This window comes from Dasypus novemcinctus, chromosome 11 (genome assembly GCF_030445035.2).
Source record: "Dasypus novemcinctus isolate mDasNov1 chromosome 11, mDasNov1.1.hap2, whole genome shotgun sequence".
Taxonomy (NCBI): domain Eukaryota; kingdom Metazoa; phylum Chordata; class Mammalia; order Cingulata; family Dasypodidae; genus Dasypus; species Dasypus novemcinctus.
The window spans coordinates 13,646,177-13,717,822 of record NC_080683.1 but is presented as its reverse complement, the minus strand read 5'-3'; the positions used below and the strand labels follow the sequence as shown (position 1 = coordinate 13,717,822).

The window sequence follows — 71,646 nt, the reverse complement described above, 5'->3', positions numbered from 1 at the left end:
AGTTTAACCCTCCTGTCAAAAAGATCAACTTGAGGCAAAAGTGGAGTGCAGGACCCTCTCTTGCATCTTGCCCTGAGGTTGTGCTCACTCATGGACTTAGGAATTTCTCCTTTTACAGGAATCCAAACTTCCCCTCAACTTCCATATGAAATTGTCTTACTCTCTTTAGGCTGTTCTATTGTATGTTTTTTGGTTTTTGTTTTGTCTTTATTTACTTTTTTTAATGTTACTTTAAAAAACATAAGGTCCCCATATACTCCCCAACCCCCCACCCCACTCCTCCCATAACAACAACCTCCTCCATCATCATGGGACATTCATTGCACTTGGTGAATATATCTCTGAGCACTGCTGCACCACATGGTCAATGGTCCACATTATAGTTTACACTCTATTGTATGTTTTAAAGCTGGTAATCCTTTGTCCCAGGCTGCTTTGTTTTGTTTCTTACATTGCTTTAACTGTCAGCAAGCTGCTTCTGTTTGCAGGGCAAGTTCTGGAAAGGTGAGCTAGAAGCCAATTACCTAGTAGTCTTTCAGGTTGCCACACAACAGATTGGCAACAACATACAGGCAGGGGCAGGGACTCACAATGGGAGCACAAGCTGGCTCTACACTTTGTTGGGGAAGGGACAAGAGAGGGGCAACCAAGGGTGCCACACATTTTCCTACAATTTTTTAAGCTGTGTTTTCTTGATTCAGCACTTGCCCTGTTATTGCAACCCTTTTCCTGTTTTCTCGAGTTTGAGGAAGATGGTTCTACTAGCTTTTGCTAGTTGTCAAAAGATTCTGGGGCAGAATGGCACCCTGGAGCATCTTATGCTACTGTCTTGGTCAATCAGAACTCTTGCATAGTTTCTGAAGAGAAGTCTGATGTAATTTATACCCTTGTTCCTCAGTGGATAAGGTATTTTTTCCCCTCTGGCTTCTTTCAAGATTTTCTATTTGTCTTTGATTTTCTGCAATTTGAATATGATATCCCTGGCTGTGATTTTTAAAATGCTTATCCTTGGTGTTCTCTGAATCTTCTGGATCTGTAGTTTGGTGTCTGTCATTAATTTTGGAAAATCCTCAGCCATTATTACTTCAAAGATTTCTTTTGTTCCCTTCTCTCCTTCTCCTTCTCCTTCTGATATTCTCATTACATGGATGTTATATCTTTTGTGATCATCTCACAGTTCTTGGATAATTTATTCTATCTTTTTCATTCCTTTTTTCTCTTTGTATTTCTGTTTTAGAAATTTCTATTGACACATCTTTAAGCTCACTGATTCTTTCTTCAAGCTGTGCCAATGTAAAACATTCTTCATTTCTGTGTTTTTGATTTCTAGTATATCCTTTTAACTCTTTCCTAGAGTTTCCATCTCTCTGCATACTTTAACTCTTTGTTTTTGTATGCTTCCTGCTTTTTACATTAGAGCTCTTACCATATAATCATATATATTTAAAATTCCAAGTCTGACAATTGCACCATCCCTGCCATATTTGAGTTGGTTCAGATGCTTGTCCTGAAACTTCAGAATGTGTTTTGTGGTGTTTTGTCTTTTTTTTTTTTTTGCCTTTAGCATGTCTTGCCATTTTTTGTTGAAAACAGAACCTTATGAACTGGGTAAAAAGAGTTGAGGTAAATAGACCTTTAGTATGAAGTTTTATGTTTATCTGACTAGGTGTTAAACTGTGTTTACTATTTGCTGTAGGTGGAGGGGTTAAAATTTCTTCTGGTGCCTTTTTTTTTTTTTGTCTTCTGTATTGTCTTGAGTTTTCCTAGAGACTTTATTTATTTATTTAGTTTTTAGAAGGTACCAAAGAATGAACCCAGGATCTTTTACATGAGAAGCAGGTGCTCAACCACTGAGCTACATCTGCTCCCCAGTGAGAGTTAGCTTTTTCATTTGTTTGTTTGCTTGTTTTGTTTTTAGGAAGTGCTCAGTTTTGAACCTGGGACCCTGTACATGGGAAGCAGGTACTCAACCACTTGATCTACAGCTGCTTCCCAAGACTTTCTTTCTTTCTTTATTTTCTTTCTTTCTTTCTTTCCCTCTCTCTCTCACTTTTTTATTGAATTTTTTTGAAGATACATAGATCACAAAAAATGTTACTTTAAAAAATATAAGAGGTTCCCACATACTCCACCCCTTACCCTCCCGCTCCTCCCACATCAGCAACCTCTTTCATCATTGTGGCACTTTCATTGCATTTGGTGAATACTTTGGAGCACTGCTGCACTGCATGGCTTATAGTTTACATTGTAGTTTACACTCTTCCCCAGTATATTCAGTGGTTATGGCAGGATATATACTGTCCAGCATCTGTCCCTGCAATATAATTTAGGGCAACTCCAAGTACTTAAAATGCCCCCACATCACATCTCTTCTTCCCTCTCACTACCCTCAGCAACTATCATGGCCACTTTCTCCACATCAGTGCTATAGTTTCTTCCATTACTAGTCACAATAGTTCTATAGTAGAATACCCATAAGTTCACTCTAATCCATATTTTATTCCTCCATCCTGTGGACCCTGGGATGGTGGTGTCCACTCCACCTATATATTGTGAGGGGGCTTAGATTCCCTGGTGTGGTGGTTGACCATCTTCACCTCCCTACTAGCTGACCTGGGTAAGACCAACAAACCAGAGAGCAGGTGTTGCAACTCTGCTGAGGCTCAGAGCCCAGCTGGCACATGGGCAGTCCAGAGATTCAAGTGTCCTGGGTATACATTAACCCCATTGCCAACCACAGGTGCAGTAAAAGTGACAGAAGAGGCATGCGTAGAAAGGTCACATCTGGGTCCAACTCCAATCAACTCAGGAGCTCAAATTCCGAAGTAGAGCCCACTAACAAGGCACTGAACTCCAAAGCCAACTGCCATGACTGTAGAACCTGTGTGTCTCCACAGCCCTCAGGAGCGCCGGGACCTGGGGCTGTATCTACTTTGGCTGCCAGAGACTTTATTTTAAATAAGGTTTGAGCCTTGCATTTTTTTCTATTGTAGTCACCTGTTCTTTTTTTTTAATTAAAAAAATATTTTAAGTACAATTATACATACAATGTGTATGATTTACATGTAAAATTTTGAGTTTTAGAAGTAAAGTATAAAAAAATCACACGAATCATATGTGCTAGTGCAGGCATTACAGGTGTGGTCTTGGGCATAGCTTACTGCTGATGGAAGTGATAAGCCACAAAAACGTAGTGTTTCTGATGGTGTAACCACTTGTTCTTGTACAAGTGCTCTGTTGATGTTGTGGTACGGGGTGGGGGGAGGAAAACAGTCTATACTCCTGTAATTTGGTCTTAGTTTTTTAGCGTACCTGCGCCCTGGCATGTGACCTTCACGAGCACGTCTCTGCTTCCCGACCCACCGCTCTCTCTCCTGCTCCATTTTAGGTGAGAGAGCTGAAGCTGGAGGCTAGCGGGCGCGAGAGCTCAGCGTTCCATTCTCCCACATTGCTTTGGCTCTGGCAAAATAGTTTCCCTTGAGGACAGGCCTTGGCTAGGGAGAAAATACCCCTCTGGATGTACTTCAAAACGGGCTGGAAGCGGGAGGGGAGTTCCTCCAGCCTTCACAGTGAGAACCCGGCAGGGCTCTTGGCAGTGAAACACTGAACGCACTGGCCTCCGAGCCTTTAAGTCTCAGGCTAGTCCACACCGAGCCCCCAGCAATTGTCAGGCACGGTTCAAGTGTTCCTACCTGGATTGGCGCCAGCAGAGTTTTTGTTGGTGGATTTCTTCTGGAAAGCTATGGCTTTATCCACCTCTCTTCTGTTTTCAGGCCAGTGGTTTGCCTTGCAACCCCAGTTATTTGATAGATCTAAGAAAAGAACTGTTGTTTTCAGTTTGTTTGACTTTTTTCTTGTTGTGAGGACAGGAGAGACAGCGTCCAAGCACCTCTGGTGCCAGACCAGAAATCAGAAGTCTTGTATATTACTTCTCCACTAATGTTTCTTTGAATTGTGGTTTCTATGTTTCTGTTTCTTCTGTTGAATTGCTGCCTTTAAAAAAATTGATTTACAAGTTCTTTAAACATTCTGGATATTAATCTTTTGTGCAATATGTATATATTATTATTTTTCTATCCTGTCCCTTTAAAATTTTTTTTTTATTTTCTAAAAGATACTTAGATTACACAAATGGCACATAAAAAATATAGGGGATTCACATAGGCCCCACTCCCCAAACCTCCCATATTTTCCCACATTAACAATGTCCTTCATAAGTATGGTACATTCATTGAAATTGATGAGCACATTTTGGAGGATTGCCACTGTTGGAGAAAATACGGTGTTTACTGGGACAGAGAGTGATGTGACTACAGATAAAGAAAGAATTTATTGAGAAGCTTTTCCAACAGAGGGGGTCTGAAGAACAGACTTCAACCCCCCCCACCAGCATGGTGAGAGTCTGAAGAGAGACTTCAGCCCTTTCCTGAAAGGGGGGTATTTGAATTTATACAGCACTTTCCTAGGCAGGAAAATGATAGTAGGTGGGAGGGGGCTGAGGGGCTGAGTGAAGTGCAGGGGCCAGTAGGAAGCCCTAGAGATTAAAACTTTCCCTGACAGGGAAGCGGACTTGGCCCAGTGGTTAGGGCATCTGCCTACCACATGGGAGGTCCGCAGTTCAAACCCTGGACCTCCTTGACCTGTGTGGAGCTGGTCCATGCGCAGTGCTGATGCGTGCAAGGAGTGCCTGCCATGCAGGGGTGTCCGCCCCTAGGGGTGTCCCCCACGTAGGGAGGCCCCACGTGCAAGGAGTGCACCCCGTGGGGAGAGCCACCCAGCACGAAAGAAAGTGCAGCCTGCCCAGGAATGGTGCCGCACACACAGAGAGCTGACACAACAAGATGACACAACAAAGAGAAACACAGATTCCCGTGCCGCTGACAACAACAGAAGCGGAAAAGAAGAACTTGCAGTGAATAGACACAGAGAACAGACAATGGGGGTGGGGGGTGGGAAGGAGAGAGAAATAAATAAATAAATAAATAAATAAATCTTTAAATTAAAAAAAACTTTCCTTGACAGTGACTGGAAGATAGTGGGTTAGGGAGTTATGGTTTCTTAGAATGCTGCAGGAGCAGATGTTTCTTTGCTCTGTAGGGATTTTATCTCCCTCTGATATGCAGGTAGGGAAGGTTTCCATTTCCCTTTACTCCCGTCTCTATGTGGTTTCTTTGTTTAGCCTGTGGGGAAGTGCCATGCCCTTGGACACGTAGGCTCATGGGGGGTGGGGTTAGCCTTTCCCCAGTGCATATCACGGGAAACTGAGCTACAGCTTGTTAACTACTGCAAACCTCTAACATTCCTAACTCTTTATATATATATATATATATATATATATAGGGGGCCCTGGGTATTGGAGTATAAGGTACTAGGCAGGATGTGAGGATGAGGGGATTTGGGGTGTCAGTTCCGCCTGGCTACTTCCTGCTGTCAAAGGGCGGAGAAAACAAGTTCCCTTCCATCCTGTACAGTGGGCTGTGGTTTCAGGTCCCGCAGGGGTTGATCTTGTTGTTCACGCAGCAGAGAGATGCTGTTTGCATATTCCTGGGTTATTTACTGTACGATTCGGTGTACGAATTGGACAAGAAGCTGTAAGAGACAAGGACCAAAATGAAGCAGCAGCAATACTATTAATAATGGTGTTATAATGGGTAAAAGGATTCATTTTAAGGGTGAAGAAAGATAAGAAAGGAATGAGGATAGCCGTGACTGATTTCCATAGTTATTATCTTGGGCTTTCTGAATGATTTTTATGTTTTCTTTCAGGACTTTAAGATTTTTTTTTTCACCTGACCAGTTCTGTTAATGTAAAAACAACAAGTTTCGTTTATGATTGCACAGGTGCCTCCCATGGCTGCTGTGAGAACATCCAGTGCTCTTCTATTTCACATGACAACTGAAGCTAGACTGTTTCTAACTGCTGACTGTCTATGGCCTGCATGGTTGCATTCCAGGATAGTTGTAGTTGGAGAGAAATGTTTAAAATTGATCGCTTGCAAAAGAGGATAGCTTCCATTGTTTTTTTTTTTTTTTACTGTTAGAATTGGAGTATTGACGGCTGAGTTAGTTGGACGTAGAAGGCCAGCATTACAGAGTTTGCCAATGGTAGGTTTTAAGCTTTGTCGGACAGAGATGGATTGGGGATGCTGAGGAATATTTGTGAAAGACAAGGGTTTTTTAAAGACTATTTGACAGGGGGATGGTGTGATGCAACTGAAGGGGAGCTGGTATCCCAGACCTGGGATGAACTTCTGTTTGCAGTACAGGGGGAAGTCAGCAGGGGCCTGGGAGGGGCAGGGTGTGGTAGACAGGAGGGGAAGGAAGTTGGTTTGGGAGGATGGGAGCATAAAGGACATGGAGGAGTGGAGTTTAGACAGTATATCGAGACCTAGAAGTGGGGAGGGGCAGGTGTGGATTATGAGGAATTGGTGGGGAAATGTATGAATTTTATTGAGCATATGAGTGGTTTGGTAATTAAAGGAGAAGAAGGGATGCCATCAACTCCCACAGTAGAGATAGAGGAAGTAGATGAAGGTCCTGAATGTTCTAGAAGGACTGAATATGTGGCCCCCATGTCAATTAAAAAGGAGATTGGCGTACCTCCAACCTTGGTGATAACCCTTGGTTTGGACTTACTGATGGAGATGTGGGGCTGTTCCAAACCCGGGGCCCGTCAATCGTCTTTTGTCAGTCCAAGAAGGTCTGGAAAGGAAGATCTTGGCTCTGGATCTGTAGGGTGCGCTGGAGGAACTTTCCTGGAAACAGGGTTTTCAGGACAGTCCGACTTCCAATGACCCTTGTGCTAACACACCAGGCAAGGCGTAGATGGGGCCTTGGAGTAGGGCAGGACGTGCCCAGTGCCTGTTGTTTCCACATTTGACACAGGGTCCAGGTGGTGGCCGAGGGGACAAAGGGGAGGGGGTTGAGAGCTGATCCTGAGGGCAGCAGCAAGGAGGGAGACTTTAGCCTGATCTCGCTTATGCTTTTCCAATTTGGCTTCCTCCTCTCTGTTGTTACAGACCTTGAAGGCGGATTTCATTAGGTCTTTCTGAGGGGCTTGAGGGCCATCTTCTAAATTTTGTAGTTTTTTCCTTTTTTTTTTAAGATTTTTTTTTTCTTTTAAGATTTATTTATTTCTCTCCCTTTCCCCCTGCCCCCACCCCAGCTGTCTGCTCTCTGTGTCTGCTTGCTGTGCGTTCTTTGTCCGCTTCTGTTGTTGTCAGCAGCACGGCAATCTGTGTCTCCCTTTGCTGCTCCATCCTGCTGTGCCAGCTCTCCGTGTGGGCGGCGCCATTCCTTTGCGCTGGGCGGCTCTCCTTACGGGGTGCACTCCCTGCGCCTGGGGCTCCCCTGCGCGGGGGACACCCCCGCATGGCAGGGCACTCCCTGTGCGCATCAGCACCACGCGTGGGCCCGCTCCACACGGGTCAAGGAGGCCCGGGGCCTGAACCACGGACCTCCCATGTGGTAGACGGACGCCCCAACCAGCGGGCCAAGTCCACTTCCCTGTAGTTTTTTTCCTAATATCGGGATAAGATTGGGTAATGAAGTGGGTGTGTAAATATAGTTGACCAGAGACTGAGTCAGGACTTAAATTAGCGTATTTAAGGAGAGTCTTGGTTAATCTGTTCATGAGGGCAGCTGGATTTTCATCAGGTTTCTGTGAGATTTCTTTAATTTTATCATAATCAACTGCCTTAAGAGCAGCTTTTTCATGCCTTCTATTATGCAGGTTAAGAAATGGGTCATACGAGCCAGGTCAGTGGAGTCTGGTTGGTAATCCTAGGAGGGGTTAGTGGTGGGAACTGCAGTGGAACCGACTGGATGCCTGTTGGGATCCTGAGTGTGCATGGAGTCTGCGAAAGCAGTAGCTGCAGCCCAAATGTGGTTTTTTTCTTCTGGAGTTGTGGAGGAGGTAAGGATAATGTATGTGTCCTGGTATGTGAGGTCATATGAGCGAGTGAGGTGTTGAAATTCTTTGATGTATGTAGCAGGGTTTTCAGAGAAAGATCCTAACTGGTCCTCTCTTTAGCTTAAGTCTGAGAGTGAGAAAGGAACATGTACTCTATTTCTTCAGCTCCTGTTACCTCCTGGAGAGACAAGAGAGGAGCTGGTGTCTGTGTGAAGTTAGGAGCCCGGTGCTGGTGGAGGGGGAGGTAGTCCTTATGAGCGAGTATGAGGAGAGAAAGGAGGGTTAGAGGGCAGTGGTGATGAAGAGGGGGAGGAGGAAGGGATGGAAGGTGAATCTGGGGGTAACACTGGAGGATTACAGGGAGGAGGCACAGGAGGAGCGGGATCTGTGGGATAAAAGTTGGATTTTTCAGAAGTTTTAGGGGGTGGAGCTGATGAGGAGGGAGATTTCTGAGGAGGTTTCTGGTGTAAAAGAATTTGGTAGGAAAAACAGGATTAACAGAGGGAGGGGCGATTTCGAAGATAGAAAAATGCCTGAATGGAAGGGCTCTCTGGCCATCTGCCGTGGCGCTGGATGAAGTTCTCTATGTCTTGGAGAACTTGGAAATCAAAAATGCCGTTTTTTGGCTATTGACTTTCATTGTCCAATTAGTATTGTGGTCACACAGAGGTCGAATAGAAAATGAGTTTTTTAGGTCTGATGTCTCCTTCCGGGTACAGAGTTTTAAGGTTATGAAGGAGACAGCCCAGAGGCATGGATTTTGGGGGGGGCTGAAATTGAATCCCCATTTTAGGTGGCTGGGGTGAGACTAAGGACCTCTAGAATGGGGGAGATTCTGAGTGAGACATCCGTCCCTGAATCAGTCAGATATCTCCAAGGAAACGGGAAGCCACTCTTGGAGCCAGACGTCTCTGGAGCCAAGGGGTTTCTTCCCACGAGGATGCAGGCATACCGCCTGCCCTGGCCCTCGGGGAACGGTGAGGATCCTGCCCTAGCATGAGGTTTTCCCAGTGGGTTGTCCTGGACAATGGAAAAGGAAAGAGAGACAGACAGCTGGATCCTCCGGTGGAGAAATCCTTACCTCACCCAGCTGAGATTCCATGTCCGGGGTTGGATGGGTGTTTGGCCGTGGCAGAGGGGAGATTCCTCCCTAGTCAATCAGTCTCAGCATGACCCCAGTCCCGGGTTTCAGTGCCATATGTTGGAGAAAATACAGCACTTACTGGGACACGGAAACTGATGTGACTATAGATAAAGAAAGAATTTATTGAGAAGCTCTTCCAACAGAGGGGATCTGAAGAACAGACTTCAGCCCCCCCACCAGCATGGTGGGGGTCTGAAGAGAGACTTCAGCCCACTCCTGGAAGGGGGGGATTTGAATTTATACAGACCTTTCCTAGGCAGGGAAATGATAGTTGGTGGGAAGGGGTTGAGGGTCCGAGTGAAGTGCAGGGACCAGTAGGAAGCCCTAGAGATGAAATCTTTCCCTGATAGTGACTAGAAGATAGTGGGTTAAGGAGTTATAGTTTCTTGGAATGCTGCAGGAGCAGATGTTTCTTTGTTCTGTAGGAATTTTATCTCCCTCTGATATGTAGGTAGGGAAGGTTTCCATTTCCCTTTACTCCTGTCTCTATGTGGTTTCTTTGTTTAACCTGTGGGGAAGTGCTGCCCTTGGACACGTAGGTTTATGGGGGGTGGGGTTAGCCTTTCCCCAGTGCATATCAGGGGAAACCGAGCTACAGCTTATTAATTATTACAAACCTCTAACAGCCACTAAGCATGGATTAAAGTTTACATTGTAGTTTACACTTTCTCCTACCCAATTCTGTAGGTTATGGCAAGATTGATAATGACCTGTATCTGTCATTGCAATGTCATTCAGGACACTTCTCAAGTCCCTAAAATGTCCCATATTAGACCTGTTTTTCCCTCTCCCTCTCCTTTTCCCTCTCACTGCCCTCAGCAGTGGCCACTGCTTCCACATCAGTGATATAATTTCTTCCATTGCTAGAATCACAATAAGTCTGCAGTAGAATACCAGCAAGTCTACTTTAGTCCGTAGTTCATTCCCCAATCCTGAGGATTCTGGGATGGTGATGTCCACTCCACCTCTAATTGAGAGGAAGCTGTGATCCCATAGGGCCAATGGGTAGGACTGTCTTGCTTGCAGCTGTAAACTCTTTCAGTTCCTTGGTGTGGTGGTTGTCTATCATCACCTCCATGTTAGTTGCCCCGGGTGAGACCAATGAACTGGAGGGTAGGTTTTGTAATTCCACTGAGATTCAGGGTATAGCTGGGGCATGGACAGCCCAACTCTCTTGGACGTACACCTACCAACTCTAGTATTAATTATGAGTTACTAGAAGGACAGAAGAGCCATGTGTAGGGAAACCACAACTGAGTCCAACTCTGTCACTCTGCGGAGCATACATTCCGAAGTAGGGCCCACTGGCAAGGCACCAAACTCCTGAACTACCTGCCCTGACCATAGTGTCTGGATGTCTCCAGAGCCCGCAGGAGCCCTGGTTTTTGGGGTAATATCTACTTTGGTAGTCAATGAGATCCTGCTGAGATGTGCAAGAATGATCTCCCAACTCATTTTGAAAGTCTCTTAGCCTTATAAAACTCATTTGTCTTTACCTTATCCCCCTTTTAGTCAAGGTCTTTTTCCAGTTGTATCCTGCCACTTTTAAAAAATGTTTTTATATATCTTTCATCCTATATAAGAATTGTACTTTATTTTATTTTCTTAAGTAGAAAAATCTATTGTTCTTTTTCCTTACTGGATTCTGTATGAGGAAGCTGTCTATATGGAGGGGTCAGTCCTTCCTTTGAGAAAGGGCAAGCGAAACTCAGGAGGCCCATTTCCCCAGAGAAGGAACTCACTTGGAGATACCTGGGGATGATTCTGAAAATCCTGTCAAAGCTGCAAGGAGCTCCGTGTTTCCCAGTTTTCCGTGTTGCTGTCCCAGGTTGAGCATGGGCAGGACATGGTCTTGTTTTGTGCCTAGGAGTCCAGTGGTTGGCTGGTGGCAGTGATTTGCTGGATCTCCCTCTCTCTTCTGCCCATCTTCCTGGGGTGGTAATGGTCCCTGCTCAGAGAGACCTCTTCCTGCAGTTTCTCAGACTCAAGTCTCTCTCCCCAGGAGCCTGGAGTACAGGCTTCAGATCAGGGTGCCCTGCAGGGCTAGGGAAGGGGGAGCAGCCTCCTGTGTGCCCATGTTCAGAATATCTCCCCTGGCTGGCTCTCTGGCCACACCCTTCCCATGGGCCCCTTCCACCACTGCCACCTCCCCTGTGTCTTCTCTTGTCCTTTTCCCCAACCCCTCGTCCAGGTGGAGGTGGCGTGAGCAGCACAGTAGGAGGAGCCCCTCCCAAGCTTCCACCATGGGCAGGAGTGAGAGAAAGATCCCAGATCTGCACTTGCCCCTGTAAAGATTTCCAGTTCCCTTTCCATCCCTTCCGCTGTCAGCACTGAGATCCCCAAATCAGACCCTTCATGCCTTTATCCTTCTTCACTCCATCACCACAAGAGGCCCAGGACTCCCAGGTCCTCCTCCCTCATCACCCTGAATCACATCTGAATGAGACCTATAAATCCATTCCTTCAAGTCCATCTCCCACTCTTCCAAATGCGTAAACATTTCCACTCTGCCCTGCAAATGGACGATTGTCAGCACAAGCCCTTATAGTCTCACCTTCTCTGAACTTTACCTTCTTACTCTCACTGAAACTGGCCTCTCCTCTAGTACACTTTAGTTCCTCTGTAGTTCTCTCAGTAGCGCCCTTTTGCTTTCCCTTGCCTTGCCACTAGGTCTGAAGTCGGGATTTGTGTCCTCCTTGCTCTTCATTTAAACCATCTCCAACAAGTTTATTTTCTGCTGCCAGACTATACCAAGTGCCATTGTTGCAGATGCTATATAACCCGGGACACTCCTCTTGGTTCTTAACCCCTGGCTTATTGTCATGCTCACTGCTTGTGCCATGGTTCTTGGTGGCCTCAAATCCCACGTAGACTCACAGATAAGATGGTCCTTCCAAACCCCTGGTCTCTCAGTTCCTTGGCCTCCTCTCCCTCGGTGGTCTTCTTGGCACTGCTTCAGCCCCAATTCAGGCGGTCAGCAAATGTGGCTCTCTTCTGTAATCTCAAGTCAGAGAAACGCACTTTCCAACAACCAGCTATCTCTTTAGTTCAAGCTTATTAACCTGGGCAGAGTGCATCTTCACCACCACTGGGACCTATAACTTACTAATCCTGCCCCTTTCCCCCTTTCCCTCATCTCACTCATGCTTTCCTTTTTCACCCAGTTTAGGTTCCATGATCCATCCTTATAATCACTTTTCAGTAGCCAGCCTCAATTCCTTTGCCCGTCTCCTCTTTCACTGAATCTCCATGGCAAAACTCCAATCCTGGTTGAATCCAGCTTCCCACTTACTCTGTGCCTGCCTAGAGGGAAGCTGAAAGTGGCTAGAGAAAAATAACCAATCACCCTGAATTGTCTCAATGTAAACACATGACCTCTGAAGTGGCAATCCTCTTTTCATTCTAGACCTCTATTTCGTACCATCCTCATGCTCAGCAGTACCTGCCCAGTCCAACCACACCTGTTAATCATCCTGCCTGGCAACCCACCCACACTCTCTTCTGTCACTCTCCCTGCTCCATTTCAGGCCAAGCTCTCCACTTCAGGCCCAAATCCCATCTCTTGTCTACACAAGAGCTTTGCTCTACAAGTTTTTCCTTTTCTCCTGCATCATCTTTTATTTTTCTCTCTATGTCATGACAATCAGCGTATCAATGGATGTTATATATTAAGAACCATCTCTTTATCCCACAGCATCTCCAGCTACTGCTCCTTCATTCTATCTTTATAAATACACTTTCAGCCTCCAATACTTCTCTTTCAGGTCTCTCTTAATCCCATTTCAATTGGGCCTTTGTTTGTAACATTCTCTGAAACACCTTGTCATAGTGTCCAGTGACTTTCCCATTGTTAAATCCAATGGTCAGTCCCAATCCTCATCATGTTGGAATAGTATTTTAGTTTGCCAAAGGGCTGCTGATGCAAAGTACCAGAAATGGGTTGGTGTTTATAATGAGAAATTTATTTGGGTAAAAGCTTAGTGTTCTGAGGCTGTGAAATGGCCAAATCAAGGCATCGGCAGAGATGCCTTCTCAGGGTCCTGCCAAGTGGCAAAGCAAGATGGCCAAGGTCTCTATGCTTCCCTCCAGAATCAGCCATCTCCTGGAACTCAGCTGTGGGCAACCAGGCATAGGGTTTTTCTCTTACTGGGCCTCCTCTCTCAGTCTAAGCTGCTCTGCTTTCTTCCCTAGTTCAATTGTGAGCTATCGGGCATATGGCTTGTCTCCTCTTGAGCTGCTCCATGGGCCCAGCCCCTTGGGGGCCTCTTTCTGTGCCTCTTTGCTCTGCTGGTTCCAGACTCTGGGACCTCTCTCAGCCTCTCAGAGCTTCCCTGTCTTCCTGCAGTCCTCTCTCTCACATTGTAGGATCAGTATAATACAGTGGCGCTCCCTTTTCCTGTGTGTCGGTGTCTTTCTGTGTCTCCATTTGTATCAGCTACAGTAAGAGGGTGGAGACTTAACCTGAGTCCACTCAAAAGGACCCACAGGAATGGATTAGTTAAAAAACACAATCTTTCTCTTTTTGGGATTTGTAAAAGAACTTCAAACTGTCACAAAACGTAATCAGGGCTGGACACGGCTCATCAGTCTTTCCTTCTTGAGGTGCTTTCTTTCCTTCATTAAAAATAACAACAACTCTATGTGTTTATCTTTTTAACTAATTAGATGCTACTAAAAAATTACCCCAGTTCTTAGTAGCATAAAGTAAGAAATGACAAATATTTACTATCTCACGGTTTCTGGGGGTCAAAAGTTTAGGGACATCTTTGCTGGGTGTTTATGGCACAGGATCTCTCATGTGGTCACAGTTAGGCAGTTAGTTAGTTATCAGCAAGGCTTGACAGTGACTGGAGGAGCCGCTTCCAAGATGGCACAACACGTGGTTACTGGAGCAAGGTCTCAGGCCTTTCTTCACGACATGAGAGCTAACTTCCCCAGAGTAAGCAATCCAAGAAAGTGCGAAGAGGAAGCCACATACCAGCACTTCCACCAGATTCTGTTTATTAGTCACTAGGTCCAGCCTATACTCAAAAGGAGAGGAATTAGGCTCCATCTCTTGAGAAGGTATAGTGGTTTGAAGCTTATATATCACAGAAAAACATGTTTTAAGTCTAATCCACTCCTGTGAGTATAAACCCATTGTCAGTCGGTTACTTCAGTTATGGTGTGTTCCACCTTAACAAGGATTGGTTGTAATCCTATTAGTGGAGTTTTTTTTCATAAAAGGATGAAATTCAGACAGAGAGAGAGAAAGCCATGGAAGCAAAAAGCTGATATCAACAAAACTCAGAAGAGAAACCCAAGAGAAACCCAGGCAAGACCAGTAGATGCCTGCATGTGCCTTGCTGTGTGCAGTGGAGCCAAGGATCACCAGCAGCCAGTCTTCAGGAAGAAAGCACCACCTGGATGGGGCCTTGATTTGGACATTTTCTTGCCCTTGAAACTGTAAGCTAAGAAATTCCCACTGTTTATGCCAACCCCTTTCATGGTATTTGCTAGAGCAGTCTAGGAAACTAAAACAGAAGGTATAGAAAAGAATATGTGGACATATATTAACTCCTCCCCAATATACACTCTGGTCACAAATAATATTCCTCCCAATACAAAATATACTCTTTTCCTCTGGAGGCCTCCAGTAGTCTCATCCCATTAGAGCAGCAGTCTGAAGTGCAGAAACATGTCCTTTAAATCAGGTCCAGGAGTAGATGAGGTCCCTTGGGTCTACTTGGGTTCTTCAAGTACAGTTCCTCAGAGTTCTGAGTTCCCCTGCTCTTGCCAGATATGCCCCCTCCCCAGTGGGAAAGGCTCCCCATCAGCTGGACCAGATGAACCCCACTGGCTCCTCAACCCAATGGGTTTCGCTTTCCTTTCAGCCCCTGAAATTATTCAGCCACGCCAATCACATCCTCCCTCAGGAACCAAGGGTCACTGCACCCTCTGGTCACTACAAAGTCTGCTTCCCACAGTCCCTGCTGGTTCACTCTGCTCCCAAGTGAACGCCCGTGTGGCCCAGCATGGTGTGTGGTGTCCTGTTCCCCCAGGGTGTGAGTGTATGTGGCTCATTAACTGCTCCCAGCCAGAACACCTGTTGGAGGTGTTGGGCCATCTCATAGAATTTGGGGTGGGTGATCCTTCCTTCACCAACGGGATAATAGGAGGTGGTCACAGCAGTCTGTTTAAGAAGCAAGTAGGCTCTTGTAGTCTCTGCCTCCCTTAAGACTGAAAATAGGTCAGCTGCCCATTTCCTGTCTCCTTCCTCTCTTCACCCTGCAGAGAACTCGAGGAGGTCCCTGAAGAAGGTGCACACGGAGGTGCCCTGCTCAGGGCACCAGGCCTCCTGGTGGGAGAGGGTATTGTCACAGGGGGATGAGGAAAAGTGGGCACACTGGACAGGGAGACCCCTGTGCTTTGCTAAAGCTGGTGTCCGGAATCCTGGCATCCAGGTTGTGCCCCAAGGAGGAGAGTTAAAATAGCCATTTCTGGAGAAATTGAGCAAAGAGAAAAAATGGAGCAATACTGAGATTTGATGGGCCACCCCAAAGAGCCGTGCTCCTATAGATCAGTCAGGAGTTCACGAGCCCCCAAACCCACACAGCAAGCGCCCGAGCAGCTTAGAGGGCCTCGCTCTGCAATGTAGCTGGGCTGCTGGGGGGTAGAAGCGTCTGGAAAGCTTTGAGGAACGACAGAGGCTAATGAAAGGAGAAAACAAAAGATACAAAAAGGAAACCCAAAATGCACAAAACTGAAAAAAATTCCAAAAGTTAAAACTTTAATTTTGTCAAAAAAAAAATACTGCATCCTCTAAATATAAGCATACGTGCTATAAAAAAGAGCTTTCAGAAAACAAATGCAGCACTTAGAAAATTTTAAACATGAATAGCATAAATTGTAAACATTTGCATAGGAGAATTGAAATGCAACCTTGAGGAACTTTCCCAGAAAGTAGGGATAAAGAAAAATAGATGGAGAACAGGGGAGAAAAGATAATGAATTAGAAGCTCAGTCCAGGAGATCCAATATCAGGTGTTTTAGTTTCTTAGATGCTAAAAAAATACCTTACAATGGGTTGACCTAACAACAGGAATTTATTGGTTCGTGGCTTCAGAGTCTAGAGGGCGTGCTTCCTCCTGGGATTGCTATCTTCTGGCAAACACTCTTTTGGGTTCGCTGGCTTTTCTGTCACATGGCAATGTACATGGCGGTGTCTTCCCCTTTCTCTTCCGGCTTCCACTGGCTTCCAGCTGCTCTCCTTGGCTTCTCTTTCTGTGCCCAATTTCCTTGGCTGATAAGGACTTCCAGCCGTACTGGCTTAAGGCCCACCCTCATTCCGTTTGGGAGCAACTTAACTATCAACATCTTCCTACACATGCGTTCTCGCACAGTGTTTTAGTTTGCTACAGGATGCCCGTACATATATACCAGAAATGGGTTGGCTTTCATTAGGTTAAAAGCTGACAGTGCTAAGGCCGTGAACGTGCCCAAATCAAGGCGTCATCAAGGGCTGTGCCTCTCGGAGCTCAGCTGAGGCCATCAGGCCCTGGCAGGTCACGGCTTGGTCCGCTCACGCCCGTCCGTCCGCTTGTGGGCTCTCCGCCAGGCCCCATCTCGCCTGCTCCAGCTGCTCTGTGGGCCTGGCCTCTCGGGGCCTCTCTCCCTGCCTCTGTGCCCCGCTGAGTCCAGCCTCCGGCCTTTACCACCTCTCCGGTCTCTGAGGCTTCTTTTCTGTGCCTGTGGCTTTTTTTTTTTTTTAAGATTTATGTATTTCTCTCCCCTTCCCCCCACCCTGGTTTTCTGTTCTCTGTGTCTATTTGCTGCGTCTTCTTTGTCTGCTTTGTCTGCTTCCCGTGTCTGTCAGCGGCATGGGAATCTGTGTTTCTTTTTGTTGCGTCATCTTGCTGCATCAGCTCTCCGTGTGTGCGGCGCCATTCCTGGGCAGGCTGCACTTTCTTTCACGCTGGGCGGCTCTCCTTACGGGGCACACTCCTTGCGCGTGGGGCTCCCCTATGCGGGGGACACCCCTGCGTGGCAGGGCACTCCTTGCACGCATCAGCACCGAGTGTGGGCCAGCTCCACACGGGTCAAGGAGGCCCGGGGTTTGAACCGCGGACCTCCCATGTGGCATGACGGATGCCCTAACCACTGGGCCAAGTCCGGCACCCACCTGTGGCTTTTACAAAATCTTTCATTTGAGAAGCTGTGAGTTTAGGAAACAATCACGTGTACCTTAAAGGATTCCCATACATCACCCCACCACTACCACCATGTATTGTGGTGACACATTTGTTACGACTGATGAAAGAACATTGTCAGAAACCTGGGGCTTTTTAGTCCTCTGTTTATAAGGGACCCCAGTAAGAGGATTAAATCCCATCCTGAATGAGGTGGGCCATATCTTCTGTTAAGATCCTACTTGCCAAAATAGCCTGCTTGCAGTGGGTCCACACCCACAGGAATGGATTCACGTCTGGGGTTCATACAGCTTCAAGCCATCACACACAGGACCAAGGGCTGGGATCTGCACGTGCCTTTTGTGGGGACGTGATTCAGTCCCCAGCGTTGGCTGATAGGAAGGACAGAAGACAGAACAGGGCTGGGGGAGGGCCCAGGACTGTCTTGGCTGGGCTTGGGTCCAGGAGTCTCCCGCGCTGCTTGTGCAGGAAGAGGGGGCGTCCATGAAGTCCTTCTAGAGCGAGCAGCCGTCTCCATGGCGGTGAGAAGGACAGCATAGGGGCACGCGACAAGACCAGTCGTGCCTGACCTCGGCAGAATGTGGGCTCCGGTCACGACCCTGGACTACAGTTTCTGTGCAGTGCAAATGCACGGAGGCGTGGCTGCGGAGGCATGTGTGGGGGCATGGGGACAAGGGAGCTGGTATTTGTAGGTGGTGGAGACCGAAGAAGACGCCAGTTAGGTGACTGACACAGTAGTTCAAGCCTAGGTGTGAGATGGTAGGGATTTGAAAGGAGGAGGAGGGGGGAGGGAGGAGGGGGTAGGGGGAGGGGGAGGGAGGAGGGGGAGGGAGGAGGCGGGAGCAACAGAGCTCTTGGCAGAGTGTAGCTGAGCAATGGGAGAAAGAGCAGAAACAGGAATGTGGGGGTTGCTGGGGGCCTGCACTGGGGGGCTAAAGACAGCAGCAGGAGGAGAAGGAAGAGGGCCCAGCGGTGGCTCTGGTTTGGTGGAAAGGTGCCGCAGGGGGCTCTGGTTGCCGAAACGTCCGCTGCTGGCCCAGACGCAAACCAAGGCAGAGCATGAAGCGGGCCTGGGCCCCGGGAGGCGGCGGGGCTGGGAGAGCCTCGGCTCTGGAGTGAGGGATGTCGTGAGGGGCTTTCAGTCCAGTTCCGGGAAGTCTGGGCCACAGCATTCAGAGGTCAGGGAGGCGCTCGTGGGGGCCGGCCTGGGCAGGACGGGCCCCTGGGGACGCCAGGCACCTCCACTTAGGCTGCCCGTGTCGCTCCCTTAGGGCCCTGAAGTGTGAGGAGGAGGAAACATGGAGTGAGGGGTCCATCCTTTGACCTTCTCTCCTCTCCCCACGCCTCCTCCAGCAGCTCCTTCTCCTGACCTAGTCCTGTTTCCACCCTCTTCCCTGCCGACACCGTCCCTGACATCTCTTACCTAGCCCCAAAGAGTTTCCCCCCACGTGGCCCTGTCTTCCCAGAGCTGTGACCCTTTCCCTGCCGTCCTCACCCTCTCATCCTCAGGATTTAGGGCGAGGCAGAGTCTAGGATGGGGCTTGAAGGAGTCCCCAGACAGGAGCTTTCCCAGGAGGGTACGGGTCAGTGTTAATGATGGAGGATGAATGAGGGAGAGAGGGACAAAGAGGAGGAGGAGGGGGAGAGGGAGGAGGGGAGGAGGAAGGGGAGATGAGGGGGAGGAGGAGGAGAAGAAGGGGGAGGAGGGGGAAGAGGGGAGGAGGGAGAGGAGGGGGGAGGAAGAAGAGAAGAGGGAAGAGGAGGGGGGAGGAGTAAGGGGGAGGAGGAGGAGGAGAGGGAGGAAGGGGAGGGAGAGGATGCAGGGAAAGGGAGGTGAGGAGGAAGCGGAAGGGATAAAAGAGAGAAAGAGTGACAGCAGGACAGAGATCCAGAGGCCCTGGTCTTGAACGGGGGAACCCGCAGCTGTGGGTGGCCATGGATAGGGTACTTGAGAGTTTCAAGTTGAGAAACAAGAGTGGGTCTTCAAGGTCTGTGTGGCCATTCAAGGTGGATGGAAGCAGGGAGGGTTTCGTTTGGAAAACCACGTCAATTAGAAGTTTTCCCATCTCTCTGTTCTCTGGCTGATTGCCTCCTCCAGCCCGCTATCCCGGGACAGAAGCTCTTCCTGCTCCATTTTCCCACAAGTGCAATCCCAGCCCCACTCACCAGCCAAGCAGGGCTGACAGGACTAGGCTCTTGGCCACGAGGAGTCCACACAGCATGTGGACCAGGGCGCTGGAAGCTGCGGGATCAGACGGCACGGTGGAGTTTCCTTGCCTGGGAGGAGGAGGAAGAAGAGGAGAGGGCTGGAGGGGATGGTGACCTGGGTCTATGGGCCCTAAGCCACACCCCTGGGTTCTCGGGTGCAGCTTCTGTGGATGCAGATCCCCCCAAGAACTCACGGCGAAGCGGCAGTCCTGCCAGGGGAAGCCCCAGGAGCTGGGGACAGACAGTTCTGGGTCTGTGATGAGACCAGATGGCTGGTAGTCCAGGTGCCCTGCGTGGAGGCAGAGGCTGCCCAGGAAAGGCAGAGAAGCGGGGTTAGTGAAGCAGGAGAGCCCACCCGTTCCTCCCAACGGGAGCACTGGGACGGGCTGGGAGCAGAAGCCCACTGGCCCAGAGGAGAACACAGACTCTGGTTTGGGGTGGGGACTGCTGTGAGGTCCTTGGGCTCGGAACTAGACAGACCTGGGCCTGAACTCTGTGCTAGAGGGAGCTCGGGGTCCAGGAGGAGCTCTGGAAAGGAAGCAGGGGACCCGGGCCTCGCTCCAGCCTCCACCTCTGTCTCGGGTGTGGAAGCAGTCTGGACCTGTGGGCTCCTTTCATTCCTGCCATCCACACCCGTTTCTCCTACCTCTAGTGTCCAGGGAAGAAGCAGCTTGTGGGGAAGCTCAAGGGCTGCTTTCGCATCTCCTGGTGGAGGGTCAGCACCTCAAGAGCCATGGCAATGCCTTTCTGGGGCTCCCTCTTGATTCTGAGACTCTGTGAGCCACCTGCCCACCACCTCCCCTTCCCCACCCTCCCAATAAGGCCCAGACCTACCTGTGCTCAGGGCTCTGCTGGGAGGCCTGAAGGAGCTCATGTCTGGAAAAGTGATGGGGCCTGTTGAGGATAAAGAGAAGACAATGGCTGTTGGGGGCAGCGAGGGGCAGATGGGAAAGAAAATGAGTTGGCCCCAAGGCTGCAAGGGGAGACGGGCTCTCCCTGTCCTCGGCTAGGTCTGCACCCCCAGCTGGGGTCCTTGATGGGCAGAGCTTCTCCCAGAGTTGAGGGAAAGAGAAGGGTGAGGCCTGGGAGAGGCCCACAGGAGAGGGTGCCTGAGGCTGGGGCACCCCAAGGCCAGACACTGCCCTGGAAGGGCTTTCTCGCAGGAAGCCCCAGGCCGAGGGGCATGCAGACATGCTCTTGTCCCATAGAGACACGCTTCCAAGTCTGCCTGAGTGCTGACCAGAGCCACCCATGGGCCCAGCCTGGAGGAGGGGGTCGGGGCACTCGGAGAAAACTCCAGACCGGTGCTACTCAGTACATGATCTGCGGACTAGTGCCGGGTCATGAACTATTTGTAACCCATCCATGACAAAGTAAGAACAGAAATTGAGAGTGAGGATTTCAAAACTTTTGTCCTAATTTGACAACACCTCAAGATTCAAGTATGTGACTTGTCAAGTTGTCACATCTCATCCTACAGGGTATTGACCAGTTTGGGTGCTGTCAAATGGGCGTGGGGAGTAGCCTGCCGTGTGCTCTGTGGGATAGTAATGCACCCAGTAGGACCATGTTACAGCATGCGATGTAACCCCAAAGTGTACAAAATCCTGAAAAGTTTATTTTTATAATTAAAACTTTTTTTAATCAAACCTGTTTTTAAAATTTAGAGTTTAACATGTTTAGCTAATTTAGGGAAGTAAAATTTATATGGTGTTTTTTTTTACCCTAATTAATAGACAGCAAAACAGAGATTACTAAATCAGTTCTTTTCTGAATGTGGCAGTAATAGGAAACTAAATGATGTTGATGGAATTGATTCCAATGAGATATTTTCCTTCTGAAATGCCTCTGAAGAGTTTGCACTGGCTTTATTTGGAAATAGAATACCTCAATGTGGTAGGTAGGACAAGGGTCCCCCAAAGTTTATCCTGAAACCTGTGAATATGTTACTGTATCCATGGCAAAAGGGATTCTGGGATGGGTTATCCAAGAGGGCTTAATTAATCATACACAGCATTAGAAACAGAGCATCTTTCCTGGCTGTTGTCAGAGATGCAGCTCTGGAAAGACTCAAGGCCTCGTTGCTGGCTTTGAAAACAGAGGAAGGGGCCACTGGCCCAGGAGTGGGGCTGCCTCTAGAAGCTGGGAACGGCCCTTAGTTTACAGCCAACAAGGAAACAGGACCTCAGGTGCAAGGAACTGAATTCTTTCAACAAACTCATTGAGCAGAAAATGAATTCTCCACAGGAACTTCCAAAATGAAACGCAGCCTCGAAGGTAGCCCAGGGACAAATGCACAGGGCTTGTGTTCTCCAGAACATTTTGTTGCTTTAAACCACTAGGTTTGGGGTCATTTGTTACGGCAGCAGTAGAAAAAGATTACCTTCGGATTTCCAGGAAGATGGCAGACTAGAAAGATATGGGGCTCTCTTTTGCTTCAGAAAAATAGCTAGAGGACAGGCTGAAACAGCCTAGAAAAAGATCTTCTAGACTTTAGGACACCAGGTGAAGGCTGGACACCGCCCAGAGGAGAGGGAACAAAAGAGGGAAATCACGACTACGGAACTGTGAGTCGAAACCAGTGGCTGCTGCTGCCAGCACCCTCCCCACACGAAAGGCACTTTAGAATTCTCAGGCCTCTGGGCCAGCCACGGGTAAAGGGGGCTCCAGGGATCTACACCCTAGGAAAGGGGAGAGAGAGACACAGCCTAAAGCTGACTCAGCTTCTGACCCACAGGTCCGGTCTGCTGTGTCCCACGAGCCCTTCCAGGCCAGGATGGACCACAGGGTGGTTTGCCCTGGGATCCTGCGAAGGACTGGAGAAATCCAAGCCTGGGGAGCTGGCAAGGGGCTAGAGAGATACGATCCTCCCAATTTCCTTCTCTCCTAACTAGGACTGATGGTGGAGGACTCAGAGGGGAGTGGAAATATTTCCTAGCTGGGAAAAGGGAAGGGGCTGCCAGAGAAGGCTGGTGAACTCTCTCAGAGAGAGTTTGAATTACAAGGCTCTTAGCCTTCAGGCAGGACGCTATATCACATTGATCTCTTCTGTGTTACAATACAGTCCCACTAGGATTGAGTTGAAAGAATGCCATCTGCTGGCAGACCAAGGAAGTGCATGCAGGAAAATAAATAAGTAGGAGAGGCTTTTTCCGACCTCTAGAGCCTCCCACCCCAAGGCCCGAAGAAACGAGTTTATAATGAATTACTAGGTCCAGTATCCAGGTTTGAACAACTGGCAGGGACAATCCTAACAATCCAGGTCAAGCCAAGAATCAAAGAGCAGTGGGAACATACAGCCTCCTGCCACTAAATCCATACAAAAGAGAAATAAATTGAGCATCTGAGAAAACTACATCTTAATCAAATGCCTAGACTTCAGCAAAAAATTATGAACCACACTAAGAAAATGGAAGACATGGTCCAAGAAAAGGAATATATCAAAGCCCCAGAAGAAATGCAGAATTTCAGAGAACTAATCAGGGAGATGTGTGCAAATTTCCAAAATCAAATTAATGAGTTAAAAGACAATATGGTTAAATAGATAAATGACATAAAAAAGACATTGAGTGAGCACAAAGAAGAATTTGAAATCCTGAACAGAAAAGTAACAGAGCTCATGGGAATGAAAGACACAATAGGTGAGATAAAAAACATACTAGAGGCGGGAAACAGACTTGGCCCAGTGGTTAGGGCGTCCATCTACCACATGGGAGGTCTGCAGTTCAAACCCCGGGCCTTCTTGACCTGTGTGGAGCTGGCCCATGTGCAGTGCTGATGCGCGCAAGGAGTGCCGTGCCACGCAGGGGTGTTCCCCTCGTAGGGGAGCCCCATACGCAAGGAGTGCGCCCCATAGGGAGAGCTGCCCAGCGAGAAAGAAAGTGCAGCCTGCCCAGGAATGGCACCGCCCACACTTCCTGTGCACTGACGACAACAGAAGCGGACAAAGAAACAAGACGCAGCAAATAGACACAGAGAACAGACAACCGGGGGGGGTGGGGGGAGGGAAATTAAAAACAAAACAAAACAAAACAAACAAACAAAAAAACATACTAGAGGCATACAACAGCAGACTTGAAATGATAGAAGAATAAGTGAAACAGAAGACAGAACAGCTGAAATTGAAGAAAGAAATGAAGAAAGAGAAAAGAATGGAAAAAATTGAGCAGAGGCTTGAAGTATTGAATGACAACACAAAACACAAAAACATACATGTCATGGGAGATCCAGAAGGAGAAGAGAGGGAAAGGGGGAAGAAAGAGTATTTGAGGAAATAATAGCTGAAAATTTCCCAACTCTCATGAAAGAAATGAATTTACATGTCCAAGAAGTGCACTGTGCCCCAAGCAGAAAAAATCCGAATAGACCTACTCCAAGACACATACTACTCAGAATATCAAATGTCAAAGATAAAAAGAAAATTCTCAGAGCAACAAAAGAGAAGCAAACCATTACATACAAAGGACACACAGTAATACTTAGTGTGGATTTCTCTTCAGAAACCATGGAGGTGAGAAGACAGTGGTATGATACAATTAAGGATACTGAAAGAGAAAATCTGCTAGCTAAGAATTCTTTATCCAGCAAAATTGTCCTTCACATATGAAGATGAGTATAAAATATTCACAAACAAACAGAAACTAAGAGAGTTTGCAAAAAAGAATCTACCTTGGCAGGAAATATTAAGGAAGTCTTAGAACCTGAAATAAAAAGACAGGAGAGAGAGGGTTGGAGGAGTATAGAAGAAAGACTAGCAGAAAAGATAACCAAAAGAGTGAAAAGACAGACTAAAATACGACATATGGAAACCAAAGAATAAAATGGTACAAGTAAATGGTACATTTACAGTAATATCATTGAATTAAAAGACACAGGCTGACAGAATGGATAAAAAAAATGAGCCACCCATATGCTGCTTACAAGACATTGACCTTAGACCCACAGATAGAAAACAACTGAAAGTGAAAGGTTGGAAAAAGATACTCCACGCAAATAGCAACCAAAAAAAGAGTAGGGTTAGCTATGTTGATACCAGACAAATCAGGCTTTAAATGCAAAAAAAAAAAATTGTAAGAGATACAGAAGGTCATTATGTATCAACAAAAGGGACAATCCACCAGAAAGATATAACAGTCATAAATATCTATGCATCTAACCAGGGTGTGCCAAAATACATGAGACAAACTCTGGGAAAACTGAAGGGAGAAATAGACATCTCTACATGACGTCATTGGAGACGTCAACATTCTATTCACATAATTAGAATAGGACTGGTGAATTCTACCAAGCATTTCAAAAAGAATTAACACCAATCTTGTTTAAACTCTTCCAAAAAACTGAAGAGGAGAGAAAATTACCCAACATATTTTATGAAGCCAACATTACCCTAATACCAAAGCCAGATAAAGACACTACAAGAAAAGAAAATTACAAACCAATCTTTCTAATGAATAGATGTAAAAATTCTCAACAAAGTACTTGAAGATCAAATCCAACAGCATATCAAAAGACTTATACATCACAACCAAGTGGAATTTATTCCTGGTATGCAAGGCTGGTTCAAAATAAGAAAATCAATCAATGTAATATATCATATGTATTAGTCAGCCAAAGGGATGCTGATGCAAAATACCAGAAATCTGTTGGCTTTTATATTTGGGGTAGGAGCTTACAGTTACCAGGGCATAAAGCATAAGTTACTTCCCTCAGCAAAGTCTTTTGTCATGTGTTGGAGCAAGACGGCTGCCAATGTCTGCCAGGGTTCAGGCTTCCTGGGTTCCGCTCTTCCTGGGGCTTGCTTCTCTTTCCTCACAACCAAGCTCCTCTGTGTGCTTACTTCCTGGGCCACTGTGGAGGACTGCTTGGCAGTTCCTAAGCAAGCTGATTATAGATTTGCCACCTGACCCTGCAGTACCACTACTGGGTATATACCCAGAAGAACTGAGAGCATTGTCACAGACATCTGTACACCAGTGTTCATAGTAGCATTATTTATGATTGCAAAAAGTTGAAAACAACCCAGGCATCCATCAATAGATGAATGGATAAACAAACTATAATGTATTCACATAATGGAATATAATGCAGCTGTAAGAAGAAATGAAGTCGTAAAGCATATGACAACATGAATGAACCTGGAGGACATTACACTGAGTGATGCAAGACAGACACAAAAGGGCAAATACTGTATGATTGCATTACTATGAACCAAATATATTGTGTAACATGTTGTGTGATTAAAAATTTTTTTATATGTATCCATTACATTTAATTGAGAAATGGAGTTTTTATTCAACTGTGTTTTCTTTTTCTTTTTGTTTATATTAAATGTACAAAATAAAGTTTAAAAAATGATGAAAATAAAAAAAAAAAAACAAATACACTCATATAATGTGAACTTTTAGCTCAAACCCAGTGAGTTATTTGCTGAGATGCAATAGTAAATGGAGCAAATATACCATCGTATTAGTCAGCCAAAGGGGTGCTGATGCAAAATCCCAGAAGTCTGTTGGCTTTCATAAAGGGTATTTATTTGGGGTAGAAGCTTCCAGTTACCAGGCCATAGAGCACGTTACTTCCCTCACCAAGTCTATTGCTACATGTTGGGGCAAGATGGCTGCTGACGTCTGCCAAGAGTTCAGGCTTCTTGGGTTCCTCTCTTTCCGGACCTGCATTTCTCTCCGGGCTCAGCTGCTGTGCTCACTCCACAAGGCCAACTGTAGGCTATCAGGTAAACAGCTCTTTCTCTCTCCCGGGGGCTTCTGCCACGTGTAAGGAGCTGTCTCTACTCCTCTGTGTTCTTCTCCTGTTTGTTCACTTCCTGCGCTCCAGCTCAAAACTCCAGCATCAAAAACTCTAACATCAAAACTCCAACTCTGGGGAAACGGACTTTGGCCCAGTGGTTAGGGCGTCTGTCTACCACATGGGAGGTCCGCGGTTCAAGCCCCGGTTCTCCTTGACCCGTGTGGAGCTGGCCCATGCGCAGTGCTGATGCGCGCAGGGAGTGCCCTGCTACACAGGGGTGTCCCCCGCGTAGGGGAGCCCCACGCGCAAGGAGTGCACCCATAAGGAGAGCCTCCCATCGCGAAGGAGGGAGCAGCCTGCGGAGGAATGGCGCCGCTCACGCTTCCCCGTGCCGCTGACGACAACAGAAGTGGACAAAGAAACAAGAAGCGGACAAAGAAACAAGACGCAGCAAAAAAACACAGAAAACAGACAACCGGGGGAGGGGAGGGGAATTAAATAAATAAAAATAAATCTTTAAAAAAAAAAAATCTTAAAAAACAAAAAACAAAAAACAAACTCCAACTCTGTCCTTTACCATGTCTTTTGTCTCATCAAGAGGTGAGTACTCAGCATCTACTGATGTGGCCCAATCAAAGCCCTAATCATAATTTAATCATGCCCTGGTATAGATCAGTTTACAAACATAATCCAATATCTATTTTTGGAATTCATGAACCATATCAAACTCTACAACCATCAAAACAAGTGGAATTTACATACAAAACATATAAAAAGGGTAAGTTCAATACTAAACTAATTTTTTTAAACAAAAAAATAAGAATATTGGGTTAAAAAGCTCTCAAAAAAGTCAGTAATTCCATATATAAACTCCAGTGTTTTGAGGGCTTCTTATAAACTATGACTTTGTGTTGCTAAGACTAAAAATTCACCTACAGTTGCCAAAAAAATGGAAAGAGTGCAACAGAGATATTTGCTTCACAGTGTTGGCTTAATCTGTGGGAAAAAAAGGGAGCTTGAATATTACTTTCTATTGACACCTTAGCTCAAAGTACTTAGAAATTAGCTAATGATATGGGACACCAACACCTAGAACAAACAAACAAATAAATAAAGGAAGAAAAGAGGGAAGAAAAAACAAAGAAAGGAATTTACCACCACAACCTGAAAATGTACCAATATTGCTAACAAAGCCAAACTTAGTATGTGTGCAATTTGAATACTATACTTCATTGTTGTACTATAATATACCTCATGCTGAGGTACAACGATCACCAAGAGGAAAAGTTCTGTTGGGATTATTTGATTTCTGGAAAGAACACTTAAGGTTTCTGCAAGACAAGAAAACTATTTAGGACCAACTTTTTAAGTATGCTAATTGCACAGTCAGACTTGTCTGTATTATGGCTTTGATGCTAATATTTCCATGCAAAGAAGGAATGCAACATAATTTTCAATGGCAGGCGATGGACTTGGCCCAGTGGTTAGGGCGTCTGCCTACCATATGGGAGGTCTGCGGCTCAAACCCCGGGCCTCCTTGACCCTTGTGGAGCTGGCCCATGCACAGTGCTGATGCGTGCAGGGAGTGCCGCGCCATGCAGGGGTGTCCCCCGTGTAGGGGAACCCCATGCTCAGGGAGTGTGCTGTGTAAGGAGAGCCGCCCAGTGCAAAAGAAAGTGCAGCCTGCCCAGGAATGGCGCCGCACACATGGAGAGGTGACACAAGATGATGCAACAAAAAGAAACACAGATTCCCGTGCCGCTGACAACAACAGAAGCGGACAAAGAAAATGCAGCAAATAGACACAGAGAACAGACAACTGGGGTGTGGCGGAAGGGGAGAGAAATTAAAAAAAAAATTTCGGGAAACGGACTTTGGCCCAGTGGTTAGGGCGTCCGTCTACCACATGGGAGGTCCGCGGTTCAAGCCCCGGGCCTCCTTGATCCGTGTGGAGCTGGCCCATGCGCAGTGCTGATGCGCGCAAGGAGTGCCGTGCTACACAGGGGTGTCCCCCCGTAGGGGAGCCCCACGCGCAAGGAGTGCACCCATAAGGAGAGCCGCCCAGCGCGAAGGAGGGAGCAGCCTGCCGAGGAATGGCGCCGCCCACACTTCCCGTGCCGCTGACGACAACAGAAGCGGACAAAGAAACAAGGCACAGCAAAAAGACACAGAAAACAGACAACCGGGGGAGGGGAATTAAATAAAAAAAATAAATCTTTAAAAAAAAAAAATTTCAATGGCAAATAAGATCTAAGGGCAAAAACAAAAGTTAGAAGCTTAACAGTTTCATAGATTGTGATATGTTTTATAATTTAACAACAATTATTGAAACAGGTGATGATCTTGATATTGCACATCTGCAAAAAGTAATCACAGAAAAATGTTATTAATTTGACAGAATTCTTTTAATTTTTTTTTCTGTGAAAAGAAGATATGTGCTTAGGAAATTCATAGACCCAGAACCCATTTCTTTCATCAAAAGATAATTTAACTTTTGCTCTAACTTTATAGGATAAAATTTTGGAACTAACTACTGATGAAGGATTGAAAATGCATTTTGAAAATACGGCATCACTTGCCACTGTTTGTAAAGATAAAAACAAAAATATTGAGTTTGCTGAAATTGCTTTAAGATTCTTTCTTTTATTTTTGTCTACATACCTCTGAGACCAGTTTTTTTTTAAATATGAGTGTTACTAAAACAAAGCATCAAAACAGCTTCTTTATAATTGTCCCATAAGAATTGCGGAGTTATCAACAGTACTTAGGTAATTTAACAAGCAAGAAGCTTGCTCATTGTCACATTTAAATTTTAAAATATACAGGGTGTTTGTTCAACATGTGCATATTAGCCTTTTGTATGGAGACTTGCTCTTTCACTCCTAATTTTTGTTTCATTATGATTGAGGAGCAATAAACCTTAGGATGTGATGTTAAACCATTACGTATATCAAACACATGCACACTGCCAATGAGCAATGCGTATGGTTTTATCATTTTTGCGTATTTCCTTATGTTGTGTTCTAATTATAGTTATTGAAATGTAATTTTATGTTGGTCAAATCTAATAATAAACATTTTAGGCTTGTATTTTGTTTTTTCCCATTATTTTATTTTTTAGCAATTCTTTTTTTTTATTTAAAAAAATGTCTTTGATCAATTGGAAATTTTAGAAACAAGATCCTTCATAACAAAGCATTTGAGAAACTCTGATCTACGCATGATTTTTTGTGTTTTTTTTTGGTAAGGGGCCAGATAGCAAATGTTGAGACTTTTGGTCTCTGTCACAGCTGTGCACCTCTGCCGTTGCAGCGCAAAAGCGGCTGCAGACAGTACGTAAACGTACGTGTGTGGCTGTGTTTTAATTGAACTTTATTTATGGACACTGACATTTGAACCTGTAATTATCATATGCCAAGCCATGCTATTTTTCTTTCGCATCCCCCCTCCTCCCCATTAAAAATAGCAAAACCATTCTCAGCCAGCAGACCCTAATCTGAGCCTTGAGGGTGACAGGACAGCATGCAGATACCAAGAAGCCTCCCCTCCCCGAGCCCATGGTTCTGCACGGCCCAGGGGTGATTGGGAGCCAGTGGGCACACTTTTACTGAGCATCTACTACATGCTGGGTACAGGTGCCTTCTCCAAGGATGCTGGGCAGTTTCAGGCTCCAACCGGTCAGCACCCTCAACTGATCTGCTTGAGCTTCTCAAGGTTTGTACGGCTTAGGCCAGGCACTGTGTGCACCTACAAGGACCCGTGGGCACACGCTCCAACAGCCTTCTCAGGAGATGGGGCCTGGGTCCCGCCACCAGGAAACTTGGGGCAATGGAGGTACCAAAAGGGCATGAGAGGCCTCCCTCCCCCTCAGGGCCAGGGAAGGGGCTTACCTGGAGATACTGTCAGGTGGAATTTTTTGGACTTAGAGAAAGAGTTGCCGAAAGCAGTGTAGATTCTGCACCAGTAGTGGCCCGAGTCGACCTCCTGTAGGCCGGTCATGGTGACGATGAAAAAGCTGGCTTCAGGGTTGTCCCACATGGAAAACTGAGAGGTGCCAGCCAGCTTCTGAGGACCAGAGCTGGTGACTAACTTCACGCGAACAAGTGCAGACGCCTCCTTACGCCAGCTTTTCCTCTGGTAGGGCCCGGCCGTGGGTGGGTACTGGCATCTCAGGGAGCGCGTCTGCCCGGCCACCTTTTGAAGTTTCTTGGCCTCAGGATCTGCTTGGGAGCCTGGAGAACAAGGCGGCCAGTCAGGCCACGCTCAGAACAAGCCCCAGCCCTTTCCCCCTGCCCCCTTGCTCTCCCGCCCCTTTACCCGAGAGCAGCAGCAGCAGCAGCTGCAGCAGTGGGAGCCAGGGTCTCCGGGCCACGCGGAAGAGGAGGGAGGACCAGGGGCCGGGCCGGACTCTGCTTGGATTTCCCAGCATGTCTGCCGAGGAGAAAGCGAGGCTGGCTGGAGTGCGAAAACGGGGGGACAGGTTCTCTGGGTCCAGCTGCAGGCGTGCCTCTGGCTGGAGGGCTCAGTCCTGCCCTGGCACCTGGCTGTGGGGACTCTGTACAGGATGTTGGCTGTCCCTTCCCTATCAGGACCTTCCTACCCCCCTGGGGGCCGAGCTGAGAAGACCAGCAGGAAACCGTGGTCAAATAACTGGCTGCCAGCTCCTTTTCCCTCCCCTCTCTGTGCACTGCCTCTTCTTCGCAGGGTCCTCTTTGCCCGCCTCCCCAGGGTGGGTGACAAGATCAGGGCCACTTAATGGCCTGACCAGAGCTCTAAGTCCCACTGGTCCCAGGATGTGGTCGGAGACCACAAGCCCACGCTGCCTGGTGGGTCAAGTGGTGTCTCCACCCATGAGCTTTTGTGGGTACCAGAGGGGAGAGGAGGGGGAGATTCAATTCCAGGAACCGAGATGCAGGGAGGGTTCCTGGCAAAGGTGGGAAGCCGGGAGAACAGGGGCAGAGAGAGCAGAGAGCGTGGAGCAGGCTCATCAGGAGGGATGGTGGGGCAGATGGATGCGCAGGGGGCCGAGAGCGGAGGGAGGGGCGGGGAGAAGGGAGCAAAGGGGTCCGGCCCTCAGCGCCCCCCACCTTCGGTTACTTGAGAAATGTTTGCTTCATTACTACATAAATAGATGAAATTCTCTAACATCTCATTAGTGAGCTAGTGAATGTCTCATAGTGAATGTCAGCACATTTAAGATTTTGTTTAAAAGGGGGTGATTGACGGAGAGACCAGGAGCGGGGTGTCGCTGCATGTACTTCCAGTCGCAGCCACTGGGGGCTCTGCCGCAGGCTCGGCAGCCTTCGCGCCTGAGCCCCCCGGGCGTGGGGTGGGCGCTGCCGGTCGACCTATTGGGTGACCTTGGATGACCTTAGGGACCTCTCAGTGTGCCCCGAGGGGGACAGGACGGGAAAGTGGGGCTCAGTCCACGGCTTTGACCCCGCCCCCACCCCTGGTCCCCGCTCGGCGCAGGGCCCTCCTCCTTGTGGTGGAGTGAGCCCGGCTGGGGTTAAGAAACGGCAAAGGGACAAAGGAGGGCGCAGTAGGGATATCGGGGCCCAAGGGGCCCACCGCGGCAAAGCACGGCGGAGTTTCAGAGCTGGAAGTAAACCGGGGCAGTCCCTCGCTTGTGCGGTGTCCAAGTTAGGATGCGCGCTCGTCCGTGCGCTCTGAACTCCCACGGTAGGTCTGGGAGGGCGGAGGTGAGGCCCAGAGACGGTCAGCGATCTGCTCTAGGGTGCCCAGTGAGGCTGCGGGGTTACCAGGCCAGACCTCCTGACTCGCGCGCAGGGCCCCTTCGACTGAAGCCTGGCTGAAGTCTTCCGCACAGACCGCACAGGAAGCGGGGTGTAGCAGAGGCGCCCCCGAATCGCATGCGGATGCAGGGGCCACGACGGGGCCAGCTCCAAGGGCTCAGCTTCTCCCTCCCCGAATCTAATCACGTACCCCGAGGGGGAGGGAGGCAGCCCTGGCAGGGTGTCGCTGTGTGTGTGGGTGTGTAGCAACTGTTTCCCCACTCTGATTTCCACTGCCCACCACTGGGAAGGGGCGCCTCCTCCCCGCAGGCCCCCAAGATCACCCTGCCCGTGTATCACTATCTGCTCATCCCTCCAGCGTGTGTTCAGCTCGGAGTTGTCCGCTGTGTGCTGTGCTGCGAGTGCGTCCTCTCCCTCCAGGGGGAGGTGAGCTCTCCACGGGAGGAGCCTACCCCTTTCCGTGCACTGTGGCCCCCCATCCGTGTGAGGGGCCATCAGTCTACATAAAGTTGGGGTCTCAGGCCCAGGCAAGGACTCTGCTGGAACTGTCTTGACCGTCTGTCTCTTCTGGCAACTTGGGCCTGGAGCACAGGAGCTGGGGAGAGGGGAGCCTGGGTTCTGCACCTAACTCCCTGTTTGGGGTGGGGCTGGCCCTGCAACCAAGGGGCTCGTGTCACAGGTTATATTTTTCCAGGAGGGGCGAGGGCAGGTTCTCTAGTGGGATTTTGGGCTCTGTCAGCAATGTCCCCGCAGAATGGGGTCCAGGACCTACCTTCAGGACAGAGCACAGCAGAAGTCCTGCCAGAAGGCCTGGGGTCCAGGGCTGAGCACCTCTGCCCAGCCTCCGAGAAGGCCCTGTAGGGACCTCAGGCGCCTCGGCCAGCTGTCCTCCCAATCACACCCACAGGGAGCCCAGAGGACGAGCCGGGAGCTGAGGACACAGTGTTCCCTGGGGCCATCCCTCCCCTACTCCCCCAGAACGTGTCCAGGCAGACCACAGCTCAGTTTCTCTGTACAATGGACACATTACACCTTCTCTTCCTTCCGTTCTGAGATCCAGTGGCCTCCTTCTGGGGCTTCCTGTCTGTGGCCCCGCTCGGGTGCCCCGCGGGAGATCTTGGCATTCCAGGACGTCAGAGCTGAGTGGGTGTGAGCCCCCTCCTCAGAATACACAAATGTCATATTCACAGGAGCTGATCAGGAGTGGGCTCTGATTTGATTACTTATGAGCCTGACCCCACACCCACTAAATTTGCTCAGCATCGGTTAGTCTCCTGCGTATCCTGGGCACTGCAGAGTCATCATCTCTCTTAGTTCTTCTGAGAATTCTTTCTGGTAGGCAATGATCAGTTCCACTGTTATCACGTGGGAAGCCAAGGGCCCATGTGCCCAGGCTCACTCAGCCAGCAGGTGGGTGCTGGGGTTCCCCCCTGCCTTGCCTCCTCAGGGCCTTGCTTTCTTCAACACACTCTCCTGCACACAAGCCACACGCTGGGAGGCCAGTCTGGGCAGGTGGACGGGCCCTGGCCATGAGCGGCAGTGCAGGGCCGGAGGGCCTGGCTTCATCTGAGAAGCACTGGGGAACCCGCATGGTTCCTGAGCAAGGGAGAGGTCAGAGCTATGCTTAGGGGAGACCTGAACTGGAAGCGGGGAGCCTGCATGCAGGAAGCTCTGCCCAGAGGCTCTCGCTGTCTTTGATGAGGGCCTGGGGTGAGGAATCCAGGGACCCCTGAGCTGCAAACATCTGCAGGACCTGGGAACAGAGGGAACAGGGGCAATAAAGAACCGATGGATATACTGGAAAATTTTTTTTTTCAATGTGAGACAAGACATATAGTTTCTAATTCAATTGGCCAAAATTTCCTAAATATCATAGTATACAGATCAGACTGGAGAGTTCTGTTGTTATTTAATGTTTAGTGTCTGTATGTTTTGCTTACTGGGGCTCATTTGTAGCATGTTTTTGGGCTGGTGGTAAAGGGATATAAGGATTTAGGGCTTTCAATCAAAGAATTAAATTTGAGTCTTGATTTCAATTAAAGGAGTACGTTCACGCTTCTAAGCAGAAAGCCGTTCCTAAAACGTTTAGGAAAAGGAGCATAATTAGGTAAATAACCAAGCCCAGCTGAGCCCAGCCTTGAACAGCTGACCCTCGCCTATCCCACAGACGCATGAGCAAGAATAAATGAAAGTTGTTTCTAGCCCAGAGTTGTGGAGTGGTTTGCTATGCAGCATTATAGTAGAAATAGCTGACTGAAACACTATAGCAGGTCTACTAGATACTCACAGGTTCATTGGAGTAACAACAAATAAACAAACAAAAAAAACAAAACCAATGGGTTAAACAAGAGAGTTTTTCTCTCTCAAAAAATGTGCGGAGATAGGGAATCTGAGGTTAGCACGTTAGTGCCAGAATGTCAAGGACCAGAATCCTTGCAAGGCCATCACATAGTTCTAGATGGCTGATAGAAGGCCAGCAATCAGTTTCAATAAAGTCTTTAGTAGATTTAACACATTATTTTATGTTTATTTACATCACGATGTTTCCATATAGTCTAGAAGGGACATGCAAATTGTATTCAATACTAAACAATATACATATCATTCATCAATACTAATCAGTGACATGAAGGAAAAGAATTAACATAGACATACAGAACACCCGATTCTGTAATTAACAGCAAGAATTCAGGGAATGGATGAGAAACTTTAAATAACTGAAATAAATATCTACAGAGATACTGATAAAGACAGTGCATCTCCTTAAAAACCAGCCATTTACAAATGAAAGCAAACTGCAATATTATTTTTATTCAATTGACAATAATTTGAAGAGTGTTCACACCCAGGGTTGGCAAACACATGGGGAACCAGGTACGATCACACTTCAGTAGTGGAAGTACAAATCCTTCAGCATTTTTGAAGGCAAATAGGGAGGGTCTATGACATTTAGCACGTGCACTCTTGGACCTACTGATTCCATTATCCATCTTTGAGAAACACACATGGACACACACACAGGTGCAAGGACGTTCATCGCACACTGTTTACAACAGGGAGCCCCACAGGGGTATAATAATGAAATTTACGTTCACCTCCTCTAGACAGTACTGTGTAACAGTTTTTAAAGAATGGGGCCGATTTCATATGTGAACACAGCTGACTTTCCAGAGGGCTCGCTGAAGTGCTGCAGAATGGCATGTGCAGTATCATCCCACTTAAATAAAATAATAGGAACTCGAACAGTATATTTGCATGGTGCATAAACCTAAATTTGTTGAACATGGATATTGTTTTGAAAGATACATGAGCTAATAATGGGGGCAACTTTTGAGGAAAGGAGTGTGAGTAGCATGGGGGAAAGGGTGATGAAGTGACTTTAACCTTTTTATTTGCCTACAACTGCATTGTGTGTTTTTAATGAAAAGCCTCTCTATACACACATTTATGTATTACTTGTGAAATGAATAAAATAATTTAAATATTATAAATTATTAATATATTGACTTTTTTTAAACGTTAAGGGAGGTAGACTGGGAAATGGGTCAACCAGAGAACCTGGCAGGCTGAGGTTTTTGGGTGTCAGCCCCAGGGCAGGACACAGATGGTGGCCTTGGCTGAATCCTGTTAAGCTGAGGGGCATCTCTGAAAGACTGCAGGGATGGTACATGTTCGAACTGACGTCTGGGGGATTCAGTGAGAGCACACCACACAGAAGATAAGCTTCCAGAGAGGGGATTTGTAGCAGTTTGATATTGTTTATGAATTCCAAAAATAGATATTGGATTATGTTTGTAAACTGGCCTTTTCCTCTGGGCATATTAGATTATATTGGATTTGGAGGTTTCACTTTTACTTGATTAAATAATGATTGAGGCTTTGATTAGGCCACATCAGTAGGACATTGAGAAACTGCACCGCAGAGAAGGGAGTTTTGAGTTTTGAACTGGAGCCTTGCGAAGTAGTAAACACACAGGAGAAGAACACAGAGAAGCAGATACGTGAGGAAGGAGAGAAGGCTCCATTAAAGGCAGAGGCCCTGGGAAGAGAGATGAGCCATTTGCCTGAGAGCCTATAGCTGGCCTTGTGGAGAGAGCAAAGCAGCTGAGCCTGGAGAGAAACGAGCCCCAGGAAGAGAGGAACCCAGGAAGCCTGAACCCTGGTGAATGTCGGCAGCCAGCTTGCTCCAGCACATGGCAACAGACTTTGGTGAGGGCAGCAAATTATGTTTTATGGCCTGGTAACTGCAAGCTTCTACCCAAAATAAATACCCTTTATAAAAGCAACAGATTTCTGGTATTTGCATCAGCACCTATTTTGGCTGACTAATATAGGATTTAAGCAAACCTGTCACCAGGAAATGTGGTCAGGACAAGGGCCAACTGTGCATGGAAGGGGAGCCAATAAAGGGGCGGTCAGTGATGGGCCCACTGCCCACAGTGGAACAGGAAGCTATCTCCACAGGTAATCAGATTCGCACATGCACACATCAATTTTAGATTTCAAGATGGGAAGCAGGGGTAGCTCGGGTGAGCACCTGCTTCCCATGTATGAGGTCCCGGGTTCTATCTCTGGTAACTTCTAGGAAAAAAAAAATATTTCAAGGGATCTTGGTCATAAAGTCATTGTACCCTGTATTTAGGTTTCTACTCTGTAATTTTGGGGCTCTGAAATTTTTGAGCAATTTGCTAAACTTCTTAAAGTTTCAGTTTTCTCTTTTATTTAATGAGTATTAGGGGATTTCTCATAGAATTATTCTGGAAATAAATGAATAAAGCCTTTAAACAGTTAAAAAAATGCCTGCTACATGTCATTATTAATAATCAACATCTACAGGGAAGTGGATGTGGCTCAAGCGATTGGGCTCATGTCTACGATATGGGAGGCCCTGGATTCGATTCCCGGGGCCTCCTGGTGAAGGCAAGCTGGCCCATGCGTTGGAAAGCAGAGAGCAGTCAGCAAGCACAGGTGGCAAGGTGGAGGGGGGACAAAAAAATCAACACCTACAAACCATGTTTTCTTGACTTTTAATGGTATATGTGTATACACGAAATAGCAGTAAAGTTCTAGAAGAAAGAAAAATAAAATTTATGTAATTTTTTTTTGGTGGAGTAGAATGCTCTAATCACTATCCAAAGGTCAGAAACTATACAGAAAGAATAATAGGTCCTCCTCTATAAAACTGAAACTTGAACATCATAAAAAATATGATCAACAAACTTTTATAGCAAATGGCAACTGAGAACAAATGTGTCCTTCATGTTTGGCAGATAAAGGGATAGAGGTCTTTAAATCAATAAGGGAAATGAACACTTCAGTAGAAAAATGGGACAAGGATATGAGCAGGTAATTTTCTACAGAAGAAATATAAATATTCAATGTTAATAAAATAAAATATATTCAAAATTGATAGTATTCAAATAAATGCAAAACCTCTCATCAAATTGACAAAAGTTAAATTATAACAACCATGGTTGGAAAGTTTGCAGGGAGAAAGTAATTGAATCCTCTGCTGGGTAAAAATAATTGATACTGCCTTTTGGAAAGGTAGTGTAAAGAGAAGAATCAAAATCTATTTTCAAAAAAGACATAATCTTTGACTCGGCAATTCTAAATCTAGGAATTGAAAAAGGGTATAATGACAGTTATTGCAGTATTAAGTTTTTAAATCTCATCAGAATAATGCAAAATAATTCAAAATTTAAACACTTGTAAAAACACTTGGTAAAGGTAGTCTCAATATCTGCATGCTTATTTCTTCCTTCCTTACGGAATCAGTTAAAATGTTTTTCATATATATTATATTGATAGTTATTGATTTTACAGTTTTAGGTATTATCCATTAAACATGTACCATGGAAGATGAAGATTGTCGCTTTTCCACATTGATCTAATGCCCATCCTTTCTTCCCTACCCACATTCTCCCAATATAGTCTAATTGTAGTTGTTAGTAAAATTCCTATTTAGGTTTTTTTTTTTTAGAAGTTGGCTATTATTATTATTATTTATTTATTTATTTATTTATTTTTTAAAGATTTATTTATTTAATTCCCCCCCTCCCCCGGTTGTCTGTTCTCTGTGTCTATTTGCTGCGTCTTGTTTCTTTGTCCACTTCTGTTGTTGTCAGTAGCACGTGAAGTGTCGGCGGCGCCATTCCTGGGCAGGCTGCACTTTCTTTCGCGCTGGGCGGCTCTCCTTACGGGGCACACTCCTTGCGCGTGGGGTCCCCCTATGCGGGGGACACCCCTGCGTGGCACGGCACTCCTTGTGCGCATCAGCACTGCACATGGGCCAGCTCCACATGGGTCAAGGAGGCCCGGGGTTTGAACCGTGGACCTCCCATGTGGTAGACGGACGCCCTAACCACTGGGCCAAGTCCGTTTCCCTATTTCGGTTTTATATTTAATGATAATGTAAATATTTTTTCATAGCCTAGCCATGTGGTTTATATGATTATATTTCCTTTTTGGTATAACTTTCTATATTTCCTGTAATTAGTAATTACAAGGGATAGTCATAAGATAAAATTTCCCATTCCCTTAGGGACAAATTGGAAGGAAAACAGGAGTAATGGATCCCAAACAATTCTGAAACTCTTCAGGGCATACTCCATCAGATTTCAAGGTCTGAGAGTCCTTTAGAGACTGATACCTCGTCTTTAGGGCCCGATGGAGCAGCAGTCCCACCCCTTCCAAGTGCTTGCACAGTGGCCTTGCTCTCCTCAAACACTGGGGTGAAGGCTCTGACATCTCCAAGAATCGGGGTGGTGGTCATACTCCAGGCTCCACTCTGCTCAAGCGTTGGAACAGTGGCTAGACCTAGGCTCCACCCCTGTCAAACTTTGGGATGGTGTCCAGCCTCTGCAATCACCCAGGCATCTGGGTGATAATGGGGTGGTAACATTCTTCTGAACAAATGGGGTGGAAAGTCTGTCCTCTCTAAACTCCTTTCTACACACAAGTGTGGTCTGCTCTCTTGACCAAGAAGATGTCTTCTGTCCAGACCTTGGCTTCCATGGTTATGCCTTTGAAAGTCGTTTTTCCTACAATCCGTCCCCTTTCTGTTCCTTTTACTCTAGACTGGCAGTGCTTCTCTTAGTACAGATCTTGCTAAAAACTTGTTGGTTTTGCATGTAGCACACAGGGGTCCAACCCTCAGGCAGTAGGACCTTGCACAAATCCTTTCTGGATAGCTGGACTTCCAATCCTGATTTGAAATGAAATGACTGACTGGTTCCATTTCAGTTAAATCTTCACATGCAGCATATTCTCTGGGGATTCACCCCAGAAGCTAAGAATTTTCCAAATCATCAATTTCTGGTTTCTTTTTGCCAAGGAGTTCAATTCTCAGCTTATCCCTTTCCCCTCCCATTTTACTACAAGCTTCAAGGAGAAACCAGGCTGTAATTTCCACATTTAGTTTGGAAATTCTCCTCAGCTAAATAGCCAAGTTCAGCACTTTCAAATTCTGCTTTCCATTGGACATCAGCACTCAATCTTGCCAAGTTCTCTACCACTTTAAAACAAGGGTTGCCTTCCTTCCAGTTTGCAATGACACATTCATCATTTCTAAGGCCTCATCAGAAGTAACTTTAGTGTCCATCTCTCTACCAACCTTCTCTTCAAAGCAATCTAGGCCTATTCTATCAAGCTTCTTACAATTCTTCTAGAATCTATCCTTTACCCATTTATAAAGCTATTCCCACATTTTTGGTATTTGCAATAACAGCATCCCATATTCCTAGTGCTAAAATATGTTTTAGTCTGCTGGGATGCTGTAATGAAGATAATGTGAAATGGTTGGTTTTTACAAGGGGGATTTATTAGTTTACAAGTTTACTGCTTCAAAGCTGAGAAAAATATCCAAATCAAGGCCTCATCAGGTAATGCTTTCTCCCCGAAGACTGGCCGTTGGTGATCCTGGACTGCTCTGGCAAGGCACATGGCAGCATCTGCTGGTCTTTCCCTTCTCTCTTGGGTTTTGTTGCCTCCAGCCTCATGCTTCCATGGCTTTCTCTCTTTTTGTTTGAATTGCATTCTCTTATAAAGGACTCTAGTTAGAGGATTAAGATCCACTCTGGGCCACACCGTAACTGAAGTAACTTAATAAAAAATGTCCTGCTTATAATAGGTTTATACCCACAGAAATGGATTAGCTTTAAGAACGTACTTTGCTGGGGTCCATAAAGCTTCAAACCACAACAATCTCCATGATAATGATACATACGTTTGAATTTAGGACCCACACTGATAATCAAGATTAATTAACTTAATCATATCTTTTGCTGTATTAGGTAATAACACTGTTTTGCTTTATAAGGTAATATTAACTGGTTCCCAGGATTAGAAAGTATATCTCTGGGGAGCCATTTTTTCTGCTTATCACAGGTGTATTCTTTGTTTTTTTAAGATTTATTTTATTTAATCCCCCCTCCCCCCTGCCACTTGCTTGCTGTCTGCTTTCTGCGTCCACTTGCTGCGTGTTCTTCTGTGTCTGCTTGTCTCCCTTTGTTGCATCATCTTGCTGTGCCAGCTCTCCACAGGCACGGGCCATCAGCTCTCCATGGGGCGCAGGCTGTCACCGCTCTGTGGGCACAGGCCAGCTTGCCCTCACAAGGAGGCAGGGGAAGCAAACTCAAGGGCTTCCCATATGGTAGATGGGAGCCCAATTGGTTGAGCCACATCTGCTTCCCACAGGTGAATTGTTTTTTTATGAAATATGAGTTAACAGATGTTTTAGTTTGCTAAATGCTGTCAAATCAATATACCAGAAATGAGTTGTCTTTTACAATGGGGATTTATTAACTTATGAACTTACAGTTCTGAGTTCATGAAAGTGTTCAAATCAAGGCATCATCAGAGGGAGAGTGGCTGTAGCTCAGTTTGAGTGCCTGGTTCCTGTGCATGAAGTCCTGGGTTCAATCTCTGGTACCACCAAAAAAAAAGAAAAAAAGAAAAAAAAAGGGCATCATCAGAGATGCTTCCTCCCTGAGCTCAGCTGGGGGCAGTTGGGCATTTGGCAGCAGCCATTCATCTCTTCCTGCTCCTCTGGACCTTGTTGCTTTCAGCTTCTGGCTAACGTGGCTTTCTCTCGGCTTCTGTGTTCCATTGATTTCAACTTCTGGTTCCCTGGGACGTCTCTCTCAGCTTCTCGATTCCTCTTTCTTTGCAGCTTTTTTATGTGTCTGCAGCTTTTTTTTTTCAAATTCTACTTAATTTATTCATTTTTTAAAAGATATTACATTAAAAAAATATGAGGTCCCCATTCACCCCCACCCCCCCCCACCCCACCACTCCCCCCACAGTAACACTCTCCCCCATCATCATGACACATCCATTGCGTCTGGTGACATCTGCAGCTTTTTATTCCTCTGATTATAAAGGACTCCAGTAAGGGGATTAAGACCCACCCTGGTTATGCCCTAATAACCTAATCACAAGGAAGTTGCCTTAACTGGATCTAATCCAAAGGTCCCATCTACAACAGATTTATATGTGCAGGAGTGGATTAGCTTTATGAACAGGATTTTTGAGGGTCCAAAAAACTCAAACCACACCAACAGAATTAGCTCAAGATGTTATAATCATCAATAGACAACTAACCATGGGAGGTACTGATATGGGCGTTAAAAAACCTACCTACAAATTGGCTCTGATATAAGTCTCAACTTCCAAAGAACAGTTAGTTCCCATCAGATTTACAGCTACAGGAAAGAAAAAAGATGAATTGCTTCCCAGGTAATTATAACATAACAAAGAATTTCTTTTGAAAATCCTTTTATAAATACTTGGCAAAGAAAGACCCAAAAATTCAAAATAAAATATTAGCAAACTAAAGACAGAAGCATAAATAAAGAATAACATATCATGATTAAATAGCCTCTATTATGTGAATGCAAATGTGTTCAATTATCAATGTTATATCAGTGCATGACTCCACTTTAGTAAATCCAGGAGAAAACCAAATGAGAACATTGAGAAGTGGCAGAAAGACATTTGGTAAAATTCAATATCCATTCTTGATGAAACTTTTATTAATTCTATAACTAGGTAACTGCTCGCTTAATAGATTAAAAAGATCTATTAACTAATCAATAAAATTACACTAATGAGGAAACATACTAAAAGTTGGGGTCAAGATAAAAATGCTTGGGAAACGGACTTGGCCCAGTGGTTAGGGCGTCCGTCTACCACATGGGAGGTCTGCGGTTCAAACCCCGGGCCTCCTTGACCCATGTGCAGCTGGCCCATGGGCAGTGCTGATGCAGGCAAGGAGTGCCGGTGGGGGAGCCCCACGTGCAAGGAGTGCACCCTGTAGGGAGAGCCGCCCAGCGTGAAGGAAAGTGAAGCCTGCCCAGGAATGGTGCCGCCCACATTTCCCCTGCCGCTGATGACAACAGAAGCGGACGAGGAAACAGGATTCAGCAAATAGACACAGAGAACAGGCAACCGGGGGAGGGGGGGTGGGAATTAAATAAATAAATAAATCTTAAAAAAAAAAAAAGATAAAAATGCTCAATATCAAAACTATTGCTTTTGACAGTGATGGTAAATGTGATTATGTAAGAAAATAAGATTGGCTATAAAAATGTAAATAAATAGTCCAAATTACCATTATTTGCTGGTTATGTAATTACTCAAAAACTCAGGGCTATTAACTGAAAATCTATTGGAACAAAAGGACAGCTTTTTAATTCATTCATAAGTCCATTCAACAAATCTTTACTGAGAGTCTACCATTCTAGACATAAGGACTAGATTGATAAATAAGACAAATTTCTTGCTCTTGTTTTGCTTATATTCAGAGAATTGTTCTTGGCAGGATGGGGTGGGCAGAAATGAGATATTATAGTAATAACCAAGTAAATAAATTTTAAAAAATCATAATAAAAATAAGTCCAATGCAGGAAATCATAGGAATATGCATTTTTAATTCAAAAATTCAATTTTAATTAAAATTTACAAAAAATAATAATCTACTATAAAAAGAGCAACCATTTCAGACATAGAAATATTTGATAGAATTCACCAGTTTAGGTGACCCAGGATGGCATTTCTTTACCTGCAAGCTAGTAAAAAAAAGGAGACTAGACAGGCTCATTGCTCCCTGAGATGGAAAGGGCATTCCTCCAACACCACCGCCTGCCACCGCCAATAAGAGGGACTGATTGGGAACACTGTTAACAATAAGGAGCCAGGGGAATCGCTCTCTTTCCCCACCAGGCTGGAGATTGTTCTCCCCCACTGAGCCACAGCTGGTGGAACCAGCAGCAGCAGCCTGTCATGACAGGTGGCTCCCAAAAAGCCTCTTTGTCCATGTTGGACTGAGATTCTCCTCCCCTTCCCAGAGATTCGCAGGGTGAGCAGAGGGTACTCACAGGGAGATCCTGCCATACTGAAGACCTGGCCAGAGCAGCCTTTTCATTCCTTTGGACCTGACACACCTCTCTCTCCTCTGGGAATTTTGGGCAGCTTGGACTGAGGAAATCCCTTCCACCTGCTCTGGCAGCACCAGCAGGGACTGGGGATGGGGAGGGGGAGGTACTCCAGAAGCCAAACCGACCAGACCAAAATACACTGCAAAGGCACTGAATATTAAACTGTCTCCAGAACCACAGCCCATAAACGGACTTTGGCCCAGTGGTTAGGGCGTCCGTCTACCACATGGGAGGTCCGCGGTTCAAACCCCGGGCCTCCTTGACCTGTGTGGAGCTGGCCATGCGCAGCGCTGATGCGCGCAAGGAGTGCCGTGCCACACAGGGGTGTCCCCCGTGTGGGGGAGCCCCACGCGCAAGGAGTGCGCCCCTGAGGAAAGCCGCCCAGCGTGAAAAGAAAGAGCAGCCTGCCCAGGAATGGCGCCGCCCACATTTCCCGTGCCGCTGACGACAACAGAAGCGGACAAAGAAACAAGACGCAGCAAATGGACACCAAGAACAGACAACCAGGGGAGGGGGGGAAATTAAATAAAAAAAAAAAAAAAAAAAAAAAAATTGGAATAAGATGCATGTGCCAAAGCAAAACAGGATGATTGCCTGCTCAGATAAAAGATTTAAATAGGGCCTAGTGTCCTAACATAACAGCCAAAATGTTCAGGATACAAAAAATAAAAATAAAAAAGCACTGGTCACACCAGGAAATAGGAAAACCACAACTTTGAATCGAAAAAGACAATTAACTGATGCCAACACTGAGATGAATCAGATGTTGGAATTATCTGACAAGAATTTTAAAGCAGCCATCATAAAAATGCTTCAATAGTCTATAAAAATTTCTTTTGAAACCAATAAAAAAGTAGAAAATCTCAGCAGAGAAATAGAAGTGATTTAAAAAGAACCAAATGGAAATTATAGAACTGAAATATACTACAACAATAATAAAAAACACTCACTGGATTGGTTCAGGAGTAGAATGAAGATGACAGAGGACAGAAATACTGAACTTGAATACAATTCAATAGAATTTACCCAACCTGAAGAATAGACAAAATAAATTGAAGAAAAAATGAACAGAGCTTCAGGCACCTGTGGGACAATAACAAAAGATCCAATATTCAGATCACAAAATCCCAGGAGGAGAGGAAAAAGAGGGTAGAGCTGAAAGAGTATTAAAAAAATAATGGCTACAAACGTCCCAAATAAGGCAAAAGACACAAACCTATAGCTTGAAGAAGCTCAGTGAACCTTAAATGGGGTAAACCAAAGAAATTCATGCTGAGACACACCACGTGAAAGACACAGAGAAAAATCTTGAAAGTGAACAAAGAGAAACAATCACTACTTATAGGAGAATGCCGATTTGAATGACAGTGGATTTATCATCTAAAACCAAAAGGGCCACAAAGAAATGACACAATGTTTTCAAACATGAAAGAAAAGAATTAACACTGAATTCTGTCTCTAGCAAAATCATCCTTCAAGAACGATGAACTGTCAGGGGCAGTGCCCCCTTCCCCTGGGGTGTATAAATACTAACCCTAAAACAGGTCTCTCTGCGGCGAAGTGGGCACGAGGAGCTGCCACCCGCTGACCCTGACACAAGCAGTGGGCCTCCGTGGGACACCAGCCATGATGGGTCTCTTCCCCTGCTCTTTTGGACCCTCTGTGCTGTGTAAGGAATAAAGTGGTCATTTGCTCAAAGTTTCTTTGTGGGTGAGCCTGTGATCCTGGGACACACCGTATATCAATTTGCTCCACAAACACCATGTATAATCACTCTGAAAAATGAGATACCTAGGCATAAACTTAACAAAACATGTACAGGATCCGTAAGCTGAAGATTACAAAATGCTGGGAAGAAATCAAAGAACACCTAAATAAATGGAGAGGAACGCTGCGCTCATGGATTGAAAGAATCATGATAGCCAATATGCCAATTCTCCTCAAATTGATCTATAATATAGAGTTAATGCACTTCCTAGCAAAATACCATCAAGGGTTTTTTGTTTTTTTTTGTTTTTTAAGATTTATTTATTTATTTATTTATTTCTCTCCCCTTCTCCCCCCACCTCGGTTGTCTGTTCTCTGTGTCTATTTGCTGCATCTTCTTTGTTCACTTCTGTTGTTGTCAGCCGCACGGGAATCTGTGTTTCTTTTTGTTGCATCATCTTGTGTCAGCTCTCCGTGTGTGCGGCGCCATTCCTGGGCAGGCTGCACTTTCTTTCGTGATGGGCAGCTCTCCTTACAGGGCACACTCCTTGCCCGTGGGGATCCCCCACGCGGGGGACACCCCTGCGTGGCAGGGCACTCCTTGTGTTCATCAGCACTGCGCATGGGCCAACTCCACACGGGTCAAGGAGGCCCAGGGTTTGAACCGCGGACCTCCCATGTGGTAGGCGGACGCCCTAACCACTGGGCCAAGTCCGCCGCCACCATCAAGGTTTTTTGAATACGTAGAAAATACTTTTATAAAATAAATTTGGAATACAGTACCTAGAGTAGCTAAAAGCCAGAAGAATCACTGTATCAGATGTTAAGGCTTACAACATAGCTACAGTAATCAAGACTGTAATATTGGTGGAGGGAGAGACCCATACATCAATGGAACGGAATAAAGAATCCAGATATAGACCCACACAAATATACTCAAGTGATTTTTTAAAAACTTTTTATTTTGAAATAATTTCAAAATTCAGGAAAGTTGCAAAATTAATATAGAAACAATACATAGAACTTCAATATGCCTTCCCCCCATACCCAGATTTAACAACTATTGGTATTTTGCATTATCAGTTATATCATTCTCTCTCATCACTCATTTATCTATCTATCATCTCTATCCATCCATCCATCCACATAATTATCTACTTTTTTTCTAACACGTGAGAGCATGTTGTGTATATCATATTCCTCTAATACTTAAGCTTCCGGGAAATTAGTCATCACAGAGGGCGTTTGGACAGTGCAGAGCCCTGACTCAGGCAGGTCCCCCTCTGTACCTCACTGTGTGTGTGCAGGTGGTGGGAGGTGTTGGCCGAAAGGAGCTCCTTTCCACTCAGCTTTGAGCCTTCTCAGGGGCTGGTGGGAAGCTCTGCAGGGGCCCAGGGCAGAGGGCCCCAGACAGCAAGACCAAGAAAAAAGGCCAGGGAAGCCTACCTCAAGGACTGATGGGAGAGGGTGTAATATCCTGGGCTGGTGAGGCTAATGTGTCAACTCGGCCAGGTAATTGTGCCCTGTTGTTTGGCCATGCAGGCACTGGGCTACCTGTAATACAAGGGCATTTATGGACTTTAGTCATCAGTGAATTTACTGCATAGATAGCTGATTACATCTACATCCATCAGGGAGAAGAGTGACATTTTATCCAATCAGTTGAATGCCTTAAAAGGAGAAGCGATTTCAGCATTCAGGGAGAATTTCCCAGCTCGTCTTTGGACAGCCGATGTCTCCCAGGAACTCCTAAAGGACCTTCACTGGATTTTTCATCGGAGCATCCGGTTTGCAGCCTGCCTGCGGAACATGGACTTGTGCATCCCCTCCTTTATGTGACAGAATTTTAGAAAAGCTCGTACTATTAACAGATATCTCCTGTTGACTCTGTTTCCCTAGAGGGCCCTGACTAATACACGCCCCCATTTTACAGTCAGAAAAACCAGCCCTTGTGTCCCTGAAACCAGCTGAGAAGGGGGCGTGGAGAGGTAGGGCTGCCTTTGTATGTATGACTCCGCGGTCTCCGCTTCTTCTAGTCCTGAATCTGCGGGGTCAGGGGGAGCGTAGAGTGGGATTCCGGCTGTTCCTCTAACAGGGCGCAGACTGCCTGCCCCCCAACAGGGACTCGCAGCCCCACCTTTCCTGGGGTCCTCCCAGAGCCCAGGTCCCCCGGAGCCGTCCGTCTAACTTCCACCCGGGACAGCCGTGCCTGTGAGGGGGCACGGGGGTAAGCCCTCCCAGGAGCTGGGGCCTCTCTCTGAACCGCCCATTCCTGAGCTCGGGCCGCGCTCCCCGCACGCCGGGCACTTGGCGCCCCTGGCGGCCTGAGAGCTGGCCCTGCGTGGAGGGTGCTCGCCCGCAGACCCAGGTGGGGTGGCCACGGCTCGGAGAAAACGCGGACTCCATCCTCCAAGTGCTCGCGGTCTGCTGGGAAGAGGGGACTTGTCACACAGCAGAGGGCGCCGCAGAGGGGCAGGAGGCGCACAGGGAGCGGCGCTCGGGAAGAAGGCGCCGTGGGGCCGCGCAGAGGAGGGAGGGGCAATCCCAGGGAGACGCGGCGGAGCCGCTCCCGGGAGCCCGCGCGCTCGCGCCCCTGCCAGGCCGGCCCTGCCCGCGGCCGCGGGAGAGGCCCGCGCTGCAGGCCTGTGAGCGTCCCTGCGCTGCGCTGCCGGGGGTCCCTGGCTGTCTCCTGCCCGCCGCACGTGCAGTAGAACGAGCCACGCCCCGACGCTCCGGGAGTCTTAGGAAAGTCACGCCGACGTGCTGTGCCTCGTTCTTCACTGTGAGGGGGGAGAGTGAAGACTAGTTAAGGATTGGTGGAAATCAGGTCACGCCACGGTTCCCAACGTTGTCTGCACCCTGGAATAATGTGGGGAGTTTGGAAATATCGATGGGGGAGGGGTTCCTGCGCCAGCCCGCCTCGTTTACTGGGCCTGGGGTGTGTCCTGGGCTTTGCATGTTTAAAAACTACGCAGGACATTCTGTGGTGCGGGCAAGTTGGGAGCCCCAGAGGAAGACAGCCCTGTGAGGAGGCTTGGTAAACTCGAAGTTGCAGATGTTTTTAATCTTTTGTCCTAAGGTCCCTTCTTTTCGGCGGCTTTTCCACAGAATTGAAATTCCCTCCCCACTTTCCTGGTATCTTCTGGCCATCCCGGTACCTCTCAAAGTGGACAACGCAGATTCCCTCACTATCTGAACTCAAAGCAGACAAATACGCACGCCTACGGTCCGAGAGCCGTTTATCCCAAATGCGCCATCAGATTTGAGAGCGTGCACCAGGGAAGACACTCGAGGTGCCCTGAGGCCAGGAGAGCGGACGAGGGTGCTCCCCTGTGACGCCTCAGAGGTGGCCCCAATGGGGTGGGTGCTGGGGCTTCTGGGGTTCCCAGTGCTTAGTTCTGCCAGGCCCTGGGAGCAAAACCAACCCAGGTGCAATATAGATAAAATCTTTAAGATTTAACGCATTATTTCATGTTTATTTACCACATGTACAACACAGTGTAGAGGGGGTGAGAAATGTGTATTCAAATCCTAAACAAGAGTGCTTGTCTACCGCACACAAACCTACCCACTAACGAGAACGTTGCGGTGAAATCCCGTGGTCGCTGGTATTTGGGTGGTGGGTCTTGGTGCTTCTTGGGAGGGTTAGTGCTAAGTGGGGAAGAGCTGGGGTTGGCTGGCTGGGAACCCACGACCTCCGTTCCATTTGTTCTAATGGAATCCGGGCAGACGCCGCCTGAAAACTGCCATGGGACATGTGAGCGCCAGGGAGGGAGGTGGGTCTGTGTCATTTCAACCAAGACACTCCTGGCCGTGGGGTCTCTGCCCTCCCGGGGACCAGAGGGGCGTAAGGGCTGGTTAGGCCTCCAGTGCCACCTGTCCTTTCCCAGGGGGGCCGGGGGCAGGGGAAGAAGAAGAGAAAAGGGGGAGAGATTAGATTTATTTCATCCTAGTTTCGTCCAGGGTCTTTCAGGGCCTTCCTGGCCCTGTGGGTGAGTGCCTCTGGGGTGGGGGGTGGCTGCTTGGGGAACAGGCAGGGGCTGCCAGCAGCAGTCCCAGTGCCTGGAGCGGCGGGCGGGGGCTGATGGGCTCTGTGAGGGAGGATGTTTCCCACTAACTGGAGCTTTCCATAGAGGGCCCCTTTCCCCCTCTGCCCACAGAGTCCGCTCAGACTTACCCAATCTCCATCTTCCATCTTGATGTGCTGGGGAGAATGAGCTGAATCAGGCCCAGTTCCTGGGTCTATTTGTTCTGGAAGCACCCGGTACCCCCACTCAAACACCCCGGCCCTGGGAGAAGGCGACATGGCGCTGGAGTCCCCACGCCTGCTGCTGGCCCTGCTGCTCGTGGTGTCGGGAGCGGCAGGAGAGGAGGCGGGTGGAGTGAAGGTGGCACGAGGACAGGTGTGGACAGGTGTGGCAGGGGCCACAGAGCTCTCTGGGGTTGGGCTCTGGGTGGCAGCTGCCCCATTCCTTAGGGTGATCTGAGGCTTGTGTCCTAGTTCCTGGGCGCAGAAGAGAGTGAATGAGGTCCTGTGGGCAGTGCAGGGCCAGGCGGTCTCGGTGAAATGCCGATCCATTTCCCAGAAAGGTGTGTGCACGAACCATACCTGGTGTGAGCAAGCAGGTAAAGGTCATTGTGTCTCAGTAACCATCCGTCCCAGCCCCCTGGAAGTGTTTCAGCTGCCTCCATATTCTATCGGGGACAACCTGCTGCTGGCTTCTTCCCAGACACCATGGCTGAAGTCAAGAGAGAGCATGCAGGACACTGCTGGTGTGGAACAGACGATGCTAAAGGGAAACATCAGCCTGGTGGTGTCTGCAGATGGGCTCTTTGGTGAGGGAGTGGGACTTCCTGTGGATTCTGGGGAAATAAAGTGGCTCACCCCCTCCCCGTGCCTCCATCACCCCAGATCCCACCAGCTCCTCTGCTCCCCCCGCACCTGTGGGGTAGCCACCTCCACCTGAGCGTCCTGGCACCGGCAGGTGGGTGTGATGGACACACGGGTCCACTGGCCACCAGGCCGCCCATGCGCAGGTGCAGCCTGCTATCTGTGTGGGGGCCCAGGACCAGGAGCCCCAGGCAGGGCACAAGGGTGTTCAAGGGCTCCCTGATTAGAGTGGGATGCTGTGGGATAAGTGGCCTGTGGTGTCGCCCCAGGAGCCTGACCTGAACCTCCCTGCCCGTGGGGTGACTCAGTATCAGACGGCTCTCTGCCCAGCGCCCCCCATCCCAGCTCCTGCTCTCTGCCCAGCTCTGGGAGAAGCCTCCTCTCCTGGGGACCCCAATCCGCTCCGGCCTGAGGGAGTCTGAGGGGCTGGCTCAGTCCCTCCCCCTCTTCCTCTTAGGGCTTTGGGGGCTGACCTGTGCTCCCTTCTGGCGACCCTTCCCTGCCGTTCCCTGTCTGTGATGCCATCAGCTGCACTTGCTTTATCAGAGAGGAACCTCAGTGCATTTTCCACCAGGGACTCTGAGCACAGGTAGGTCTGGGGTCTCAGCAGAAGGGAGGGGCTTGGAAGGGCTGGGCAGGTGACTTGGGTGGTCTCTGATTAAGGAAAGGGGAGACCCAGGGAGGCATTTCCTAGAGATGAGCTATGCGAGGTGAAGGGGGTCTCTAGGCTGAGCTCCGAGCTGGACTGGGCAGGGGTGAAGGAGAAGCTCTAAACCCACCCCACGACGGAGCGCAGAAACAGCCACTGCGTCTGGGATGAAGGAGCTGTGCTGTCAGCGCTGACGTCACAGATGCGGGAAGTGAAGCCCGAGGAGGCACGTGGCCTGCCCCAGGTCCTCAGCTTCTCCAGGGCAGCGCCAGGCTCGCCTCAGGCCTCCTGCCTCCTGGTGCAGGGCTCCTTGTGGGCTCCGGGCTCCTCCACGGGCACCCGGGGCATCCCCCCCTGGGCTTGCCCAGTTGGACCTGGCGCTCCCTCCCCGACCCTGTGGAGGCTACTTTTCCCTGAGCCCATGGCCTTCTGCTCGCCATCCACTGGCGCTCTGTGCCGGGGCCCAGAGACAGCTCTGACCACTTCTCTCGTCCTGTGTAACCTCTGCCTCCACCTAGGGTGCGTAGGCTCCCGTGATCCTGTCCCAGGGCAGCCCCCCAGGGCATTCAGGGTGGGCCTCATGCTCCAACCCGCCCCAGCCCCAGGTGGAGGAACCCCTCCTCCCAGCCCGGGTCCTTGCTCTCCTCTTGTCTCTTCTCCTGCAGTGGAATCTGCCTTCTTTTTCCCTTCCAGTCCACCTGCCGGTAGTTTCCTGGTATTTCTTTTTTTCTTTTTTCTTTTTTTAGATTTATTTATTTATTTATTTGTCTCTCCTCCCCCCGCTCCACCTCAGTTGTCTGTTCTCTGTGTCTGTTTTGCTGCGTCTTCTTTGTCCGCTTCTGTTGTTGTCAGCGGCATGGGAATCTGTGTTTCTTTTTGTTGCATCATCTTGCTGCGTCAGCTCTCTGTGTGTGCAGCGCCATTCCTGGGCAGGCTGCACTTTCTTTCGCGCTGGGCGGCTCTCCTTATGGGGTGCACTCCTTGCATGTGGGGCTCCCCTATGCGGGGACACCCCTGCGTGGCAGGGCACTCCTTGCACGCATCAGCACTGCACATGGGCCAGCTCTGCACGGGTCAGGGAGGCCCGGGGTTTGAACCACGGACCTCCCATGTGGTAGGTGGATGCCCTAACCACTGCACCATGTCCGCCGCCTCCTGGTATTTCTGTTCCGTGCATTCCTCGCGACCAAGACACTGGTGCTGATTGTCCTGCTTGTGCTCCTGAGCTGGCCAGTCCTTGTGAGTGGGGCTGGTGTGGCCTGGGGACAGGGGGACGGCGTCTGTCCTGGGAAGGAGGGGCCGCGGAATGGAAGGAGCAGGGACCAGAGGTAGCATTTACATGTAATCACTCCTATCTAATAGTGTTGCACCTGTCTATCCCTGCACACGTCGTTGTAACAAGCTGCTGCCTTCTTTCCTCATCACACTCATCCCCAAGATCCATGTCCACTCACAGCTGCTGGGCTGCCAGGTTAAGGCTGTGTGCTCAGGCGTCTCCCATAACTAGCCCTCAGTGCACGCACAGACATACGGACACATGCACGCTTACAGGCAATCATCTCCACCTTGGGGACCAGGCCTGCCACCTGGACTCTCTCCTATGATCCACCCCTCAGAGAGGACCGACTCGCAGGTCAGGGAGAGTCAGAGCCCAAAGCCCGAGAGCCTGTGCCTTGAGGGGAAAAGGTGTGGGAGGGAAGGAAGGATGACAAAATCAAGTAAGAGGACAAAAGGAAGGGAAGAGGGTCAGATGACAGCAGCAGGCTTGGTGCTGGAGGAGAGTCAGTGAGTGGCTGTGCTCCCGCATCTGAGTTCCTCCTCTTCCTCATTGCTCTGCAGAGCTGTGCCTACACTCTGGCCTGCTGAAGGCTCCAGGGCCCTGGGCGCGCCCTGCTGACCTGGGACCAAGGGTGGGTTTGGTCCTCCCACCTGCTCCTCCTCCTCCAGTACTGGTGAGATCTGGAGCCTCGGGGAGGAGTGGGCTATTTCTGCATCTGTGGAAGATGAATTCCCTCACCCGTATGTGGGGGCATCGCCCACCCCAGCACTGAGGACCCCAGATGCCTCCCCCAACTCCCTGTCCCTAGAGTGCAGCCCCACCCCCTGCAGGACTCTCCCTGTTGTGCTGGGCCACTCCTGGAGCACCCCCCTCCCCCATCAGTGGACCAAACACAACTTGGCATCTTGCCTCTTCCTGCCCCTAGGGTTCCCTGTTCTGTCATCGGCCCATAGATCTGCTGGTCACCCAGGTCATCATTGCCCATTTCTTTCAGCTATGGTTCTTCTTCCTGCCTTTAAAGAAAATGTTATTAGTTCATACCATACAAGAAGGAAAATTTTGATTTTTAAAGAAAAAGATATTATTTTTTAAAATTTATTTCTCCTACCCCCACCCCCATTGTCTGCTGTCTGTGTCCATTTGCTGTGTGTTCTTCTGTGTCTGCTTGCATTCTTGTCAGTGGCACCGGGAATCTGTGCCTCTTTTTGTTGTGTCATCTTGCTGCATTAGCTCTCTGTGTGTGCGGCGTCACTCCTGGCGCATTCCTTGTGAGTGGGGCTCCCCTACATGGGCACTCCTTGTGTGCGTCAGCACTGCGTGTGGGCCAGCTCACCACACGGGTCAGGAGGCTCTGGGTTTGAACCCTGGACCTCCCATATGGTAGGCGAACGCTCTATCAGTTGAACCAAATCCACTTCCCTTGATATTTTCAAAAGTGACAAACCAACTTAAAATTTGTCTGGAAATGAAGGAAAATCATTCCCATCATATACAGCAGGAAATGGGTTAATAGATTGGGTACATAAACATCTTTTTCTTTTAAATAAATAAGAACCAGGGAAATAGTTCCATTTTTAAAATGGGCCAAGGATATGAACAAGTAATTCATTATGGAATAAAAGAATGAATAATATGTATGAATATTTGTTCAATGTGGCTGATAATCAAGGAAATGAGAAATGAAACGAAACCTGGCTCTTCACCGTCAGGTTAGAGAAGATTAAAATAAATGATAATAATATCAGTGTTGGAGAGGTGTAGGGAAAAGGGCATCTTCATTCACTGTGGGAAGGAGATAATTGATATCCTCTTTCTGGAGGGGAATGTGGTGATGAATTAAGAGGCAGAAAAAGATAAACAAACAAAAGAAATACATAGCATTCGAACCAGAGTTCTAAAAAATGTTCTCAGCAAGTAATTTGACAAGTGTCTGGTGACTACTGTTCTTTTAAAGGGTGAAGTAATTGTGTGAGACTCAAAATGCAAATGCAGTCCCCTGCTCCACCGTGCTGGCCACCAGGTCCCAGTTCTTTAAAGGAACCCTCTTCATGTTGGTTAATTTTCCGTGTTAGCCTGGCTGGGTTATAGTGTCCAGCTGTTCGGTCAAACACTGGCCTATTGTTACCGGCGGGGAAGGGGGCGCATTTCACAGATGGGATTAGCGTCTACAACCAGTTGACCTTAAGTAAAGGCGATGACCCTCTGTAAAGTAGGGGGACCCCATTCAATCAATTGACGGTCTGAAGAGCAAGAACCGAGGGTTCTGAAGAATCTGCCTCAAGACTTCAATGTCGACTTTTGCTGGAATTTCCTGTCTGCCAGTTTTCCATGGGGGATCTAGACTCCCTCCCTCCCTCCCTCTGTCCCTCCCTCCCTCTGTCCCTCCCTCCCTCCGTCCCTCCGTCCCTCCCTCCCTCCCTCCCTCCCTTCCTCCCTTCCTTCCTTCCTTCCTTCCTTCCTTCCTTCCTTCCTTCCTTCCTTCCTTCCTTCCTTCCTTCCTTCCTTCCTTCCTTCCTTCCTTCCTTCCTTCCTTCCCTCCGTCCCTCCCTTCCTTTCTTCCTTCCTTCCTTCCCTCCCCCCTTCCCTCCCTCCTTCCCTCCCTCCCTCCCTCTCCCCCCCTCTCCCCTGTTCCCCCCATTGTCTGCTCTCTGTGCCCATTTGCTGTGTGTTCTTCTGTGTCTCCTTGTATTCTCATTATGCAACTCCAGGAACTGATCCTGGGACCTTCCTGAGTGGGAAAGAGGCGATTACTCTCTTGTGCCACCTCAGCTCCCTTTTCTGCTATGTCTTCTTATTTTCTCTCCTCTTTGTCTCTTGTTGCATCATCTTGCCACGCCAGCTCTCCACATTGGCTGGCACTCCTGCATAGGTGGCTTTTCCTACACAAGGTGGTATTCCCATGCAGGGTGGCTCTGCTGCATGGGGCCACATTCCTGCATGGGCCAGCACCCGACATGGGCCAGCTCTCCAGGTAGGCCAGCTTGCCCTCACCAGGAGGCCCTGGGCATCGAGCCCTGGACCTCCTATATGGTAGACGGGAGCCCAGTTGGTTGAGCCACATCCATTTCCCAGGATTTCAACATCACCTATGCCAAGCCTATGGCTTGCCCTACAAAATTTGGACTTGTCACCCCCCACAGTCGCATGAGCTAATTCTTTATAATAAATCTTTTATATATAAACACACACACATACATATTCTGTTGGTTCGGTTTCTCTGGGGAATCCTGACTGATTCTTCAAATATATTCAGGTATTTACCTCTGTGTTTTTGGAAAAGAAAAAAGAAAGTTTCTACTGCTTTTGGTTGATGTTTAAAAGTTGTAGATGTTATCCTTTAACCACCTATTAACGAAGATGAGGATTGGGTAATTTAATACATCATTTTCCCACTCACCTTTACTTCCTCTATCCCTAAAATCTCAATATAGTCAAATCAAAATCGTCCATAAAATTGATAGTCAGATTTTACATTTTCTTACTGATCAATATTTTCATTGTCATTTCATGAAATAAATGCACTTTGATTAAGTTGCCTTTTCAGTATAACTTTTTTATTATCCCTGAAGTTGCCTTATTGTCTTCATTGGTTTTATTTTCTAAGTGACCACTACTAATTCATTGCCAAACTCTCTACCGAAAGTGTACCTTTCATCTCGATAGCTTTGAAGACATTAGCTGTTAATCAGGTTCATTCCTTCAAGCCACCCTAATATGGCCATGTGAACTTCTCTGATCTGAGTTGGTTTCTTTCCAAGCTGCACAGCTATCCTGGAAGTTCTCCTGTCCATCCTCTAGGGAGTAACCTTTGCCTCCAACCAGGTTTGGATGCACTCTTTCCTGAATTGCATGTCTTTCTCCTTCTGTGTTTTCTTCCCCCCTTTCATTGAAACATTTCCTGCAGAGCCTTCCTCTCACTTTGAGACCAATGCCATTTTTATTTCCCATCCATTGATGGAGAATTGTTCATTTTTCTATCTCTCTTTATACTCTCAGGATCTTTTCTTTATTCCCTATGTTCTGAAATTCCACATTGATGTGAATTGATGTGAGTTTTTTTTTTGTCATTTGTTGTTCTGTGTACTCACTGGGCTTGTTCAGTCTGGAAAATCATGTCCTTAATTTTGAGGCATATATTAATTATTTCTTTTATAATCCCTGTCCAGTGTCTGTCTTACTCTTTAGGATTTCTATGATACAAATGATAGGTTTATGGACTAAGCCTCCAAATTTCTCCTCTTTCATCTCCACTTTTTGTCTTTTTTGCTTATATATTTATCAAGGTATCATTTACATATGGTGAAATGTGCAGATGTTAAATGTATAATTTGATGAGTTTTGACAAATATATGTAATTTACTCCCCTATCAATATATAGAGCAGAGTAATAATCACTTCACTCCCAGAAAAACCCACTGCTTTGATTTCTTTCACCATAGATTAACTTGGCCTCTTCAGAACTTCTTTTGAACAGAATAGTAGAGTAGGTACTTTGTGTCTGGCATTTTTCACTCACCGTAATGTTTCTGAGAGTTATCCATGTCTTTTCTTGCATTAGTATTAGTTATTTTTCTTCCTAAGTAATATTCTATTGTATGAAAAATACCAAAATTGTTTTTCCAGTCACTGGTTGACATTTGGTTAACTTCCCATTTGGGGCTATCATAAATAAAACTGCTATCAGTTTTAAAAGTGATATATATTTTTTAAATTAAAGAAATTGTAGGTTTTCAGACAGATCATGCAGAAAATACAGAATTCCTATAACCCGCCTTCATTTTTAACATTTTGCACTAGTTGTGATGCTTTGGTTACAATTGTTGAGAGAATAGTATTATAATTGTTCCATCAGCGATAGCCTGTAATTTACCTTGAGGCTCACTGTACAGTCCTATGGTGCTTTTGTCTTGTTTTTAGTTTTACCTAGGGTGTTTTTTTCTTAATTTTTTTTTGTTCTAGCAACACATATGTCACCTAAAATTTCCCCCTATTAGCCACATTCAGTGGTGTTCATCACAATCACAGTGTTGTGTCACCATCAGCAGCACCAAAACCTTCCATCACCCCACATGGAAACTCTGTTCCAATTAGGAATTAACTCCCCATCCCTTACTCCCACCCAGGCTCCAGGTGACCTGTGTTCTAGTTTCTGACTCTATGAATTTGCTTATTCTAATTATTTCATACATGCGAGATCATACAATATGTGTCCTTTTGAATCTGGCTTATTTCACTAACATGGCATCTTCGAGGTTTATCCATGTTGTTGCATGTAAATTTTGAGCAAGTCTTTTTCTGGACGTACACTTTTTTTCCTCCCAGTTAAATCTCTGGAAATGGAACTGCTGAGTCTTAGGGTAAGAATATGTTTAGCTTTATGAGAAGCTGCCAGACAGGTTTTCAAATTGATTGCTCCTTTCCCAACGTCTCCAACACTGTCTGGGCACTCTGGTTACTTTAGATCCTTGCCGACATTTGCTGTGACAGTCTTTTTAACTTCGGCTGTTCCGGTAGGTGAATGGTGTTATCTCACCTTGGTCCTACTTTGTTGAGTAGGGATGCTGAGCATTTCCCCCCGTGCTTATCAGCCAGTAACATATCCTCTTTTATGAAGAGTTGTCCTAGGTTTTTTATTTCTTTTTCTTCCTAGCATTAAATTGTAGGGGTCTTTTAAATATGCTAGATGGAAATCCTTTCCAGATATTTGAATTGTAAATATCTTCCCTCAGTCTGTGACTGGTCAATTTGATTTCTTTTCTTCTCTCTTTTTTTAAAGATTTATTTTATTTATTTATTCCCCCTGCCCTTTCATTGTTTGTGGTCGCTGTGTGCTCTCTGTGTCCATCCGCTGTGTGCTCTCTGTGTCTGCTCATCTTCTCTTTAGGAGGCACCAGGAACCGAACCTGGGACCTCTCATGTGGGAGAGAGGTGCTCAATCGCTTCAGCCACCTCCGCTCCCTGCTTTTCTGTCTCTCTCATTGTGTTTCCTCTTTGTGTCTCTTGTTGCGTCAGCTCACCACGCCAACCCATCATGTCAGCTTGCTGTCTTGCTCATCTTCTCCAGGAAGTACCAGGAACTGAACCTGAGACCTCCTGTGTGGTAGGCGGGTGCTCAGTCTCTTGAGCCACATCTTCTCCCCTAGATTTCTTTGTGGTATCTTTAGAGGAACAAATATTTTAATTTCAATGAAATCCAATCTATTATTTTTAGTTTTAAGTTTAATGTTTTCTAAGTACTGTCTAAGATTCTTTGCCTGTCCCATGTCATTAAGGTATTTAATATTTTATTCTGGAAGATAATAGCTTTAGATTTTATGTTTAGGTCTAAAAGCAATCTCTCATTTTTGTCTATGTGATGAAGTAAATATTGAGGTTCATTTTTTTTTCACATAGATATCCAGCTGAGTCTGTACCTTAGAAAGATTTTCCTTTTTCATTAAATTGGAAATTTGGTACCTTTGTAAGAAATCAATTAACCACATAAAATAGATTGATTTCTTTTTTTTTTTTTTATAATTTTTTTTTTATTGACTTTGTAATAATATTACATTAAAAATATATATGTGAGGTCCCATTCAACCCCACCCCCCCACCCCCCCTCTCGCCCCCCCCAACAACACTCGTTCCCATCATCATGACACATCCATTGGATTTGGTAAGTACATCTTTGGGCACCTCTGCACCTCATATACATTGGTTCACATCATGGCCCATACTCTCCTCTATTCCATCATGTAGGCCCTGTGAGGATTTACAATGTCCGGTGATTACCTCTGAAGCACCATCCAGGGCAGCTCCATGTCCCGAAGACGCCTCCACCTCTCATCTCTTCCTGCCTTTCCCCATACCCTTTGTCCATTATGTCCACTTTTCCCAATCCAATGCCACCTCTTCTATGTGGACACTGGATTGGTTGTGTCCATTGCACCTTTATGTCAAGAGGAGGCTCAGATTCCACCTGGATGCTGGATGCAATCCTCCCATTTTCAGTTGTAATCACTCTAGGCTCCATGGTGTGGTGGTTGTCCTTCTTCACCTCCATCTTAGCTGAGTGTGGTAAGTCCAATAAATCAGATTGTAGGTGCTGGAGTCTGTTGAGGCTCAGGATCTGGCTATCACATTGTCAGTCCAGAGATTCAAATCCCCTAAATATATCTTAAACCCCAACATTAACTGCACCTCCAGCACATTAGCATGAAAGTCTTATGAAGGGAGATCCCATCTGAGTCCAGATTCATCACACATAAACACCATTTCCAAAGAGGGGCCATCTGCCCTGGTAGTTAACCCCATCGGCCATGACCATAACTCCCATGGGTCTCTTTAGCCCTCAAAGGAACCAATATCTGGGGGTTGTATCTGCTTTATCTGTCTCTCTGACTCTGCTCAGTTGTGCATGAGGGCAAACCTTCTGCCAGCCTCCAGACTCTTTTTTAGAAACTCGTAGCCATATAAACTCATTTCTCCTTTCCATTTCCCCCTTACTTTAGGTCAAACAGCATTTTAAAGTCATGGTATTTTATGTAGACATGGATATTCTGCTGATCCGCATTGAACCTTCCGTATAAGGTCATTTTCCAGTTGCATCATCAGTTGGTAGTTGATAGTGGTCCCTCGTTGCCAGGGAGGCTCATCCCCGGGTGTCATGTCCCACGCTGGGGGGAAGGCATTGCATTTACATGCTGAGTTTGGCTTCGAGACTGGCCACATTTGAGTAACATGAAGGCTGACAGAAGGAAATTCCCAGGCACAAAGTTGCTCTAGGCCTTGTTATTATTTTGGGTTTATCAGCTCACAAGCATAGTCATTAGTATCAGGGGCTCACTGTTGAACCCTCACTCCCTCCCGGTTAGATTGATTTCTTGACTCTCAATTCTGTTCCACTAATCTATTTGATTATCTTTTAGCTAATATTATACTGTCTTAATTACTGTTGCTTTATATTATATCTTGAAATCAAGTGGTAGAAATCCTCTAACTCTTTTTTTAAACAGTTATTTTTGGCTATTCCAAGTCCTTTGCTGTCCCATAAAATTTTAGAGTCAATTTATAAATTTCCACACAAAAAAATTCTACTGGAAATTTTTGGCATTACAATGACTTTACAGTTTTTTTTTTTTAATTTTTAAATTGTTTTTTTGAAGATACATAGATCACAAAAAATGTGACATAAAAAAAATACAAGAGGTTCCCATATACCCCACCCCCCCACAATCCCCACTTATTTTACAGTTTAAAATGGTAGAATGATAGAATGTCCATCTTAACAATATTGCTTCTTCCAATCCATGAATATGGGGTACCTCTTCACTTACCTGGTTTCCTGGATTGATACTTCAAATTTGCCATCTTTTCTCTAGTACTTTCTTTTTCCCTGTTTTCTATGCTGCAAGATATCTTCTTAATTGTATTTTCCAATTATTCTATTGACTTATGATCCATTCTATTGATTTATTTTTATTTTTGCTATCATATTTTTGACTGGAAAAAGTACTCTTCTTTGTTGCTTTTAAAAGGGCTCCTTTTCCTTTTCTTTCTAAGGATATTATGTACAGGATTTTTAAATTGTTTTATTTAGTCTCCCATGTTATCTATTTTCCAATTTTCCTTTGTATTTATTTAATTTTTCTTTATATGTTTTATTATAGATTTTCCTAAAATGTGTTATTATACCTTTTTAAATTTATTTTTCTATTTTCTGTACACTTGCCTATTTTTCACAATAAATACTTAGGGAAAAAAATCTCGGGCAGTACAAAACTGTTTGGATTATCTCTGTATGTACGTGCCATTTGCTGAATGTTGTATGTCACCTCACAACAGAGATTTTCGGGTTTGGTGCTATTGGCATTTTGGGCCCAGTAATTCTTGGTCGTGGAGGCTGTGCTGTGCCGTAGAGGAGCTTAGCAGCATCCTGGCCTCTGCCCACCACGAGCATCCCTCACCTCCTTGGTTACGACAACCCAACATTTCTCCCCGGGGATTTTGACCTAGAATAACTAGGCAAGGGGCTGTGCTCTTTGAAAGATCATTAGTCTAATATCTATAGTAATTTTGTCTTGAACTGGTCATTCCCTGCCTGCTCCCCATGACTCCTCTAACATTCCTGTCTGGGATAGGTACAAGTCTGGCTGCCAGTATTCTTTAATCACAGTTGCTGCTGTGATAAATAATCATTAATATGGAACAATTAACTTTATTTATTTATTTATTTGTTTGTTTATTTATTTATTTTTAAAAGATTTCTTTCTTTCTCTCCCCTTTCCCTTTCCCCCCAATCTGTATCTGTTCTCTGTGTGTTCTTCTTTGTCCGCTTGCATTTTTATCAGCGGCACCAAGAATCTGTGTCTCTTTTTGTTGCATCATCTTGCTGCGTCAGCTCTCCATGTATGCGGCGCCTTTTTTGCATGGGGCAGCTCTCCTTTGAGGGGCACACTCCTTGCGCGTGGGGCTCCCCTACACTGGGGACACCCCTGCATGGGACGGCACTCCTTGCTCACATCAGCATTGCGCATGGGCCAGCTCACCACACGGGCCAGGAGGCCCTGGGTTTGAACCCCGGACCTCCTATGTGGTAGGCAGACGCTCTATCAGTTGAGCCAAATCTGCTCCCTGGAGCAATTAACTTTAGAATATCTCCCAGAAAGAGAGAGAATGAGTAATTTAATTTTAAAATGATGAAATAGGAACCAGAAAGGAATAGAGAAGACACCAAATGGATAACTGGTGTTCTGAAAAACAGGCCAGAAAAATAAGAAATGAAGCAATGAGTAAAAATGTTGTAGAAGAAAACTTGGTTTAAAGTTAAGAAAGAAACATGTGAGTAAGGGTGAAAAGGACTTATCCCAGACAAAATCAATGAAAAAAGAGCTGCATTGTATCAGCCAGGGGTGACTAACTATGCTGGAGTAATAACCCCAAATCTTCAGTAGTGTCCCCCAAGGCAAGTGGATTTCTCTATTATTCTAGGCCTCTCATAGGCCCAGGTAACCTTTTGGGGAGGGGTCATCCAAACGCTGGCCCTGTATAGCAGGCTGTTTCAATCTTAGGTCATCTCCAAGTCAACATGTGCTTGCACAGAGGAGAAAGTGCCAGGAAGAACTAGCAGTTAAATGCTTCCACCTACAAGTGACATAGGACACTTCCATTTACACTTCTTAGGGACAAAACAAGTAAAGCTGTCCTGCCCAATTTCAAAGGGGCTGGGAAGTGCAATTCTCCCATGTGTCCAGAAGTAAAGATAACTAGATACTATTCTTTTAAACAAAATTATTTATTTAGTCAGATACAGTTGAGTCTCTAATGATGTGGTAGGCTTTGTGCTAAAGATGGAGCATGAATTAAAAAAAAATTATTGAAGTATATCACGCATTTATAAAACACATGGACAGTAAGTGTATAGTAATAGATGTGAACTTACAAAACGAACATCGTACAGGGCTAACAAGATACTATTGAGTAGCAATAATGCCAAACACAAACTTAGTAAGCATATCTAGCAAAAAAAAATATGTATTTTTTCCTATGACAACCAAGGAGGAAAAATCCTACAAGCATCAATGATGGAAGAAAGGGTTACTTCCAAAGGACCAAAAAAATCTTGCTGGCTTCTGTATTTTCTGATGTTGCACTAAATGCTAGAAGACAAAATATCATCTCCTCTAGATGATTATGATCCAGCAATTTTATGCCTCACTAATTTTTGTCCTAATTTTGGAAAGGCAACCCAAAGAGTTTTCATAGGAAAGAATCCAAGGTAGCTTTCTTAACAATATAGACTAAAGATTTACCCTGGTCCACTGAGAAAAGTGTGAAAAACAGATCAACAAATGAGGAAGCTGTGGTTTAAATGAAGGAATTAATCAGAAGTGAGTCAGAATGGAGGTAAATTCAAATAACTGTTGCAACCCACTTGTGAAGACAAAACTTACATTTGTAATTATCTGTTGCTAATGCATAGAAATGAATAGAGTTTGTATCTGATTTTATGTTTGGCAGCTTGATAATCTAAGTATCTCTAATGATTTATTCCAAATGGTTTTGGTTTTCTACATAGATAATCATATCATTTGCAAACAATGATCGTTTTATCATGTTTCTGATCTTTATGCCTTTCCTTTTCCTCCTCTGATGGCACTGCCTTGGATTTCCAATATTCTGGTCACTATGTTCCATATTTCTGTGTAGGCGGGCATTTGACTGAGTTCTGGCCAGTGAGACACAAGACCAAGAGTCAGTTCCAGGAAATCCTTAGAAACAAATTTCAGTTGCTTTTGTTCTCTCTTTCCCCATACAGTGAACTATTACTTTTCTGTATAATAACTTGTTTAAACTGAAATCCATTAATATTTTCTATGTTATGATATATTCAACCTCACATTCTTTGCCAACTGTCTGAATTACCTCTCAAGACATCCAGACAAATTAAGTATTATAGCAATTATCTTCCTGAAAAGTCACTTTTGCAGCCTTCTACTATCCCAGGGTGGACTAGCTGTCCACCTGACAAATAGTGCTCCCTTGTCCCCCCACTCACAGGCCGTTTTCCTTTTTCTTGAGTCTTTGTTTATTCCTTTATGCTGTGGAGCATTTCCTCCAGCAATTGTCAGAAAAAGTGGGAAAAGAAAATACATTTGGGGCACTTTCACTTCTACAAATGTTTTTATTTTACCTTGACACTTGATTAATAGATTGAGTATAGTATTCTGAGCTATAAAACATTTGTTTTCAGAATTTTGAAGGCATTCATCTATTACCTTCTAGCTTCCATTGTTTAAAATTCTGAAGCAATTATGATTACAGTGATAATATGTGATCTTTTGTTTTCTCTTTATTATATATTGACTTTGTTCCCCACGTCCTGAAATGTGATAGAGAAGATCCATTGAGTGGGTCTATTTCCACAGTAAGTGATTTTTCTAATCTGGAAATTCATGGGGAAAATTCTTGAATTAGCTCCTGGAAGATCTCTTCCTCTCTGTTTTCTCTGTTCTCTTTTTTCTAGAACTCCTTTTATTCAAGTATAAAAACCAGTTGTCTGATTCTTTTCTGTCCCATTTCTCTGTTATTCTTGCTTTCTTTCTCCTTCTCCCTCTCTTCTTTCCTCTCCGTTTCCTTTTCTTACTCTATTTTCTGGGAGATTTTCACAACTTTATACGCTAATCCTTCCACTGATTTTTTTTTTTTAATTTTTAAAAAAGATATTTAGATTACATAAATGTTACATAAAAAATGTAGGGGATTCCCATATACCCCACTCCCTATCCCTCCCACACTTTCCCACGTTAACAACATTACTGTGGTACATTTGTTACAATTGATGAACACATACTGAAGCATTGCCACTAAGTGTGGATTATAGTTTACAATATAATTTAAACTCTCTCCTGCACAATTTTGTAAGTTATGACAAGATATATAATGGCCTGTATCTATCATTTCAAAGTCATTCAGGACAATCCCAAATATCCTGAAAATGCCCCCATATTGCACCTCTTTTTCTCCTCTCCCTCCCTCTGGGGGCCACTGCCTCCACATCAACGATAAAAGTTCTTCTATTGCTAGAATAACAATAAGCCTATAGTAGAATAACAGTCTACTCTAGTCCATCAGTCATTCCCCAATCCTGAGGAATCTGGGATGGTGATTCCCACCCTGCCTCTAATTGAGAAGGGGCTTAGACCCCATGGGGCAGACGGATGGGACTACCTTGCTTGCAGTTGTAGACTCTCTCTGTTCCTTGGAATGGTCATTGTCCATCATCTTTTCATTGTTAGTTGTCCTGAGTGAGTCCAATGAACTGGAGAGTAGATGCTGCAACTCTGTTGAGATTCAACTGGCATATGGAAAGCCCAAAGATTTAACGCTCTTGGACATAAACCTATCAACTCTAGTACTAACTATAGGTTCAAATAGAAGGGGCAGAAGAACCAAGTGTAGGGAAACCACGACTGAGTCCATCTTTGTCACCCTGGGAAGCATAAATTCCAAAGTAGTGACCCCTGACAGGACACCAAACTCCTGAGCTGTCAGTCCTGCCTATAGTGTCTGGATGTCTCCAGAGCCCTCAGTAGTCTCACTAATTGAGGCAATATTTATTGTGGCAGTCAATGGGATCCTGCTGAGGTGTGCATAAGTGTAACCTCTGGGATAACCTCCCAACTCACTTTGAAGTTTCTTAGCCATATAAACTCATTTGTCATTACTCTTTCTCCCTTTTGGTCAAGGTCTTTTCCTAGTTGCATTGCTAGTTGGTGCTTGGTAATAATAGTAATCCCTCAGTGCCAGGGAAGCTCATCCCTGGGAGTCATGTCCCTCGCCAGGTTGGGGGTGAGGGGAGATAATGCAGTTATATGCTGAGTTTGGCTTAGAGAGAGGCCACAGTTGAGCAATAAGGAGGCTCTCAGGAGGTACTTCTACTAAATTTTACATTCTTGCTATCATATATATTTTAAAATTCCAAGTGTTATTTTAGTTCTCTGAATACCTCTTTTAAAACAGTTTCTTATTTTTATTAATTGCTCCCTAGATGGTACCTGTTTTCTCCAAGCTGCTTCACCTCCCCTCTCCACCATTCATTTTCTTTTTCTCTCTTTCCCTTGAGAGCTGTTCCTCCTGATAACACTGTATTATTTTCTCCAAGTCCAAAGATAACTGGATGCTGAGAGCCCATTGGTGGGGCTGGTGCCCTGGGAGCATCACTGGAGGATGAAGTGTTTATTAAGGATGTCCCTGCCATTCAGCCTTCCCTCTTGGCCTGCTCTGGATCCCCAGGGAAGACTCAGCCCTCCTCTTGCCTGGAGGAAGAAGCTCTGGCTGCCAACTTCTGGGATCCAAGTAGGAAAAGAGGACTGGATTATTTCTCGGTCTCTAGGATGCATTTTTCACCTAATCCCTTGGTTTTCAGAATGCTATCACTAGCCTCAATGAGGCTTATGCCTTCTGTCTTCCCTGCCATGTCCAGAAACCCTCTTTTGAAGAAGAGATGGGATGTGGGGGCATTTTCAGGACTTAAAGTTGTCCTAAATGATATTGTAGGGACAGATGCTGGACATTATATATCCTGACATAACCCACTGAATGTATTGGGGGAGAATGTAAACTGCAATGTAAACTCTAATCCATGTAGTGCAGCAGTGCTCCAAAATGTATTCACCAAACGCAATGAATGTGCCACAATGATGAAGGAAGTTGTTGATGTGGGAGGAGTGGGGGGTGGAGTGTGAGGTATATAGGAACCTCTTATATTTTTTAATGTAACATTTTTTGTGATCTATGTATCTTCAAAAAAAAAAAAAAAAACAAAACAACTGCCCGAAGAGAAAAAAAAAGGTTGTTGATGTGGGAGAAGTGGGGTGTGTGGGGACCTCTTATATTTTTTAATGTAACATTTTTTGTGATCTATATATCTTAAAAATTACAATAAAAAACAAATGCTCATAAAAAGATAAAATAAAATCTATTTCATCTTATATTAAAAAAAAAAGAAACCTTCTTTTGTAAGAAGGCATGTTCTCAGGAAAATCACTCACCTTCCTCTACCATTTAGAATGTTTTTCTTCTCTTAACTTTACAGAAGAGCCCCCAAAATGCAACCACTCACTGTTGACTTCAGTTAATGTAATCCTTGGGGCATTGAGAGTTAGAATATGCAAACATACATGTGCACATATACCCATCCACACTATGCACACATGTACCAGTACACATACTGACAGACCTATTCCCTTGTACACGTATGCACATTTCATGCACATATACACACACATGCACATATTGGTTTACCCAGGGCACACATACTACATTATATCCTTCTCTTTTCCCATTTCATATTTTCTTCCATTTCCATATTTATGTATAGGGTAGAATCACACACCAGGACAAACATTTATGGCTGGTCGTGTGTTCAGACTGGAAGAAGCATTCTCCAAAGTCTTTCAGAAGTGTTTACTCCTTTGCAGATCTGACCCTAATTTCTCAGAAGAAATTAAGAGGTAAGAAAGCTAAATGGTACTTGGGTCAATCCATGAAGAAAGAAAGGCATGCTAAGGAGATTGATGCTTAATCTGGAGACTGTGAGGAGTTGTGGTAACTTGTTTAAAGTTAAATTTATTTTCGAAAAAATACTCCATGTACACCGTAAAAATTTTTAAATGGTTTAGAAGTATAAATTGAAAAGTAAAAACCTTTCTTTTCTTTCTTCAGCTTCCAGTGTCTCTCCTCAAAGATAAGCACTGTTAACTGATTCTGTGTATCCTTACAGAAAACATTAATGCACTCACCAACATATTTGGGTGTTTTTTAAAATTTGTATACAATAGCACCATACAATAAGTAGAGTTTTTCTTTTTTTACTAAGACTATTATTGGAGATTGCTCTGTATTTACAGGCAGATCCAACTCATTCTTTCTAACAGCAAAGTACTTAACCACTTCCCTAATGATTGTGCAAAATTAAAAGTGCTTTTCCTCTTACCAACAATGTCACAGTAAACTTCCTTGTGTATATAGAGTGGTGATTTTGTGGCACATCCATAGATACATTTCTAACAGTGAATTGCTTGGTTGACAGGTACATGCATTTTAGACTTGAGAAATCTTGTCAAAATTGTCCTCCTCAAACCTTAAACACTAACAATCAACAGCACATGAGGGGGCCCATCTACTAGCTACTGCAAAATATTATTAATCATTTTTTTAACAAATAAATTTTATTGATACATATTAATAAAGCATAAATCCATTCCAAGTGTACAATCAATGATATTCAGTGTAATCACATATTTGTACATTCATCACTTCAATCATTTTTACAGCACTTTCACTATTTCAATAATAATAGTAATAAACAAAAAACAAAACTCATCACCTCTCAATCTCTCTGTGTTTCTCCTTCCATATATAGCTGCTATTTGTTTTCCTTCTTTCTAGTATATTTATATTTTGTAAAAAACAGCCTTATGGGGAAACGGACTTTGGCCCAGTGGTTAGGGCGTCCGTCTACCATATGGGAGGTCCGCGGTTCAAACCCCGGGCCTCCTCGACCCGTGTGGAGCTGGCCATGCGCAGTGCTGATGCGCGCAAGGAGTGCCTTGCCACGCAAGGGTGTCCCCGCGTGGAGGAGCCCCACGCGCAAGGAGTGCGCCCATGAGGAGAGCCGCCCAGCGTGAAAAGAAAGTGCAGCCTGCCCAGGAATGGCGCCGCCCACACTTCCCGTGCCGCTGACGACAACAGAAGCGGACAAAGAAACAAAAGCAGACAAAGAAACAAGACGCAACAAATAGACACCAAGAACAGACAACCAGGGGAGGGGGGGAAATTAAATAAATAAATAAATCTTAAAAAAAAAAAAAAACAAAAAAAAAAACAGCCTTATGTATGCAGTATCATCCATATTTGTGTTTTACATGAGGTTTTACTATCTTATACAGTCCTATGATACAGTTTTTAGCTTTCCTTCTAGTAATATACATGATCTTAATCTTTTTTTTTAAAGATTTGTTTCTTTAATTATCCCCCTTCCTCTCCTCCCACCCCGCTGTTTTTGCTGTCTGTATTGTCTTTTCTTCTCATATTATCTCCTCTAGGATTCACCGGGATTTGATCCTGGAGACCGCTGATGTGGAGAGAGGTTCCCTGTCAACTGTGCCACCTCAGCTCCTGGTCTCTGATGTGCTTTACATTGACTTTCCCCTTTTCTCTCTTTTTTGATGTGTCATCATCTTGCTGCATGACTCACTTGCGCGGGCACTGGCTCCCCACGTGGGCACTTGCGCGGGCACTGGCTCACCATGCGGGCATGCCCTCTCTTCCTCTTTTTCACCAGGAGGCCCCATGGATTGAACCTGGGTCCTCCCATATGATAGGTGGAAGCTCTATCACTTGAGCCACATCCACTTCCCTAGATTAATCTTTTATGATTATGCAAACTTTGCAAGCCTAAATTATATTTGTGGTGTTTTGCATCTTTTAATTTACAAGGAAGTGGCACCTTTTAGATTTTTTTTTTAGATTTTTATTTATTTATTTCTCTCCCCTCCCTCCATTGTCTGCTCTATGTGCCCATTTGCTATGTGTTCTTCTGTGTCTGCTTGTATTCTCATTAGGCGGCTCTAGGAACTGATCCTGGGACTTTCCAGAGTGGTAGAGAGGCGATCATTGTCTTATGCCACCTCAGCTCCCTGGTCTGCTGCATCTCTTATTATCTCTCCCTTTGTCTCTTTTTGTTGTGCCATCTTGCTGCACCAGCTCTCCTCATGGGCCAGCACTCCTGTGTAGGGCAGCACTTCTGCATGGGACAGTACTCCGCGTGGGCCAGCTCACCACACGGGCCAGCTTGCCTTCACCAGGAGGCCCTGGGCATCAAACCCTGGACCTCCCATATGGTAGATGGGAGCCCAATTGCTTAAGCCATATCTGTTTCCCCTTTTTGACAGTTGATGGACCTTTTGCTTTTCCTTTTTCCTGTGATCTGCTTGTTTGTGACCTTTGTACACTTTCCCATTAAATCATTGGCCTTTATCTTACTGACCTCTTTGGGCAGTGAATGGTTTAAAAATGACTAAGTGAGACAACCAGCAAGAAGGCGGCAGAATAGGGAACTCCTAGAGTCAGCTCCTGCTACAGGGCAGTTAGTAAACACTCAGAGCTCTCTGGAGCTAGCTGAAGCACCTGTTTGGGGGCTCCAGGAGGCCAGAAGAGCATCCTGCCACATCCTTGAAGGAATGGAAGGAAGAGACTGCCCTTCTGCAGAGAAGACTCATAAGTATAGCCCTCCACGCCATGGAGGCTGGTGCCTATCCTCCACTGGATGCACAAGCTGCCTCAGGAGCTGTTCCATGGCTGGAATTGAAAGCTCCACTTCCCAAAAACAGGGGAAGAAGCGATAGTTGGGCACCAACTTCCGCCACTGATGAGTAAAATCAGCTGGCTAAAGTATAATGCTGAGAACAGCTAAAGTTTGAGCCTGTCCAAGTCAGAAAGAGGCCAGTAGCTGTCATCTTAACTCTGCACCTGGCACGAGGGGAAGTGGGGCAGACCGAAGATCACAGTGCTGGTAGGGACCAGCTTCTTTCCATCCAGATCAAATTGCAGCTCTTTCCTAGGCCCCAGTGCCTCCTCCAGCAGGGAAGAAGCTGCGGGAACATGCACCAACCTTTCTGGGAAATTACCAGCCAAGCCGCAGAGACTGGTGATTATCCTACTCTGGTGGCATGAGTGGCCCAAGGAGCTATTCTGTGCCTGGAATTGGTAGCTCCATTTCCCAAAAACAGAAGAGGAGGAGACTGTTGGCTGCCGATTTCGGCTACTGATTGGTAGACTCAGCTGAGTAAGATATAACCCTCGGAACAGCTGGGGTATAAATCTGCCCAAGTCAGAAAGAGGTTGGTGGCTGCTATTTTGATTCCACCACCAGCCTGAGGGGAAGCCCGGCTGACCAAAAATCACAGTGACCAGAGGAACCAGTTTCTTTCACCCAGATTGGCTTGCAGCCCTAGACTAAGCTTCAGCACTGCATCTGGCAAGGAGGAGGCTGAGGAGCCCTGCACCAGCCTATTCAGGTAACTGCAGGTATCTTTGGCTGGCACAGACTGAAAATTGGAAGACTACTGGAACAATTGTGGTCATCTTGGACCTGCACTGCATAGATTGCTGCCCACACCTGCAGCTCCATCCCCACCCCAGGCAGGGGAGAAAGGGGAGGGGAGCTTCATCAGTCTCTCTAGGCAACTACAGTCTAGGCCTGCATGACTTGGATTATTCTACACAGCAGTTACTCTGTCCATAACCTGGCAAAGGAGAAAGTTGGGAAAAGCTTCATTGGTTCCTGGTGCAATGAGGGCAGCTTGAACCTCCACAGCTTGTAGCACCAATTACAACCTTGGTTCCTACTGCACAACCAGCAAGGGGGAAAGGGCAGGAAGCTCTAAATTAAAGAGAAAAACTACACCCAGAATAAATACTCTAGTAATACAGATGCCAAAACACCAACAAAAAATGAAATCCACACCAAGAAACAGGAAAATATGACCCAGTTAAAGGAAAAAGATAAGCCTCCAGATGACATGAAAGAGTTGAGACAACTAATCATAGATGTTTAAATAAATCTCCTTTATAAATTCAATGAGATGGCTAAAGAGATAAAGGATATTAAGAAGACATTGGGTGAGCAGAAAGAAAAATTTGAAAGCATACATAGAAAAATAGCAGATCTTATGGGAATGAAAGGTGCAATAAATGAAATTTTAAAAATTGGAATCATATTATATGATTTGAAAAGACAGAAGAAAGGGTTGGTAAACTTGAAGAAATGACCTCTGAAAGTGAACATACAAAAGAACAGGTAAAGAAAAGAATGGAAAAAATTGAAAAAAGTCTCAGGGAACTAAATGACAGCAAAAGGCATGCAAACATACATGTCATGGATGTTCTAGAAGGAGAAGAGAAGGGAAAATGAGCAGAAGGAATATTTGAAGAAATAATGATAGAAAAATTTTCCAACCCTATTGAAGGACATAGATATCCATGTCCAAGAAGCACAACGTACTCCCATCTGAAAAAATCCAAATAGACCAACTCCGAGACACATACTCATCAGAATGTCAAGTGCCAATCAAAGAAATAATTCTGAGAACTGCAAGAGAAAAGCAATGCATAACATATAAGAGATACCCAAAAAGACTAAGTGGTGATTTCTCTCCAGAAACCCTGGAGACAAGAAGACAGTAGT

General features: G+C 45.9%; 1 protein-coding gene across 1 annotated transcript; it reads right to left on the bottom strand.

The window, feature by feature from the left end:
* Window positions 1-16,928: 16,928 nt before the first annotated feature.
* Window positions 16,929-49,404, bottom strand: NCR2 (natural cytotoxicity triggering receptor 2). The gene is made up of 8 exons (XM_058307694.1): window positions 49,276-49,404; window positions 33,613-33,706; window positions 30,515-30,628; window positions 30,088-30,429; window positions 20,288-20,347; window positions 19,648-19,759; window positions 19,412-19,522; window positions 16,929-18,520 (listed from the first exon to the last, which is right to left on the bottom strand). The coding sequence occupies exons 1-8, from the start codon at window positions 49,402-49,404 to the stop codon at window positions 18,418-18,420; spliced, it is 1,065 nt and encodes a 354-aa protein (XP_058163677.1). The 3' UTR covers window positions 16,929-18,417.
* Between the last annotated feature and the right edge of the window lie 22,242 nt (window positions 49,405-71,646).

Excerpts from the sequence above, each read along its gene's own strand:
- NCR2 (XM_058307694.1), bottom strand. The coding sequence starts at position 49,404 with ATGTCGCCTTCTCCCAGGGCCGGGGTGTTTGAGTGGGGGTACCGGGTG. Across the intron at positions 33,707-49,275 it reads AGATGGAAGATGGAGATTGG|GTCCTGCAGATGTTTGCAGC; the intron begins GTAAGTCTGAGC and ends CTCTGTTCCCAG. Across the intron at positions 19,523-19,647 it reads GGCAGGACTGCCGCTTCGCC|GCAAGGAAACTCCACCGTGC; the intron begins GTGAGTTCTTGG and ends TCCTCCTCCCAG.